Source organism: Ranitomeya imitator, chromosome 2 (assembly GCF_032444005.1).
Source record: "Ranitomeya imitator isolate aRanImi1 chromosome 2, aRanImi1.pri, whole genome shotgun sequence".
Lineage (NCBI taxonomy): Eukaryota > Metazoa > Chordata > Amphibia > Anura > Dendrobatidae > Ranitomeya > Ranitomeya imitator.
In genome coordinates, this window is record NC_091283.1 from 43,831,360 (window position 1) to 43,903,448 (window position 72,089).

At 45.3% G+C, this 72,089-nt stretch overlaps 2 protein-coding genes across 2 annotated transcripts; both read right to left on the bottom strand.

Annotated features, from left to right (window-relative positions):
* Positions 1-15,170: 15,170 nt before the first annotated feature.
* EIF3K (eukaryotic translation initiation factor 3 subunit K) lies at positions 15,171-23,015 on the bottom strand. Its single transcript, XM_069746574.1, has 8 exons — positions 22,878-23,015; positions 22,066-22,164; positions 20,230-20,350; positions 19,517-19,591; positions 19,349-19,415; positions 16,474-16,551; positions 16,045-16,170; positions 15,171-15,280 (listed from the first exon to the last, which is right to left on the bottom strand). The coding sequence occupies exons 1-8, from the start codon at positions 22,934-22,936 to the stop codon at positions 15,249-15,251; spliced, it is 657 nt and encodes a 218-aa protein (XP_069602675.1). The 5' UTR covers positions 22,937-23,015; the 3' UTR covers positions 15,171-15,248.
* A 10,533-nt stretch (positions 23,016-33,548) lies between these two features.
* TSPAN15 (tetraspanin 15) lies at positions 33,549-55,319 on the bottom strand. The gene is made up of 8 exons (XM_069746575.1): positions 54,290-55,319; positions 39,901-40,086; positions 39,744-39,818; positions 39,544-39,639; positions 38,718-38,834; positions 38,270-38,317; positions 37,403-37,519; positions 33,549-35,688 (listed from the first exon to the last, which is right to left on the bottom strand). Exons 1-8 carry the CDS (start codon positions 54,374-54,376, stop codon positions 35,518-35,520), a joined length of 897 nt encoding a protein of 298 aa, XP_069602676.1. The 5' UTR covers positions 54,377-55,319; the 3' UTR covers positions 33,549-35,517.
* Between the last annotated feature and the right edge of the window lie 16,770 nt (positions 55,320-72,089).

Here is a 72,089-nt window from a genome sequence, read left to right on the forward strand (position 1 = left end):
CACATATGGCAGCAGCGGCTGAGTATTGGGGTATTGGGCAGTGATAGGGACACATACGGCAGCAGAGGTTCAGTATTGGGGTATCAGGTGCAGTAATAGGGATACATACGGCAGCAGCGGCTCAGTATTGGGGTATCAGGTGCAGTAATAGGGACACATAAGGCAGCAGAGGCTCAGTATTGGGGTATCAGGGGCAGTAATAGGGACACATACGGCAGCAGAGGCTCAGTATTGGGGTATCAGGTGCAGTAATAGGGACACATACGGCAGCAGCGGCTCAGTATTGGGGTATCAGGTGCAGTAATAGGGACACATATGGCAGCAGCGGCTGAGTATTGGGGTATCGGGCAGTAATAGGGACACATACGGCAGCAGAGGCTCAGTATTGGGGTATCAGGTGCAATAATAGGGACACATATGGCAGCAGCGGCTGAGTATTGGGGTATCGGGCAGTAATAGGGACACATACGGCAGCAGAGGCTCAGTATTGGGGTATCGGGTGCAGTAATAGGGACACATACGCCAGCAGCGGCTCAGTATTGGGGTATCAGGTGCAGTAATAGGGACACATATGGCAGCAGAGGCTCAGTATTGGGGTATCAGGTGCAGTAATAGGGACACATACGGCAGCAGCGGCTGAGTATTGGGGTATCGGGCAGTAATTGGGATACATACGGCAGCAGCGGCTCAGTATTGGGGTATCAGGGGCAGTAATAGGGACACATACGGCAGCAGCGGCTCAGTATTGGGGTATCAGGTGCAGTAATAGGGATACATACGGCAGCAGCGGCTCAGTATTGGGGTATCAGGTGCAGTAATAGGGACACATACGGCAGCAGAGGCTCAGTATTGGGGTATCAGGTGCAGTAATAGGGACACATATGGCAGCAGCGGCTGAGTATTGGGGTATTGGGCAGTAATAGGGACACATACGGCAGCAGCGGCTCAGTATTGGGGTATCAGGTGCAGTAATAGGGATACATACGGCAGCAGCGGCTCAGTATTGGGGTATCAGGTGCAGTAATAGGGACACATAAGGGTGCAGAGGCTCAGTATTGGGGTATCAGGGGCAGTAATAGGGACACATACGGCAGCAGCGGCTCAGTATTGGGGTATCAGGTGCAGTAATAGGGACACATACGGCAGCAGAGGCTCAGTATTGGGGTATCAGGTGCAGTACTAAGGACACATACGGCAGCAGCGGCGGCTCAGTATTGGGGTATCAGGGGCAGTAATAGGGATACATACGGCAGCAGAGGCTCAGTATTGGGGTATCAGGTGCAGTAATAGGGACACATAAGGCAGCAGAGGCTCAGTATTGGGGTATCAGGGGCAGTAATAGGGACACATACGGCAGCAGCGGCTCAGTATTGGGGTATCAGGTGCAGTAATAGGGACACATACGGCAGCAGAGGCTCAGTATTGGGGTATCAGGTGCAGTAATAGGGACACATACGGCAGCAGCGGCTCAGTATTGGGGTATCAGGTGCAGTAATAGGGACACATACGGCAGCAGCGGCTCAGTATTGTGGTATCAGGTGTAGTAATAGGGACACATACGGCAGCAGCGGCTCAGTATTGGGGTATCAGGTGCAGTACTAAGGACACATACGGCAGCAGCGGCGGCTCAGTATTGGGGTATCAGGGGCAGTAATAGGGACACATACGGCAGCAGTGGCTCAGTATTGGGGTACCAGGGGCATTAATAGGGACACATACGGCAGCAGTGGCTCAGTATTGGGGTATCAGATGCAGTAATAGGGTCACATACGGCAGCATTGGCTCAGTATTGGGGTATCAGGGGCAGTAATAGGGACACATACGGCAGCAGCGGCTCAGTATTGGGGTATCAGGGGCAGTAATAGGGACACATGGCAGCAGCGGCTCAGTATTGGGGTTTCAGGTGCAGTAATAGGGACACATACGGCAGCAGCGGCTCAGTATTGGGGTATCAGGAGCAGTAATAGGGACACATACGGCAGCAGCGGCTCAGTATTGGGGTATCAGGTGCAGTAATAGGGACACATACGGCAGCAGAGGCTCAGTATTGGGGTATCAGGTGCAATAATAGGGACACATATGGCAGCAGCGGCTGAGTATTGGGGTATCGGGCAGTAATAGGGACACATACGGCAGCAGAGGCTCAGTATTGGGGTATCAGGTGCAGTAATAGGGATACATACGGCAGCAGCGGCTCAGTATTGGGGTATCAGGGGCAGTAATAGGGACACATACGGCAGCAGCGGCTCAGTATTGGGGTATCAGGTGCAGTAATAGGGACACATACGGCAGCAGAGGCTCAGTATTGGGGTATCAGGTGCAGTAATAGGGACACATATGGCAGCAGCGGCTGAGTATTGGGGTATTGGGCAGTAATAGGGACACATACGGCAGCAGAGGTTCAGTATTGGGGTATCAGGTGCAGTAATAGGGATACATACGGCAGCAGCGGCTCAGTATTGGGGTATCAGGTGCAGTAATAGGGACACATAAGGCAGCAGAGGCTCAGTATTGGGGTATCAGGGGCAGTAATAGGGACACATACGGCAGCAGCGGCTCAGTATTGGGGTATCAGGTGCAGTAATAGGGACACATACGGCAGCAGCGGCTCAGTATTGGGGTATCAGGTGCAGTAATAGGGACACATACGGTAGCAGCGGCTGAGTATTGGGGTATCGGGCAGTAATAGGGACACATACGGCAGCAGAGGCTCAGTATTGGGGTATCAGGTGCAATAATAGGGACACATATGGCAGCAGCGGCTGAGTGTTGGGGTATCGGGCAGTAATAGGGACACATACGGCAGCAGCGGCTGAGTATTGGGGTATCGGGCAGTAATAGGGACACATACGGCAGCAGAGGCTCAGTATTGGGGTATCAGGTGCAGTAATAGGGATACATACGGCAGCAGCGGCTCAGTATTGGGGTATCAGGTGCAGTAATAGGGACACATACGGCAGCAGAGGCTCAGTATTGGGGTATCAGGTGCAGTACTAAGGACACATACGGCACCAGCGGCTCAGTATTGGTGTATCAGGTGCAGTAATAGGGACACATACGGCAGCAGCAGCTCAGTATTGGGGTATCAGGGGCAGTTATAGGGATACATACGGCAGCAGCGTCTCAGTATTGGGTTATCAGGGGCAGTAATAGGGACACATACGGCAGCAGCGGCTCAGTATTGGGGTATCAGGTGCAGTAATAGGGACACATACGGCAGCAGCGGCTCAGTATTGGGGTATCAGGTGCAGTAATAGGGACACATACGGCAGCAGCGGCTCAGTATTGGGGTATCAGGTGCAGTAATAGGGACACATACGGCAGCAGCGGCTGAGTATTGGGGTATCGGGCAGTAATAGGGACACATACGGCAGCAGAGGCTCAGTATTGGGGTATCAGGTGCAATAATAGGGACACATATGGCAGCAGCGGCTGAGTATTGGGGTATCGGGCAGTAATAGGGACACATACGGCAGCAGAGGCTCAGTATTGGGGTATCAGGTGCAATAATAGGGACACATATGGCAGCAGCGGCTGAGTATTGGGGTATCGGGCAGTAATAGGGATACATACGGCAGCAGCGGCTCAGTATTGGGGTATCAGGGGCAGTAATAGGGACACATACGGCAGCAGCGGCTCAGTATTGGGGTATCAGGTGCAGTAATAGGGACACATACGGCAGCAGAGGCTCAGTATTGGGGTATCAGGTGCAGTAATAGGGACACATATGGCAGCAGCGGCTGAGTATTGGGGTATTGGGCAGTAATAGGGACACATACGGCAGCAGAGGTTCAGTATTGGGGTATCAGGTGCAGTAATAGGGATACATACGGGAGCAGCGGCTCAGTATTGGGGTATCAGGTGCAGTAATAGGGACACATACGGCAGCTGCGGCTCAGTATTGGGGTATCAGGTGCAGTAATAGGGACACATACGGCAGCAGAGGCTCAGTATTGGGGTATCAGGTGCAGTACTAAGGACACATACGGCAGCAGCAGCTCAGTATTGGGGTATCAGGGGCAGTAATAGGGATACATACGGCAGCAGCGTCTCAGTATTGGGGTATCAGGGGCAGTAATAGGGACACATACGGCAGCAGCGGCTCAGTATTGGGGTATCAGGTGCAGTAATAGGGACACATACGGCAGCAGCGGCTCAGTATTGGGGTATCAGGTGCAGTAATAGGGACACATACGGCAGCAGCGGCTCAGTATTGGGGTATCAGGTGCAGTAATAGGGACACATACGGTAGCAGCGGCTGAGTATTGGGGTATCGGGCAGTAATAGGGACACATACGGCAGCAGAGGCTCAGTATTGGGGTATCAGGTGCAATAATAGGGACACATATGGCAGCAGCGGCTGAGTGTTGGGGTATCGGGCAGTAATAGGGACACATACGGCAGCAGCGGCTGAGTATTGGGGTATCGGGCAGTAATAGGGACACATACGGCAGCAGAGGCTCAGTATTGGGGTATCAGGTGCAGTAATAGGGATACATACGGCAGCAGCGGCTCAGTATTGGGGTATCAGGTGCAGTAATAGGGACACATACGGCAGCAGAGGCTCAGTATTGGGGTATCAGGTGCAGTACTAAGGACACATACGGCACCAGCGGCTCAGTATTGGTGTATCAGGTGCAGTAATAGGGACACATACGGCAGCAGCAGCTCAGTATTGGGGTATCAGGGGCAGTAATAGGGATACATACGGCAGCAGCGTCTCAGTATTGGGTTATCAGGGGCAGTAATAGGGACACATACGGCAGCAGCGGCTCAGTATTGGGGTATCAGGTGCAGTAATAGGGACACATACGGCAGCAGCGGCTCAGTATTGGGGTATCAGGTGCAGTAATAGGGACACATACGGCAGCAGCGGCTCAGTATTGGGGTATCAGGTGCAGTAATAGGGACACATACGGCAGCAGCGGCTGAGAATTGGGGTATCGGGCAGTAATAGGGACACATACGGCAGCAGAGGCTCAGTATTGGGGTATCAGGTGCAATAATAGGGACACATATGGCAGCAGCGGCTGAGTATTGGGGTATCGGGCAGTAATAGGGACACATACGGCAGCAGAGGCTCAGTATTGGGGTATCAGGTGCAATAATAGGGACATATATGGCAGCAGCGGCTGAGTATTGGGGTATCGGGCAGTAATAGGGATACATACGGCAGCAGCGGCTCAGTATTGGGGTATCAGGGGCAGTAATAGGGACACATACGGCAGCAGCGGCTCAGTATTGGGGTATCAGGTGCAGTAATAGGGACACATACGGCAGCAGAGGCTCAGTATTGGGGTATCAGGTGCAGTAATAGGGACACATATGGCAGCAGCGGCTGAGTATTGGGGTATTGGGCAGTAATAGGGACACATACGGCAGCAGAGGTTCAGTATTGGGGTATCAGGTGCAGTAATAGGGATACATACGGGAGCAGCGGCTCAGTATTGGGGTATCAGGTGCAGTAATAGGGACACATACGGCAGCTGCGGCTCAGTATTGGGGTATCAGGTGCAGTAATAGGGACACATACGGCAGCAGAGGCTCAGTATTGGGGTATCAGGTGCAGTACTAAGGACACATACGGCAGCAGCAGCTCAGTATTGGGGTATCAGGGGCAGTAATAGGGATACATACGGCAGCAGCGTCTCAGTATTGGGGTATCAGGGGCAGTAATAGGGACACATACGGCAGCAGCGGCTCAGTATTGGGGTATCAGGTGCAGTAATAGGGACACATACGGCAGCAGCGTCTCAGTATTGGGGTATCAGGGGCAGTAATAGGGACACATACGGCAGCAGCGGCTCAGTATTGGGGTATCAGGTGCAGTAATAGGGACACATACGGCAGCAGCGGCTCAGTATTGGGGTATCAGGTGCAGTAATAGGGACACATACGGCAGCAGCGGCTCAGTATTGGGGTATCAGGTGCAGTAATAGGGATACATACGGCAGCAGCGGCTCAGTATTGGGGTATCGGGCAGTAATAGGGACACATACGGCAGCAGAGGCTCAGTATTGGGGTATCAGGTGCAGTAATAGGGACACATACGGCAGCAGCGGCTGAGTATTGGGGTATCGGGCAGTAATAGGGACACATACGGCAGCAGAGGCTCAGTATTGGGGTATCAGGTGCAATAATAGGGACACATATGGCAGCAGCGGCTGAGTATTGGGGTATCGGGCAGTAATAGGGACACATACGGCAGCAGAGGCTCAGTATTGGGGTATCAGGTGCAATAATAGGGACACATATGGCAGCAGCGGCTGAGTATTGGGGTATCGGGCAGTAATAGGGATACATACGGCAGCAGCGGCTCAGTATTGGGGTATCAGGGGCAGTAATAGGGACACATACGGCAGCAGCGGCTCAGTATTGGGGTATCAGGTGCAGTAATAGGGACACATACGGCAGCAGAGGCTCAGTATTGGGGTATCAGGGGCAGTAATAGGGACACATACGGCAGCAGAGGTTCAGTATTGGGGTATCAGGTGCAGTAATAGGGACACATATGGCAGCAGCGGCTGAGTATTGGGGTATTGGGCAGTAATAGGGACACATACGGCAGCAGAGGCTCAGTATTGGGGTATCAGGTGCAGTAATAGGGATACATACGGCAGCAGCGGCAAAGTATTGGGGTATCAGGTGCAGTAATAGGGACACATAAGGCAGCAGAGGCTCAGTATTGGGGTATCAGGGGCAGTAATAGGGACACATACGGCAGCAGCGGCTCAGTATTGGGGTATCAGGTGCAGTAATAGGGACACATACGGCAGCAGAGGCTCAGTATTGGGGTATCAGGTGCAGTACTAAGGACACATACGGCAGCAGCGGCTCAGTATTGGGGTATCAGATGCAGTAATAGGGACACATACGGCAGCAGCGGCGGCTCAGTATTGGGGTATCAGGGGCAGTAATAGGGACACATACGGCAGCAGTGGCTCAGTATTGGGGTATCAGGGGCAGTAATAGGGACACATACGGCAGCAGTGGCTCAGTATTGGGGTATCAGATGCAGTAATAGGGTCACATACGGCAGCAGAGGCTCAGTATTGGGGTATCAGGGGCAGTAATAGGGACACATACGGCAGCAGCGGCTCAGTATTGGGGTTTCAGGTGCAGTAATAGGGACACATACGGCAGCAGCGGCTCAGTATTGGGGTATCAGGAGCAGTAATAGGGACACATACGGCAGCAGCGGCTCAGTATTGGGGTATCAGGTGCAGTAATAGGGACACATACGGCAGCAGCGGCGGCTCGGTATTGGGGTATCAGGGGCAGTAATAGGGACACATACGGCAGCAGTGGCTCAGTATTGGGGTATCAGATGCAGTAATAGGTTCACATACGGCAGCAGCGGCTCAGTATTGGGGTATCAGGGGCAGTAATAGGGACACATGGCAGCAGCGGCTCAGTATTGGGGTATCGGGTGCAGTAATAGGGACACATGGCAGCAGCGGCTCAGTATTGGGGTATCAGGTGCAGTAATAGGGACACATGGCAGCAGCGGCTCAGTATTGGGGTATCAGGTGCAGTAATAGGGACACATACGGCAGCAGAGGCTCAGTATTGGGGTATCAGGTGCAGTAATAGGGTCACATACGGCAGCAGCGGCTCAGTATTGGGGTATCAGGTGCAGTAACAGGGACACATACGGCAGCAGCGGCTCAGTATTGGGGTATCAGGTGCAGTAATAGGAACACATACGGCAGCAGCAGCTCAGTATTGGGGTATCTGGTGCAGTAATAGGGACACATACAGCAGCAGCGGCTCAGTATTGGGGTATCAGGTGCAGTAATAGGGACACATACGGCAGCAGAGGCTCAGTATTGGGGTATCAGATGCAGTACTAAGGACACATACGGCAGCAGCAGCTCAGTATTGGGGTATCAGATGCAGTAATAGGGACACATACGGCAGCAGCGGCGGCTCAGTATTGGGGTATCAGGGGCAGTAATAGGGACACATACGGCAGCAGTGGCTCAGTATTGGGGTATCAGGGGCAGTAATAGGGACACATACGGCAGCAGTGGCTCAGTATTGGGGTATCAGATGCAGTAATAGGGTCACATACGGCAGCAGAGGCTCAGTATTGGGGTATCAGGGGCAGTAATAGGGACACATACGGCAGCAGCGGCTCAGTATTGGGGTATCAGGTGCAGTAATAGGGACACATACGGCAGCAGCGGCTCAGTATTGGGGTATCAGGAGCAGTAATAGGGACACATACGGCAGCAGCGGCTCAGTATTGGGGTATCAGGTGCAGTAATAGGGACACATACGGCAGCAGCGGCGGCTCGGTATTGGGGTATCAGGGGCAGTAATAGGGACACATACTGCAGCAGTGGCTCAGTATTGGGGTATCAGATGCAGTAATAGGTTCACATACGGCAGCAGCGGCTCAGTATTGGGGTATCAGGGGCAGTAATAGGGACACATACAGCAGCAGAGGCTCAGTATTGGGGTATCAGGTGCAGTAATAGGGACACATACGGCAGCAGCGGCTCAGTATTGGGGTATCAGGGGCAGTAATAGGGATACATACGGCAGCAGAGGCTCAGTATTGGGGTATCAGGTGCAGTAATAGGGACACATACGGCAGCAGCGGCTCAGTATTGGGGTATCGGGTGCAGTAATAGGGACACATGGCAGCAGCGGCTCAGTATTGGGGTATCAGGTGCAGTAATAGGGACACATGGCAGCAGCGGCTCAGTATTGGGGTATCAGGTGCAGTAATAGGGACACATACGGCAGCAGAGGCTCAGTATTGGGGTATCAGGTGCAGTAATAGGGTCACATACGGCAGCAGCGGCTCAGTATTGGGGTATCAGGTGCAGTAACAGGGACACATACGGCAGCAGCGGCTCAGTATTGGGGTATCAGGTGCAGTAATAGGAACACATACGGCAGCAGCAGCTCAGTATTGGGGTATCTGGTGCAGTAATAGGGACACATACGGCAGCAGCGGCTCAGTATTGGGGTATCGGGTGTAGTAATAGGGACACACGGCAGCAGAGGCTCAGTATTGGGGTATCAGGGGCAGTAATATGGACACATACGGCAGCAGCGGCTCAGTATTGGGGTATCGGGTGCAGTAATAGGGAGACATACGGCAGCAGCGACTCAGTATTGGGGTATCAGGTGCAGTAATAGGGACACATACGGCAGCTGCGGCTCAGTATTGGGGTATCTGGTGCAGTAATAGGGACACATACAGCAGCAGCGGCTCAGTATTGGGGTATCGGGCAGTAATAGGGACACATACGGCAGCAGCGGCTCAGTATTGGGGTATCAGGGGCAGTAATAGGGAGACATACGGCAGCAGAGGCTCAGTATTGGGGTATCAGGGGCAGTAATAGGGAGACATACAGCAGCAGAGGCTCAGTATTGGGATATCAGCAGGATGAGGAGTTTGTGCAGGTTGAGAATAGATGGTGATGGGGCTGGAATGTGAGAAGTGAAACGTGTCTTTGTTGTATTCTCTGCAGACGAGTTGTAGCTGGAAGAAGTCATGACGGTCTGGGCCAGATGGAAAAGACGGGAAAAATGAACGATTCCATCAGAAAGAACGTCATCTGTAAGTCATCTACTATATAATTGTCCAAGGGGTACTTCCGTCTGTCTGTCCTTCTGTCACGGTTATTCATTCGCTGATTGGTCTCGGCAGCTGCCTGTCATGGCTGCCGCGACCAATCAGCGACGGCCACAGTCCGATTAGTCCCTCCCCTACTCCCCTGCACTCACTGCCCGGCGCCCGCTCCGTTATCCCCTCCACTCACCGCTCACACAGGGTTAATGGCAGCGGTAACGGCCCGCGGTGTAACGCACTCCGTTACCGCTGCTATTAACCCTGTGTGTCCCCAACTATTTACTATTGATGCTGCCTATGCAGCATCAATAGTAAAAATATGTCATGTTAAAAATAATTTGAAAAAAACAAAACCTGCTATACTCACCCTTCGCCGCCTTTCTCGCTCCTCGCCACGCTCCCGGGACCGCTCCATTGCAAGCGGCAGCTTCCGCTCCTAGGGCTGGTGTACGACAAGGACCTGCCGTGACGATCATGTGACCGCGACGTCATCATAGGTCCTGCTCACACCAGCCCTGGGACCGAAAGCTGCCGCTTGCAATGGAGCGGTCCCGGGAGCGTAGCGTGGCGATGAGCGGGAAAGGCAGCGGATGGTAAGTATAGCAGGACTTCAATGGGCCTTCGGAAGGTGAGTATATGTTTATTTATTTTTTTATGTCTCTATACTACGTGGCTCTGTGCTGGGCAATATACTACGTGGCTGGGCAATATACTAAGTGCCTGGGCAATATACTAAGTGCCTGGGCAATATACTAAGTGCCTGGGCAATATACTAAGTGGCTGGGCAATATACTACGTGGCTGGGCAATATACTACGTGCCTGGGCAATATACTACGTGCCTGGGCAATATACTACGTGGCTGGGCAATATGCTACGTGCCTGGGCAATATGCTACGTGCCTGGGCAATATGCTACGTGCCTGGGCAATATGCTACGTGGCTGGGCAATATACTACGTGGCTGGGCAATATACTACGTGGCTGGGCAATATACTACGTGGCTGGGCAATATACTACGTGGCTGGGCAATATACTACGTGACTGGGCAATATACTACGTGCCTGGGCAATATACTACGTGACTGGGCAATATACTACGTGGCTGGGCAATATACTACGTGGCTGGGCAATATACTACGTGGACATGCATATTCTAGAATACCCGATGCGTTACAATCGGGCCACCATCTAGTTATCTATAACTGTGCTGTGATCTGTTGTATGTTCTGTAGGGCTGGTATCTACCACTGACCATATGGCGGTAATATCTATGTTGGTCGTTATATAGAGATTATCGTCAGTAACAGCGCGGTCATCTGCTGAGGTTCTCCACTATTAGGGGGCGTCACCGAGTTATAATCAAGGTTACCTAGTTAGGGGCCCACTCAGAAGCTTCGCCCCCCTGAACCAAAACCCTAGCTACGCCTCTGCACAAATCCGCTTAAAACTTGCAGCAATAATTGCAGTGAAAGGTGGTCCTACAAAGTATTGACTCAGGGGAGCTGAATACAAATAAAACCTCACAATTTGCAGATTTAGATTTTTTAAATATTTAGAAAACCTTGTAGTTTCCTTCACGCTTTATACATACTTACTACTTTGTGTTGGTATATCACATATAGTCCCAATAAAAAATTTTTTTTTGTAGGTGTAACATGAAAAATGTGGAAAACGCGCGTACACATACAGTATGTACATATACAAGCATACGTACAAAAAAAATACATATATTCAGCCATTTTCCTTTTTGTAATCTGAAAAATTTTAATGATGAAAATATTTTATATATAATTATATATATATTTTTTTTCATCTTTAACCCCCGGAGCTTTTTTCACTTTTGCGTTTTCGCTCCTTCTCAGAGCCATAACTTTTTTATTTTTCCATCAATATGGCCATATGAGGGCTTGTTTTTTGCAGGACAAGTTGTACTTGTGAACGACATCATTGGTTTTAACATATCGTGTCCTGGAAAACATGAAAAAAAATTCAAAGTGCGGTGAAATTGCAAAAAAAAAAAAAGTGCAATCCCACAGTTTTTTGGTTGGCTTTTTTGCTAGGTTCACTAAATGCTAAACCTGACCTACCATTTTGATTCTCCAGGTCATTACGAGTTCACAGACACCAAACATGGACAGGTTTTTTTTTTATCTTTTTTTTCATCAAAGTGGTGAAAAATAATTCCAAAACTTTGTTAAAAAAACTTGTGCCATTTTCCGAGACCTGTAGCCTCCAGGAGACCTCAGGTTGTCATGCTGACGCACCGATGCACCGCGATTACATGATGAGGGTCACCGATGTGCGCATTTCCGTCCCGATGTCCAGAGGCACAATTTAAATGCCGCTTTCAAGAGTTTGACAGCGGCATTTAACTGGTTAATAGCCGCGGGTGGATCGCGATTCCACCCGCGTCTATTATGGGCACATGTCAGCTGTTCAAAACAGCTGACATGTCCCCGGAAAGATGTGGTCTCACCGCCGGAGCTCACATCAAAGGGAGGGAGTCTGACATTGGTGTACTATTACGCCCGATGTCAGTAAGAGCTTAAGATTTTGAAAATTACAAAAAGGAAAATGCGCCGATGCAAATGTTTGGGCACCTTTGGAGATCTGTGTTGTCAGATAACTTTGACCAAGGTTTCAGACCTTAATTATCCTGTTAGGGTTATGGCTTCTTCACCACCGTTAGGAAAGGTCAGGTGATGCAAGTTTTTCCAGCTTTATAACAACCCAGTCTCCTCTAACCTTGTGCCAAAAACAGCAGCCATGGGTTCTTCTAAGCAGCTGACTAGCACTGTGAAAATGGTGGAGGCCCACAAAGCAGAAGGCAATAAGAAGATAGCACAAGGCGTTTTCAGGTTGTCCTTTCCTCAGTTGAAAATACAGTTAGGGCCAGAAATATTTGGACAGTGACACAATTTTCGCGAGTTGGGCTCTGCATGCCACCACATTGGATTTGAAATGAAACCTCTACAACAGAATTCAAGTGCAGATTGTAACGTTTAATTTGAAGGGTTGAACAAAAATATCTGATAGAAAATGTAGGAATTGTACACATTTCTTTACAAACACTCCACATTTTAGGAGGTCAAAAGTAATTGGACAAATAAACATAACCCAAACAAAATATTTTTATTTTCAATATTTTGTTGCAAATCCTTTGGAGGCAATCACTGCCTTAAGTCTGGAACCCATGGACATCACCAAACGCTGGGTTTCCTCCTTCTTAATGCTTTGCCAGGCCTTTACAGCCGCAGCCTTCAGGTCTTGCTTGTTTGTGGGTCTTTCCGTCTTAAGTCTGGATTTGAGCAAGTGAAATGCATGCTCAATTGGGTTTAGATCTGGAGATTGACTTGGCCATTGCAGAATGTTCCACTTTTTGGCACTCATGAACTCCTGGGTAGCTTTGGCTGTATGCTTGGGGTCATTGTCCATCTGTACTATGAAGCGCCGTCCAATCAACTTTGCAGCATTTGGCTGAATCTGGGCTGAAAGTATATCCCGGTACACTTCAGAATTCATCCCCCTACTCTTGTCTGCTCTTATGTCATCAATAAACACAAGTGACCCAGTGCCATTGAAAGCCATGCATGCCCATGCCATCACGTTGCCTCCACCATGTTTTACAGAGGATGTGGTGTGCCTTGGATCATGTGCCGTTCCCTTTCTTCTCCAAACTTTTGTCTTCCCATCATTCTGGTACAGGTTGATCTTTGTCTCATCTGTCCATAGAATACTTTTCCAGAACTGAGCTGGCTTCTTAAGGTGTTTTTCTGCACATTTAACTCTGGCCTGTCTATTTTTGGTATTGATGAATGGTTTGCATCTAGATGTGAACCCTTTGTATTTACTGTCATGGAGTCTTCTCTTTACTGCTGACTTAGAGACAGATACACCTACTTCACTGAGAGTGTTCTGGACTTCAGTTGATGTTGTGAACGGGTTCTTCTTCACCAAATTAAGTATGCGGCGATCATCCACCACTGTTGTCATCCGTGGACGCCCAGGCCTTTTTGAGTTCCCAAGCTCACCAGTCAATTCCTTTTTTCTCAGAATGTACCCAACTGTTGATTTTGCTACTCCAAGCATGTCTGCTATCTCTCTGATGGATTTTTTCTTTTTTTTCAGCCTCAGGATGTTCTGCTTCACCTCAATTGAGAGTTCCTTTGACCGCATGTTGTCTGCTCACAGCAACAGCTTCCAAATGCAAAACCACACACCTGGAATCCACCCCTGACCTTTTAACTACTTCATTGATTACAGGTTAACGAGGGAGACGCCTTCAGAGTTAATTGCAGCCCTTAGAGTCCATTGTCCAATTACTTTTGGTCCCTTGAAAAAGAGGACGCTATGCATTACAGAGCTATGATTCCTAAACCCTTTCTCCGATTTGGATGTGGAAACTATCATATTGCAGCTGGGAGTGTGCACTTTCAGCCCATATTACATATATAATTTTATTTCTGAACATGTTTTTGTAAACAGCTAAAATAACAAAACTTGTGTCACTGTCCAAATATTTCTGACCCTAACTGTATAATAAAGAAATGGCAGTTACCAGGAATAGTGGAGGTCAAAATAAGGTCTGGAAGACCAAGCAAAATTTCAGCGAGAGCTGCTCATAGGATTGCTAGAGAGGCAAATCCGAACACCCTCTTGACTGCAAAAGACCTTCAGAAAAATTTAGTAGACTCTGGAGTTGTGGTACATTGTTCTACTATTCAAAGACACCTATGGCCTTCATGGAAGAGTCATAAGAAGAATGCAAAAGAACACCTAAACAAGCCTGAATGCATTTTGGAAACAAGTCCTGTGGACCGAGAAGGTTAAAATAGAATTCTTTTGCCACAATGTTGAAAAGTTATGTGTGGAGAATAAAGGGAATAGAATTTCAAGAAAAGAACATCCCCCAACTATCAAGCATGGGGGTGGATCAACCATGATTTGGGGTTGTGTTGCAGCCAACGGCACGAGGAACATTTTACGGGTAGAGGGAAGAATGGATTCAATGAAATTTAATAAATTCTTGGTGCAAACATAACACCATCTGTAATTAAGCTGAAGTTGAAAAGAGGAAGAGGATGGCTTCTACAAATGGATAATGATCCTAAACACACGTCAACATCCACAATAGATGACCTCAAAAGGCGCAAGCTGAAGGTTTTACAACGGCCCTCACAGTCCCGTGATCTGAACATCATTGAAAATCTTTGGCCAGACTTCAATATAACAGAGGATGCAAGACGACCCAGGAGTCACACAGATCTGGAAGAAGAATAGATGAAAATCCCTTAAACAAAAATTGAAAGACTATTGTCTGGCTACAAAAAGCATTTACAAGCTGTGATACTTTCAAAAGGGGGTGCTGCCCAAACTTTTGCATCGGCCCATTTTCCTTATTGTAATTTAAAAAATTTAAAAGATGGATATATATATATTATATATATATAATGCATAAAATACAACAACAGTAATTTAGGCCAAGGGTGCCCAAACTTTGTGTGTGTACACTCTCAAACTGAACCTTGAAACCTTGCTTTTAGCTTATGTGTCCTGTGACACACAGAAGATTATGACAAGCGATTAATTCACCGCATTTATTCAATGGATGTAACACTCGGACTGTACATAAAATAAAGTTTATTTTCTTCAATTAGAAAATCACTGAGAAGATTGCATGATTCCGGAGACACCTGTGGATAAAAAGAGAAGAAAATAATAAGCCTCACATACACACACTTAACTTTTTATATCTAAACATACAATATTATTTCTATACACTATCGATGTGACTAGAATCTCACAGTCTACATATCTAAATATTGTACATAGATGTCTTCCACCCTTGGTGGGTTTGGGAATTTAATAAGATTTTACAGCTGAAAAAGACAAAAACTGGCTCTAAAGTAGGAGCAGTAAAATGCACATTTAAAGTGTGACCGTCGTTAAAATTTTAATTTTAAAAATAAATAGTACTCATGAAAATAAGCAACTTTGTAATATATCTGATCAGAGAAATCTGCTTCTTTCTCCTCCTGTTCTGATCTTTCACTTTCATGAATTGAGAATACTGAAAGTGAAATCTCATTCCAGAAGAAGAAAGAAGCAGATTTCTCTGATCAGATACATTACAAAGTTGCTTATCATCATGTGTATTATTGATTTCTGAAATAAAAATTAACTTGATGGTTACACTTTAAGTATCATTTGTTTAATTATCTCCCCTTTTAACCATGGGCGATACGCGCGGGGTATCGAAACTGACCCAAAATCCATAACAAATCTGCACGTAAATCATGCAGATTTTTTTTTTGACAATTGGTCAGGGGGTGTATTTTATTAGGTTGATTTACTATAATGATGCAGAGTGGAAAAAAAAAAAAAAAAAAAAGGGGGGAGCGGTCTGTCATAGTCAATGAGATTGGAGCTTTCGTTCTCCCAGTTACTTATAACTTACTGTCAAAATCGATCTTCTCCACAATATTTTTGGGTTTGATGTTCTCTTCCTGGTTACAGATGAAGATCTTGCCGTTTTCGGCTTCCGTCCAGCCATATTTGCTCATCCAGACTCTGAGTTGGGGTTCTGGGAGAGAAGTAATAATGAACATGTAATCCCCACCGGCAGAGGGGTGTAAAGATCTACACAAACCCCTTATAGCAATACCTTAAAGGGGTTGTAAGAGACAGCAGCCATCACCGATCACAGGCCGTGTCTGGTATTACAGCTCAGCCCTACGACGGTGAACAGAGCGGAGCTGCAATTCTAGATACAATGCCAACCTCATACAACCTCTCCAATAGAGAAGGTCAGAAGGCATCACGTGGATGTAGATGGGCGACACATGCGCCGCCATATGCAGCATTCATCTCCCTTCCTGCCACGTACCTGACAAATCTCCGAGCATCTCAGCCAAAAGCCACCGGTCAATGTGCTGGTAGGTGATCCCCACAACATGGCAGATAACTATCGGAAACAGAACGAGAAGCTTAGAATAGGACGTGACTGGATTCATATTTTAGCAGAGAGAAGTCCCTGAATTATTATCAGGGGTCCAACTTGGGGGTGACTGTAGTATAACTAGCATTTTGTTTGCTCAAATTATTTCCAAAATTATGTTATGAACAACATTTCTTGATGGTTCGTGCAGAGATGATAAAGTGGTATTCCAACCGCAGCAAGTGATGAGCCAAGATAAATAATAATAATAAAAAATAAAAATCGCACCGATATTGATCCAGAGAAGTGTCATGAGAGTGCAATGTGATTTTTGTGAACTAGCATCCGTATGCAATGCGTTTTTAACATCAGCCTTTACACACTGTCATTATCCATGTCATTTACAGATAGTTTTTAAACTAATATATCAATCTTATATGCAGACATAGATAGATGGATAGATTAGAGGTCGGTGAGATATATAATCAGTGCTTTGCGTGTGTCGTTCTCTGTACTTGTATTTTGCTAATAAATTAATTTAAAAAATGGTGTGGGGTCCCCATTATTTTTAATAATCAGCTAAGGGAAAGCAGATGGCTGTGAGCTGATCTTATTAGTCTGGGAAGGGGCCAATATCCATGGAGCGTCATTAATATCAGCCACCAGCTGTCTGCTTAGCCTTTACTGGTTATTAAAAAAGGGGGACCAAAAAAAAAAAAAAATTACCGGGCTCCCCGCTTTTTTTTTTTTTTTTTTTTTTAACAACCAGCAAAGGCTGATATAAATAGGCTGTAAAGCTCCATGTATATTGGCCCCTTCCCAGACTAATAAGGCCAACCCTCAGCCGCACCAGAAATGGCGCATCCATTAGATGCTCCAATTCCGGCGCTTAGCTTCGGTTCTTCCAGATTTCCCTGGTGCGGTGGCAATCAGGGTAATGATTTTGGGGTTGATGTGCAGCGTGAGAACCAGCAGTAAGCTCTTACACTGTGAGTGGCGACGTCAGTAAGGTTTCTGCAGGGCAGCGGCTGTGAACTACAGGAAACTTACTGACGTCACGGGTTCTCGAGTGCCACAACGTGAGAACTGGCAGTGACTGCAGCTCCAGTCTATGGAGCTATGTTCCTTGAAAGGGGAATCTATACACTGGACGAAAAAGACAAGGATCATCGTGGGACCTACATATGGACTTCAGCGGACCGCTGTGGATTACTTTTTTTTGGTAATAAATAGGTAAAACAGGGTTTTTGTCGGAAACAAATGTAGATTTATACAAATAAAGGACATTTCTGTGTGTGTTTTTATTTATTTTAACTACGGGGTTAGTAATGGAGGTGTCTGATAGATGCCTCTCCATTACGAGCCCCTGGTCTTGATGTCGGCGAACATTACACAACTGACATCAAACCCAAAGCCATTACCCCGGTTGCCACTGCATCAGGGCAATTGGAAATGGCCGTAGCCAAGTGCCAGAATTGGCGGATCGAATGGATGCACCATTTCTGATGCAGTTGAGGGATGCTCTTATTAGTCTGGGAAGGGGACAATATCCATAACCTCTCCCAGTCCATTAAGATCAGCCCGCAGCTGTCTGTTTAGCCTTTGCTGGTTATTAAAAACAGGGGGGACCACACGTCTTTTTTTTTTTTTAGGTCCCCCTTTTAATAACTAGTAAAGGCTTACCAGACAGCTGTGAGCTGTTATTAATAGTCTGGGAAGCTCCATGGTTTTTGGCCCCTTCCCAGACTAATAAGACCAGCTCACAGCTGTCTGCTTTGCCTCAGCTAGTTATTAAAAATAAGGGGGATCCAACGCCATATTTTGTATTAATTTATTAAACACAAGCAAAGAAAACTACAAAAGCACAGCACTGATTATATATCTTTTCTAGCTATTCTTTTCTGACGGTTCGGGCTGTGAATTTACTGTACTTGGCTGACGAAATGTCAGCTTTCTTTTGAGAGATGTGTGTAAAAATTGGACAGGATAGATTTTTTTCTCGCACCCATTGACGAGTCTTGTCCGACATATGCGGCGACTCGCAGCGTGCTACAATCTTTTCTTCAGCCCGATCTGAGCAGAGAAGAAACTCGCAGACGAGCACTGACTCATTGAATAACATTGCAATGCAATTTTTATTTTTACTGGATTGCACTCGACTGATTTACACAAAGAAGAGAACGAGCCCTTAATCTTTGCATCAACCCAAAAAACCATAGGGACTTGTAGTTTCTACACCTCTCAGGGTGTGTATATCTCAGTGTTTAATGGGAACCTGATACAAGGGCAGTCTCTGAGCAATTACCTGGATGCAATAGTAAGGCAAGGTGCTTCAACTACCTAGGTCCCTAGACTTACTGTTACATCAGGGTGCAGGAAAGGGTTATTTTACCTGTCACGGGCATATCAGAAGGTGTCCCTGATAGTGGTCTATGCCCTCCAGAGTGAGAAATCTTTGCATCCCTGATTCCACCTTCAGAACTTTACATTTTTGGGAATAGGAGCAACGAGGCTTCTGCATCGCATCGCTCTGAATCACCAGATGTTCAATTGTGAACCTTCCCTTTAAATGATACAATTCTGTCACCGCCATAGGGGGGCGCTCTCTGAAGTGTTTTTACAGCCTCCATTGAATTCAATAAGCCGCCTTCAGTGAGTGGGTCGTGGAGGAGGTGGCAGCCAACAGAATTTTATCATTTACCTCTAGTAGAGTAGAGAATGTGTGTCTTGGGGACAGAAACGAAGCTCAAACTCCCCCGATGATATAGGATATTGATCAGTACAGATTGTTGTACCCATTTAAATACCTTTTAACAATACTTACATTTTCTAACAGAGTCCTCAAACCCAGCGATGCCATCAAGAAGATCGAGATTCTCGTCCAGCGCTTGCTGCGGAGACGCCACAGAAAGGAAAAAGAAAGCATCAGAGGAGAGATAAACCCGAAGACATTCACACCTGACCAATGATTTATAGGAAGGGGGACACTTACCCAAAATGCCTGGAAGTGGCAGGTCTCTAGCAGATCCCCCAGATACAGGATCTGTCTGATTGGACGCTCTTCTTGCTGAGAGTCGATATATTAAAGAAAAAGTGCAAATGGCAGAAAAGACGGTGCCACATGGCAATTCCAAACTCATAACCTATCGATAAGACACGTGAGAAGTTGATCGCCAGGGGTCCTACCGATCACAAGAACGGGGGGATCCGGTGTCTCCCGCTTGAATGGAGCTGCGGGCACTCGTACAGGCTGCAAGGACTATGGGACTGACGGAGAAAGCGGATTACAGGGCTCGACAACGACCGAAGAGGCAGCGCTTCAAGCAAACGTAAGCCCTGATCTTGTGATCGGTGGATATGAAGCGATCAGACGCTCATCACCTATCTGGTAACTGATGGACTGGCCCTTTAAGGGCTAGGTGCTATCCGATCATGCTTGGGTACTAGCCGAATGTCTTTGGCGGGCTCAAAAAATAAGTTTGAGTCCCCGCGGCTGCATGTCTCGCAGCAACACTTGCAAGGATTGCCTAACAAACAGGCAATCCATGCATGTGTTGTGCCTGTTGAACAGCCGCGAGACATCCAGGCACGGCACTTGGTTAGGACCTGAGCATGCTCAGATAACACCATATCCGAGCACGATCCCTCATCACTAGTGTTGAGCACGCGGTCGCGTACTCCGTCCAGAGGCTCCAGGAAGGATACATGGGTCTGGTCAATCATACATTTGCACAGGGTGAAGTCTGTGTGCGGGAGGTTGGTCAGAGCTTTGAGCAGGATCTGAGTGGTGACTGTAGTCTGGAAAAAAGCTGGATTGAACTGATAGCTGCAAATTAAAAGAAATTAAAAAAAAGTTAGACCAGAAAGAGGTAAATTAAACGGACAATTAAGGGTCGGTCCACTACGCTGACAACTGCTTCTCAATTATCTGCCTTCATATAAACATCCAGTACTCCCCTCCGGTGCAGACGCCGTTCCAGCAATGTTGGCCCCTTGGTCTCCTGTGACACTTTTATGTCATATGAGCCCTGCAGCCAATCAGTTCCTGCGGAGGAAACGAACATCTGGAGGAAGTGAGAGCAGCAGCAGCAGTTTTCCAAGGGAGACCCGGAACCAGCCCCGGAGGGGAGTATAGGAGGATTTTATTTTTACATTTGGGGATACAGAAATTGAGAAGGAGTCGTCCGAGTAGTGGACAACCCCTTTAAGCAATTTTGAGTGTGAGGGGAGTCACTCTGCGGAGCACCGATCACATTCACTTCAACAGGAGCCGAGCTAAAGTCACTGAGAACGGCCTCTGCACAGTGCAATGTCCGGTCCTGCTGATCAGTGTCCTCCAGAAATGAATAAAATGGAAGAAAAACTATTTTTTTTACATCATTGCAGTCTATGGAAGAAGATGTTTGCATCCATTTTTCTTTTCCCCAGAAAACTAGTCACGTGAGCTCCTGAAAAACATGGTGTGAAACAAGGAGGAAACAACTTCCCATTAATAGGGTGGGTGTGTGTGTGTTTGTTTGAGATAGATAGATATATAGATAGATAGATAAATAGATAGATAGATAAATAGATAGATAGATAAATAGATAGATAGATTGATTGATATATAATAGATATATAATAGATAGATAGATAAATAGATAGATAAATAGATAGATAGATAAATAGATAGATAGATAAATAGATAGATAGATAAATAGATAGATAGATTGATTGATATATAATAGATATATAATAGATAGATAGATAAATAGATAGATAAATAGATAGATAGATAGATAGATATGGGATAGATAGATAGATGATAGATAGATAGATAAATAGATAGATAGATAGATAGATAGATATGGGATAGATAGATAGATTCATCCAGAAATAAGAGAAGATTGTCCTCTGTTTTTACATCAGCAGATACTACAAATCTAGAAGAAATAAAATACAGTTTCCTTTGTAAAAGAATTGTAACGTATCCATGAAAATCGGATGCGATACAGTTGAGTTTGGATTTTTTTTGTGTGCGCCCGCAGCGAATCTCATAGTAGGACACAAGAAGGAAACTAGTGAATATTGCAATTTTTTCAGTCTATTAACAAAAAAATTAAAAAAATTAAACTGCTCATCTCAACACCCCAAATTAATTACCTTGGTCAGTTTTTACACAGATCGGTCATGTGAATTTGGCTTTATGCAGATTAGTAGTGATGAGAGAACGTGCTTTGGTGAGGTGTTATCTGAGCATGCTTGGCTGCTAACCGAGTGTCTTCGGCGTGCTTGAATACTATGTTCGAGTCCCCGCGGCTGCATGTCTCATGGCTGTTAAGACAGCCACAACACATGCTGGGATTGACTAACAAACAGGCTATACCTGCATGTGTTGTTCCTGTCTAACAGCCACGAGACATGCAGCCGCGGGGACTCAAACATATTATTCAGGCACGCTGAAGACACTCAGTCAGCACCCGAGCATGCTCAGATAACACCTCATTCATGGACGCCAGCTCAGCACTAGTGATTAGCTTGTGACACGCAGAGGACACTCACAGTTTCAGTACAGCCAGATTTGCTTCCAGGTCGTAGGCGTTCTCCTTAGCCTGGGTCTCCACGTAACGCTCTAAAGTGGCCAAATTTTCAGGATTGTACCTGGGGGGGGGGAAAAAATAAAATAAATAAAAATCTTCTTGTAAAGTAATTTGTTCTCTTTTTGCCCGGAGGAACGATAGAGGGTAGATAGGAGAACGTTCCTCTCCTGGAGAACTTCACAGTACATAATTTTTATGTCTATTTGTTAAAAATCAGCGCCCCATCCCACCGCTCCAATACCAAAAAGCGACTGCAGACAATAATCCTCCTGCTGCCGCTGATTATAGCATCGTGTCTGATCGCAGGGACCCCATCGATCACTAAAACGGGGGTCTTGAACCCTGGTTCCTGTATGTAGCGGTGGTCACGTCTCCTAAATAGGGGCAGGAGACCCTTGTACACTATAGGGATCAGTGAAGCCCCCCGTCATCATCCTATATCCTGTGCATAGGGGACATCTCCTTTACGATCTAACTTCTTGGTAACTTTCCATGGATCCTGCGGTCTCCATAGTTTATGATCTATTATGTCAAGAAAACACCGGTCACTTCCAATAACTCTTGTGCATTTCGCTGTCAGGAACTCTGCCTGCTGTCAGTGAATGGGAAGCACTAACTATTTCCATTCACTGCCAGCAAAGAACGGAAACACAAGGTGCCATTACTTAGTGATCACTAATATACCGTGCTGTGGCAGATAACAGAGAGTAATAGCATCCGGCATCACTAGGTGTCCATGCTCTACCCAAAATACCACACAGCCCCGGTAATCACCTGTCGATTCCCCGCAGTAGTTTCCCCACATTTGCTCTCATCTGCTCAAACGAGGCCATGTTGCTTTTACAGAGAGAAGGGAGGAGGAGAGAAAGACCGGATGCGGAACCGGGCTCTCACTTCCTGTTTCCACCCGGCTCTCTTTCCGTGTAACTCTTCCGCCCTCACTGTAGTCACGTGATGTGTATCAGGCAGGGCTGGCACTGTGTCTACGCATGCGCAGAATATATATATTTTTTCTTTTTTAGTCATGCGCTTCCTTGTCTACGCATGCGCAGAATATTTCTCTTTTTTTTTTCTTTTGTATTCATGTGCCCCCTTATTCGGGGAAGAGGAGGTTGTGGCAGGCAAAAGTCTACACACCCCTTGTGCTATGATAGGTAGAGTTCCCCCATAATAAAGTGAGTGATGAAGTGGTGGAGCAGGAGTTTTTGAGATCACTAAAAAGTCACCCCCTTGGCGCTGTAGACAATTTCAGGCCTTTTTATTTTTTAATTCTGCCATTTGACCTTAAATTTTCCATGCACATAGTCATAGGGGGGCGCTTTGTTTTTATTTTTTTTTGCAGAGCTGGTGTTATAAACCCTCCTGAAAACATAAACATGTTAGTAAATGGTTAAACGCTTGTGAAATCGAACAACTGGGCGACGTTTGGGTGCGTGCGCATAACATCTAATGGACATCTCGTTAACTGGTGATTTTTTACCCTGAAGCGTCTTTTTTAGGTATCTTTTTGGTTCTTTTTTTTGCATCATCTTTGCTGCAGGGCTTTTATTGACCGTTTTTATATAGAGTGATGAGCGTCATACGAGCAAAATCCACCTGAAGAACGGTCAGGTCATTTCTATTAACCACTAAAGTGGTCAAAATCCTGAACATGTGCGCAACAAGTTGTTTTCACGTAGAAATTAGTGATGAGCGTGCTCAGATAAGGTACAAGTGCTTCTCACTAAATTAGAATATCGTCCAAAAGTGAATTTATTTCAGTTCTTCAAAACAAACAGTGAAACTCATATATTTTATAGAGTCATTACACACAGTGATCTATTTCAAGTGTTTATTTCTGTTAATGTTGATGATTATGGTTTACAGCCAATGAAAACCCAAAAGTCATTATCTCAGTAAATTAGAATACTTTATAACATCAGCATGAAAAAATTATTTTAAAAGCCGAAATGTTGGCTTACTGAAATGTATGTTTAGTAAATGCACTCAATACTTGGTCGGGGCTCCTTTTGCATCAATTACTGCATCGCTGCGGCGTGGCATGGAGGCGATCAGCCTGTGGCACTGCTGAGGGGTTATGGAAGCCCAGGTTGCTTTGATAGTAGCCTTCAGCTCGTCTGCATTGTTGGGGCTGGTGTCTCTCATCTTCCTCTTGACAATACCCCATAGATTATGGGATTAAGGTCAGGTGAGTTTGCAGCGCCCCAGAGACCTGGTCGTTGCAGTATGACACTGCCACTAAGGGGAGTGATGGTACGTCTGATGGCACTGTAGGAATTCTACTGACCAGGTATCACCAGCACACATTGCACTTCACACTCCGGCCACTAGGGGGAGCAAAAGGCTTTATTTATTGGGCCCCTCCTCACACTGGTAAAACTAGGGGTTGGCTAGAAAGTTAGTCAGAAGCTGACTGGGCTAGATTCAGGCAACATCCCGTGGCAGGGGGTGTTGCAGGGAGAAGACACAGGGGGTCCCTGTCAGGCGTGGGAACCTGGCAGGCACCAAGCGACCAGAACAGAACGTTACGGAACCGCGCCTGCACACCTTGCGGCGGTATCCTAAGAAAGAGACACGAAGCGAAGGATATTGTGAGACAGTGAGAAACGAGATCAAGCACAAAGGAGAGCCAGTAGGAGTCGTGCCGTGAGACCGAGGCAACATCCTACTGAGGCGCGTAGCCTGTGGCCGGAACACTGAGGGAGTAACTGACTCTACGCTTTACTTCAAACTCCGCAGGACAGTTAATTATAGGTTGGCTGTCTCACCTAAACACCTACGAAGACATAGGGGGCAACAGTGGGAGAGGGGCGTCTCTAGGGTCCCGGAAGACCTCCAGGCCTTCCCATCATACAGGTGCGTCCTAGCCAAAACATACTGGGGGACGTTAGAAACTAGTAACATCTGGAACACATTAGAAAGAACGAACGAACGAGAACAGAAGTTGTGAGGACTATTCCGAATGCTCAGCAGGGTAGGACTACAACACACAGGCGCTAGTGGTAGGCAACGATTTCCACCTGCAAAGGGAACTCTGGATGTGCCCATCGGACCGGCCGGTCTCAGATAGCCCTGTTAACTGTGCTCTGGATTGTGGATCCTGAAGTCTACAGTAAAGAGGTAAAGAGACTGCAACCCTGTGTCCTCGTTATTGCCTGCACCTCACACCATCACCATCCACCTTACTGGGAAGCCCTGGGGACATACTCCACCTGTGGGAAGGTATACCATCCAGCTGCCATTCCATCACCCCAGCGGACCCCACAGCAGCGTCGGTCACCCTGACCGAACACCACAGGTGGCGTCATGAAACCTTGACAGACTCTTATCCCCTTTTATTGGACGCCCCTTAGCAGGGTCGTGGACCGGGTCTAGCCACCGTGACAGCCTCAGAACCGAACCAGAGAGGCCCGGTACCGAGAACTCGTGGCCCTGTGTCTGGGGGCACTCCAAGTTTGCTGCCAATCAAGCACAGTGATACTGTTGTTTGTAAACCAGGTATTGGTACTTTTGGCAGTGTGGACAGGTGCCAAGTCCTGCTGAAGAACGAAATTTCCATCTCCATAAAGCTTGTCGGCAGAGGGAAGCATGAAGTGCTCTACAATGTCCTGTAGACCAGGGGTCCCCAACTCCAGTCCTCAAGGCCCACCAACAGGTCATGTTTTCAGGATTTCCTTTGCATTGCACAGGTGATGCAATTATTACCTGGGCAAGACTAAGGAAATCCTGAAAACATGACATGTTGGTGGGCCTTGAGGACTGGAGTTGGGGACCCCTGCTGTAGACGGCTGCGCTGACTTTGGTCTTGATAAAACACATTGGACCTACACCAGCAGATGACATGGCTCCCCAAACCATCACCGATTGTGGAGACTTCACACTAGACCTCCAGCAGCTTGGATTGTGGCCTCCACTCCTCCAGACCTTGATTTCCAAATGAAATGCAAAATTTACTTTCATCTGAAAACAACACCTTGGACCACTGACAACAGTCCAGTTCTTTTTCTCCTTGGCCCAGGTAAGACGCTTCTGGCGTGGTCTATTGGTCATGAGTGGCTTCACACAAGGAATGTGACACTTGTAGCCCATGTCCTGGACACGTCTGTGTGTGGCGGCTCTTGATGCAATGACTCCAGCAGCAGTCCACTCCTTGTGAAACTCCACCATGTTATTGAATGGCCTTTTCTTAACAATCCTTTCAAGGCTGCGGTTATCCCGGTTGCTTGTGCATCTTTTTCTACCACACTTTTTCCTTCCACTTTCCATTAATATGCTTGGATACAGCACACTGTGAACAGCCGGCTTCTTTAGCAATGACCTTTTGTGGCTTACCTCCTTGTAGAGTGTGTCAATGACTGCCTTCGGGACATCTGTCAAGTCAGCAGTCTTCCCCATGATTGTGGAGCTACTGAAACAGACTAAGGAACCTTTTTAAAAGCTTAGGAAGCCTTTACAGTTGATTTTTGTTAATTATTCCAATTTACTGAGATAATGACTTTTGGGTTTTCATTGGCTCTAAGCCATAATCATCAACATTAACAGAAATAAACATGTGAAATAGATCACTCTGTAATTATTCTATATAATATACATTTAAGTCAGAGACACTACTGTAAGCAGTGAATTACCTGTATCCATGATGTGAAAAAGATGTATGGTCCATGACTGCACCTCACATGCAGGGATTGCCTGCGAGACATGCAGCCACGGCGACTCAAACATAGTATTCGAACACGCAAAGATACTCTAATAGCACTCGAGCATGCTCAGATAACACCTAATCTGAGCACACTCGCTCGCTCATCACTAATAAAAATGCACGTGTCCATTCTTGTCAGCAGTTATTAAAGAAGTTGTCTGAGACTTACTTAGGAGTGCGACACCCAGCACCCCTGCCAATCAGCTGTTCCAAGTGCTGGCAGCAATCGATGCAATGCAGTTGGTGGAGCTATGCAGTGGAGCTGAGCACTTCTGGCCAGCGCAGGGAACAGCTGATTAGCCAGGTATAGCACCCCCACCAGATATTGGATAGGTCATCGTTATTAAAAACCTGGCCAACCCCTTAGGCTATGTTCACACTCTGCAGATTCCACTGAGGATTTTTCCGCAGCAGAATTGCAAAATCCGCAGTGAAAACCCATCGCGGTTTTTACTGCGGATTTATCGCGGTTTTTACTGCGTTTTCTTCTGCGGATTTTCATCTGCAGTTTTCTATTGGAGCAGGTGAAAATCCGCAGAAAAGAAGTGACATGCTGCGGAATGTAATCCGCAGCGTTTCCGCGCGGATTTTTCTGCAGCATGTGCACAGCGTTTTTTGTTTCCCATAGGTTTACATTGAAATGTAAACTCATGGGAAACTGCTGCGGATCTGCAGCGGTCAAATCCGCTGCGGATCCGCAGCAAAATCCGCAAAGTGTGAATATAGCCTTAGCGTTTTTTCAGGCGCTGGATTCGACCCATTTTAGACCCCTTGCAGAGGGAAAGCCGTCTCAGCTAACAGCATGGGACAACACATAGTTTGGGCTAGCGGTCTAAACTGTCAATCATCAGGAGAGCAAGAAGCTGGGAGGCAGGGGAGCGGTGCGCTGCAGCAGATAAGACAACCCCTTTATTTTTTGTTAGGGGAATGACAAAAAATGGCAATTCTTTTTTATTGCTTTTTTTTTTTTTTTACAGCACTATACGATAACTTTAGACAAGCACGTTTTTCACAATACCACATTTATTTATTTTTATCCATCTTGAGCTTCGTTTGCATAACACTGACATACTTTTTATTCCCAATGATGGAGCCGTGCGAGGCGTTAGTTATTTGCAGTACCAGTAGTGTTTTTTTTTAATCAAATTGTATTTTCATTAGGGTTTGGGGGTAAAGACAAAATAACTCCACAATATCTTCATTTTCAAGGTTTACTACATTGGAAATTTATTGTTGGAAAAATTATCTCCAGAGGTACAGTATCTGGAAGAAAAAAAAATAGTATTTTATTCTTATCTTGCAGCAAGAGGACAAGGCATTGGTCATGATCATTGTCTAACTTACTGTACATCACCGGACTTTTTATACTCTGAGAATACAATAGAGTCACTACCGTAAAGCCATGTACCGTAAAATCCTGAGTGACGACCTCCTTCCCTCCGCCAGGACATCCAAGGCAACAAAGGAGAGGCTAAAAAAGAAGCACATTAAGGTCATGGAGTGGCCTAACCAGTCTCCAGACCTTAATCCCATAGAAAACTTATGGAGGGAGTTGAAGCTGGGTGTTGCCAAGCGACAGCCTCAAAATCTTAATGATTTAGAGATGATCTGCAAAGAGGAGTGGAGCAAAATTCCTCCTGACATGTGCGCAAACCTCATCATCAACTGCAAACAACATCTGACTGCTGTGCTTGCCAACAAGGGTTTTGCCACCAAGTATTAAGTCTTCTTTGACAGAGGGATGAAATACTTATTTCTCACTTCAAAATGCAAATAAAAATGTATATAATTTATACAACGTAATTTTCTGGATTTTTACTTTTGATATTCTATCAAGGTATTTTCATTTTTGCATTTTCGTTTTTTGCTCCCCTTCTTCTCAGAGACTTGTTTTTTTGGCTTGTTTTTTGCTGGACGAGTTGTACGTTTGAATGACACCATTGGTTTTACCATGTCGTGTACTAGAACACAGGAAAAAAAAAAGATTAAAGTGTGGTGAAATAGCAAAAAAAGTGCAATCCCACACTTGTTTTTGTTTGGCTTTTTTACTAGGTTCACTAAATGCTAAAACTGGCCTGCCATTGTGATTCTCCAGGTCATTACGAGTTTATAGACACCAAATATGTCTAGGTTTTTGGTTTTTTTAAGTGGTGAAAATAAAAAAATTAAAAAAATGCGTCATTTTCCGAGACCCATAGCGTCTCCATTTTTGATGATCTTGGGCGCTGAGCTGATGTTTTTTATTATACCATTTTGGTGCAGATAGGATCTTTTGATCGCCAGGTATTGCATTTTAATGCAATGTCAAGGCAACCAAAAAAACGTAATTCTGGCGTTTCGACTTTTTGTCTCTACGCCATTTAGCGATCAGGGTAATACAGTTGCAGCCAAAAGTATTGACACCCCTGCAATTCTGTCAGATAATACTCAGTTTCTTCCTGAAAATGATTGCAAACAAATTCTTTGTTATTATCTTCATTTAATTTGTCGTAAATGAAAAAACACAAAAAGAATTGTCCTAAAGCCAAATTGGATATAATTGCAGACCAAACATAAAAAAGGGCGTGGACAAAAGTATTGGCACTGTTCGAAAAATCATGTGATGCTTCTATAATTAGTGTAATTAACAGCACCTGTAACTTACCTGTGGCACCTAACAGGTGATGACAATAACTAAATCACACTTGCAGCCAGTTGACATGGATTAAAGTTGACTCAACCTCTGTCCTGTGTCCTTGTGTGTACCACATTGAGCATGGAGAAAAGAAAGAAGACCAAAGAACTGTCCGAGGACTTGAGAAACCAAATTGCGAGGAAGCATGAGCAATCTCAAGGCTACAAGTCCATCTCCAAAGACCTGAATGTTCCTGTGTCTACCGCGCGCAGTGTCATCAAGAAGTGTAAAGCCCATGGCACTGTGGCTAACCTCCCTAGATGTGGACGGAAAAGAAAAATTGACAAGCGATTTCAACGCAAGATTGTGCGGATGTTGGATAAAGAACCTCGACTAACATCCAAACAAGTTCAAGCTGCCCTGCAGTCCGAGGGTACAACAGTGTCAACCCGTACTATCCGTCGGCATCTGAATGAAAAGGGACTGTATGGTAGGAGACACAGAAAGACCCCACTTCTTACCCCGAGACAAAGCCAGGCTGGAGTTTGCCAAAACTTACCTGAAAAAGCCTAAAACGTTTTGGAAGAATGTTCTCTGGTCAGATGAGACAAAAATAGAGCTTTTTGGGCAAAGGCATCAACATAGAGTTTACAGGAGAAAAAAAAGAGGCATTCAAAGAAAAGAACAATCAAACATGGCGGAGGTTCCCTGATGTTTTGGGGTTGCTTTGCTGCCTCTGGACTGCTTGACCGTGTGCATGGCATTATGAAGTCTGAAGACTACCAACAAATTTTGCAGCATAATGTAGGGCCCAGTGTGAGAAAGCTGGGTCTCCCTCAGAGGTCATGGGTCTTCCAGCAGGACAATGACCCAAAACACACTTCAAAAAAGCACTAGAAAATGGATTGAGAGAAAGCACTGGAGACTTCTAAGGTGGCCAGCAATGAGTCCAGACCTGAGTCCCATAGAACACCTGTGGAGAGATCTAAAAATGGCAGTTTGGAGAAGGCACCCTTCAAATATCAGGGACCTGGAGCAGTTTGCCAAAGAAGAATGGTCTAAAATTCCAGTAGAGCATTGTAAGAAACTCATTGATGGTTGCCGGAAGCAGTTGGTCGCAGTTATTTTGGCTAAAGGTTGTGCAACCAAGTATTAGGCTGAGGGTGCCAATACTTTTGTCTGGCCCATTTTTGTAGTTTTGTGTGAAATGATCAATGTTTTGCTTTTTGCTTCATTCTCTTTTGTGTTTCTTTTCATTTAAGACAAATTAAATGAAGATAATAATACCAAAGAATTTGTGATTGCAATCATTTTCAGGAAGAAACTGACAGAATTGCAGGGGTGTCAATACTTTTGGCCACAACTGTACTTTTTTTATTGATAGATCAGGCGATTCTGAACGCGGCAATGCCAAATATGTGTATGTTTGATTTTTTTATTATTTTTATTTTGAATGGCGCAAAAGGGGGGTGATTTTAATTTTTTTTTTTTTTTTTAAATCTTTTGGCATGCTTCAATAGTCTACCTGGGAGACTAGAAGCTGCAATAACCCGATCAGCTCTGCTACATACAGGCAATGATCAGTTTGCCTCTATGTAGGAAAATTGCTGACTTGCTATGAGCACCGGATGTCACTTCTTTTCTGCGGATTTTCACCTGCTCCAATAGGAAACTGCAGATAAAAATCCGCAGAAGAAACTGCAGTAAAAACCGCGATAAATCCGCAGTAAAAACCGCAACGGGTTTTCACTGCGGATTTTGGAATTCTGCTGCGGAAAAATCCGCAGTGGAATCTGCAAAGTGTGCACATAGCCTTAGTGTTCGGAGGTTTCGTTTTCCTTGCAGCTGCTGCATGATTTGCGACTACTAGACAGCTTGATTACATGTAGGGATTCCCTAGCAACCAGGCAACCCCCACATGTACTCAGGCTGGCTAGTAGCTGTAAATCATGCAGTTGTGTCAAACGAAAACTAAATCTCGGAGCAGTCACAAATACTCACCCGAGCGTGTTCAGGAAAATCCAAGCAACAAGTATACTCGCTCATCACTTGTCTCCAGGAGACCTCTGGTTGTGATTCCAACACACCGGTGACCCGCGATCACGTGACGGGGGTCACCGGTGGGCGGATTTCCTGCCCGATGGCCAGAAGCACTTGTTAAATGCCACTGTCATCGCTTGACAGCGTAATTTAACGGTGTTAATAGCCGCAAGTGTATCGCAACTCCACCTGTGGCTGTTCCAGGAAAGAGGTGGGCTCCGGGGGGAAAGGGACACGACGTGCGCCATACTAGTATGGCGCACGTTGTGAATGGGTTAAATGATAAGACTGTTCATGTATGTCAATGGGCAAACTTACAAAAGCAGCAAGGGATCAAATACTTATTTTCTTACGTACATACACGTCCCATACAATGAATCTTAAGCAGTTAACGAGAATACAACATGAACCATACATAATGTTTATTAATCACAATCCAGATCATATATTTATTAAAATATTTCAATGTTAAAGCTCATTAAACCAAAAAATATATATATTTTACATATACACATTTTCCATATGCAAACACACTGGCCCAGTACAGTGCCATAATAAGCAATACTCTGTTATTGAAATGCACACCATTAACCTGCAGTACTACCCCCCAGTATATGGTGTCTACGGCTCTCTTCACATCTGTGTCAAAGCTAATGTTTGCAACATAAACCATGACAGTGTGTTGTTCAATAAACCCAAAACATACCTGACCGACCCTTGTGGTATTATAATGGGATTTCAACATATGCTGGACTTTTCTCTACAGCAAAAATGATGGTAACCTTTGCGTAACTTTCAAAAGAAGGGCGTAGACAGACCGCCGTATCTCTCGTGCGAGGATGGCATTGCAGTGCATGGACTGGCCCGGCACCTCTCCTGGCCCAAACATGACGTATTTTTGTGCAGCTGTCACGCTCCGGTCAGGAGTGCAGGCAGTCAGTCCGAGGATTGCATTGAGATCCTCACACAAGAAATACATCCGTCTGTCTGCCCCCTAAGAGTATGAGCCACATTGCTGGAAGTTGTACATTCGCAAAACCCATACGTTAAACTGGTTGCCCATGCTTCTGATAACCTACCCTAAGGGTATGATAAACCTGAACCACCCCTTTAAAAGACCCCTGGGTCTAAAGCATAGTTTCCATGTATTGCTGTACAGTGGTTTTCCACGCTGCATGTTAAACCTATTGATATAAACTGCAATCTTAAAAATGTTATTCCATTAGTTTTTGCCATTTTTATCTGAGCCCAGTACTTCTTTTTGTTCATTTACACCATATTGGTGCAACAATTTACCGTATGTTGGCAGATGGGGGTAAATATTAAACATTTGCAGAATTTGTGAATTAGGCACAGAGCCAACGAGGTCCCAATGGAAAATCTCCATCAGGACTTATAACTTTACCTGCCTGTCTTAAGGACAGGTGCAGATGACCGTGTTTTCGGTCTGAGTGCGATGCAACAAAACATTGGATCAATTATATTTTATGGGGCCGTAAATATCTCTGAGAAAAACAATTAAAAATTGCTGAGTGCCAGAGTTTCATCCGATATTCAGATCGCACTCTGTCATGCCAATCAATGGAAACCATCGGACTGCACTTTGATGACATCTGAGTGCAGTCCAAATTCCATCAACACAGTGGACAGCATATAGAAAAAAAAAGTCCATCTTCTCCACAGCCAAGAAAATTTGATCAGAGTGCAATTAGCATAATTGATCCAATTTTCTCGTATGACAAGAAAAAAAGCTCGTCTACACCTGCATTTAATAGTACTGGTCTTATAAAAAAAAAAAAAATAGTAGCCAAAATATGGCAGCGTACAGACATGGGAGACTCCATGTTCTTCCATACAGGTTATTTGTTATGTCCATGGAGGCCTAATAAATCCTAAGACATCATTCAGCCTATTATTTAGAGATTTATGTACAAGTAGTAAAGACTTGGTATATGTATGTATGTGTGTGTGTGTGTGTGTGTGTGTGTGTGTGTGTGTGTGTGTGTTTATATGTGTTATATATATATATATATATATATATATATATATATATATATATATATATATATATATATATATATATATATATATATTTTTTTTTTTATTTTTTTTTATTATATTCCTAAACTACTACAGGTGTTTTGTTAGACGTATGATATTTCTGCCATACGAGTAAACAATTACTGGCAGCCATTTTGTGCACAAGAGGTTGCCCATAGCAACGAATAAGCGCTTATGCAGTGATTAGTTGCTGCGGGCAATAAGGCCTGCTTTACTAATTGAAGCCTTGGATTTTAGTTGGAACCAGACCCACTAAATATAATTCCTATTAAAATTCACAGGCTACAAATAGTGGTTTCATATGAGGAAAAGCCTGGGCGAGAGGTCCTCAAGTATGGCAGCTACTGCTGACAGAAAATGGAGCCGTTGTCTATAGCAACCAGTGTTGCCTCACGGCCCTTGCTGGATTTGCTGTAACATAAAAGTAGTAGAATATTTTATGTAAAAGGATCTCCTTCACCTGACAGACCCTTTAATAATCGGGCACCTAAAAAGCAGAGGCTCTGGCTAACAGAGGGGGGCAAATCTATAACATGGCTTTTATATTACACATTAGTGGTAAATAGGAGAAGAAATCAATATGGAGAATAGCCCCGCTATGGCAAGTCATTCCTACGTGCAGTACAGGTGTCCGTTTTGTAATGAACAAATAGTTGTAAGGGTACGGTATACCAATACAGTAGTATTTGCAGCTCGGCAGCCATTTTATAGGCCGTAGTAAATATTAAAAACATCAAGGCAGCCATCTTGTGGGCTGTGCAAATTTTCAGTTAATTTCTTGTCAAATGAGCTTTGCTTAAGCTGTAGAAATACTTAAAAAAAAATAAAAAAAAAAAATTGGTTCATGGCACATTACACCTGAGCACAGACCAGTTAGACTAGTCGCAACGTTATAAATTCTGTATGTAAACACGAAGGGAGACAAAACATACAAAATGTCAATTCTACAACAAAATCCCTGCATTTTTGTGAAGTTCCAGGAGTATAGCACCATAAGTTTTTATATCACAATATGATTAAAGTCTGAAAATAAGTCAGCATTCTGGCAAAGCAAAAATACATCTGGTTATGTGCCGTCCACATTGGCGGGTTACAATGCACAGTGTACACAGTTACTTAAAGGAAGGGTTCAGACTTTTATAAAAAAAAAAAATTGCATATATATTTGGAATAAGTATATGAGATACTCATTCCTTTTAATAAATGCCCATCACCATCTAGTCCAGAAGAGGTATTAGGGGGTCACTGCTATTAAGAAAACTGCTTTCATTGACAACGTACAGTAAGTGCGCATGGACCTGCTTTGGGGATCCAAATTAGTACAGTAGTTTCTTAGATTATGTGCGCATTTCAAATAACCACAGTCTTGTTTGGAACCCCGTCTTTTTCTCTCTGGAGGACTTCATATGTCCGTGCATTTAATGGATTTCAATGTGCTCCATGTAGTACTTGGTTTCACCTCTAGAAGTGCTGTTGGATAAATGAACACTTGTGATTCCCAGCCGATCGCTTGAATATCTGCACTGAGATATTCTGTGATCGGCTCATCTTTGGGGTACTTTGTTTTTTAAATTAAAAAAGGAGTCCATTTCGCAAGCTCTCTAAACACCGTTGGCAAAATTTTCCCTTTTTCTTCTCAAAGCCAGAAAGAAAAATGCAGATTATGTTGCAAATTTATGAAGCAACCTCCACATGAGTTGACGTCGTTATTGCCACAGGATTTTAGGTCATTGGCCTGGAAACCATAGAGCGCAGAATATTCACGGCAAAGTTTCCATTTGCCGTATGCAACGGAGATGAGTTCTGCTTGGAGGGCACTTCCAGAAAGTCTGACAACCAATACAGTGATGTGCTTTACCAGGCACAATATGGTCCTGAATGTCACCAGTCAGCCATAGTGGAACCTATAGCAGAGTCCACCACCTCCAATGATCCCGGAAAGCCCTTGGGGTTAAGGTTTAGTGTCTGTTAGCATGGCAATTCCTGCGAGGTGAAGATGCTCAGGCTGACGATTCCTGACCTGGATAGCACCGACAACAACCCACAGTGGAGAACTCAATCTCTGGTTTTGTGCTCTCACCCTCCAGGAGAACATCAGCAGAACTGTTCCACTCCCTTATCATATCTTCTACCCGGGTCACATAAAGAATTGACAGGAGGACTCCCAGGAACTAGAAGAAAAGTAAAGTATCAGTTGTAAAGATGCAAGGATACAATTTATTGTATGAGGAAAAGGAAAGTTGCAAGGTCAAATATACTCATTAAAGGGGACAACAGTCATGGCACCCGGTGACGTGCCACCTGTCCTATTAGGGCACATCCGCAATACCTGCCAAGTAGAAGACTTATGCAACGTTGATGGCTCCTTTAAACAGCACTTTTTAGCATATGCAATAATAATATGGATATACAAGTGCTTATCCCTCTTTTTAGAAGAAACACTATGTGCCAGTCATGGGCAATGTAGGCTACAATTCATATACAAATCAACAAGTGCACTGAGGGCATATCATATAAATTGAACAGCTTCTAACAAGTGCAATGACACGCCCCCAGTGCACTTCCAGCCCGATTTGCATTTAGCTTCTACACTACATTGCTCATGGTTGGCACACAGGATCACAGAAAAAAAAGCTAAATTAATAAAAATATGCTTTCATTTTCACTAAGGGACAAGTGCAGCCATAGAACACCGCTTTTGACCAAATCGACCACGGCATCTTTTTTTTTTTTTTGCCCAGCTAGAATGATAGCATGTACTAGACAATTAAAATCCTTGAGAAGTTTTCCAGAGCTGTGTAAAAAATAAAAATCACTGTGTTAAGAGTTATGCAACAGCTTCCATTTTTCACCATTTGCAAGATCTCCACTTGCTCACAGTGAATGATACAGTTCTTGTTACAGTCGAAAAGCCTGTATACACCTAATTCTTCTAAATGCAGATAGTCATATCTCCAGTCCAGCATCAAACATATGCAAGGCCGGTGAGTTTGGATTAGGAGACCTGTGCATTGTGCTCCGTACACAGACCGTGATACAAGGAGGTCCGAATTCATTAAGGATGGTGAAATCTTTCGGGTTAGAGGTATAAAGATGAGCGTGCCTGCTTCACAGTCAGGAAAAAGATCTTGGAATTGGTAATTTCTTGCACTACCCTGGGCCCATTAAGGTTAAATTTCCATGCCAGGTTGATTCGTTGCGTATTTGGTGCAAATTTTATGCCCGTGTTTCTAATTTGAGATCCCCAGCATTCATGCAGCAAAAATGTGTGCATATTGTCCACATTTATTCATGCACTTTTATGTGCATTTCTGGTGTGGAAACACACAAAAAAAAATAAAAAAAATTCAAGAAAATACAGCAAAAGAATGCAAAGACAGCAAGTTTAAACTACAGGTCAGACGTAGAATCTCCAATTAAATTAATGGGTAAAAATCACTTTAATTAAACGTTTCAAGATGGATTCTGTTGCTCCCCCCCCCCCAAAGAAAAAAAAACAAACAAACAAAAAAAAAAAACTAAAAGCACAGCACGGGGATGAGATTAAATAAAAAAAAAAAAAACAACTCATCCTCTTTACTGGTGCTGTGAAACGATTCAGCTTTTAAGTGCTCAATATCCACACCAAATAGGCACAGTGAACCCAACCTTAAAGTAATGGACAACTCCTCCCCCCCCCCCCCCCATCAAGCGGAAAACTGTCCTTAATATAGATTTGGTGCTAAGGCATATAAACTAAGCACTGATAAATGGATGTCGCCACAAGAATTGCAGACCATATCCCCCATTTCAGCGTAGGTCAGAGAAGGGTTCCCTATTGGGACCCGCCGTCTACAAATAAGACTAGACGGCCACTTGGCTGTTCAGGTTCCTGTGCACACTGACCTGTGGGAGTAGGATGCCCAGTAATGCACCGGCCATGATTGTGTAATTATCCAAGAACCAGATAATGACAGCATCCGTGCAGCCTCTGACGTGGATAAACTCCTGAGCTGCCTGTCTCTGAAGAGGAGAGGGATGACATGGTGTCAAAAAGAACATACATGACAGCAGTAATAGTAGAAAAAAGGGAAAAAAAAAAAAAACAAAACATTAGGCCGGAGCTAAAGACATGAGATTGACAGCGTGGCCTCAAACAATTTTGCTATTATACCAAATTCCATTGCACAAAAAAACCCCCAGAAAATTAAGAGAAAAAAAAAAGAAAAATTTGCAAATGCAATAATAATAAATGGGGCCCATATGATTGACATTAACAGTGTATGGGCAGAGTATGCAAGTCTTCCTAGTTAGAATAAAAGAGGTAAAAATTCATTAATATTGAAAATGAAGACAAGGTCCACCTTCAGGGACAATTTTTTTCTCTTTATTTAAATGCATGCATTTGAAACTAAAAATATTTTTGCCAATTGGGCTTCATTAAAATTTTTGCACCATTTGATTTTCACAGGCTCCCTGTTTCCCTGCACATTCAGCATTGAAGTTGATTTATGACCATAAACCAGGAAGAGAAGTTCAGAGAAAGACTGGTAGAAAGAGTTACACACTCCCCATCATACCGGGCCAGGAAACAATGAGGCTATAGCAAACAAACGGTGCAAAATGTGTAATGATACCCAATTAAGAACATTTTAGCCCCAATTTAAGTAAAAAAAATAAATAAATAAAAATGTCCTGAAAAAAAATGGACAACCCTTAAGATGCAAGGCAATAGCATCTAAAAGTATAGCAACGCTCTCATCAAGTACATACGTTTAGCTTCATGGCTTTGTAACCACACAATGTGTTCATCAGTACTGTCTGCAAGAAAGAATAAAGTAGTGACTGGGACTTGTCCGAAACTGCTGCAATATGCAATGTTGTTAGACGGGATGCCACAGTCTGAGGTTTTTGTTTTGTGGAAGTTGAAAGAAAAAGGCAGACAGAGAAAACCATTAAGTTGTAAAAACAAAACAAAAAAAAAAAGAAGAGTGCAATACTAGTCACAGCCCATGGTCCAAGGGTGGCGCTTTTCATGGAAGCAAGTAGGCAAGCTTTTCTGATCTCATACAATCCCACTTAGACTTTGCTTGAGCCATGGTGCGACAAGCAAAAAACGAAAATTAGAAATACCAGTATGGGTGCCTGCATGCAGATTCATCCCCACTGCAGATTAGTCATTCATACCAGGGACTACTGGTCACAGTTATTATATCATTACCTTGTTGGTGATACAACACGTATAAGGCACGCCGCATGCAAGAGGCCCGGGAGCTGAGCAAGAGTGATACTCATTCTTTTCCCAGTCTGTATACTCTGCTGCGCCACAACACTTGAACTAGAAACCAAAGATTTTGTGTCATTAAAATAATCATACATCATCTATGTACCTACCACCCCCTCTTCCCCCCCCTTTTAAAAAAAATAGTGCTATACCTACCCACAGGTATTGCCACACAGGCCCATTCAATTCCATGGAGTTAAAGGGATGTGTATAAATAAAATGTTCCTGTGCCGAGATAATCTTATAAATGTGTAGCTTCTGTGTACTGTGTAATGGTCGTGTCCGACCATACAGGAACATACTTATTTCTTCCTCTCCTGCCCAGGAGCTGTGTTATGATCAGACCATGTCCCTGTATGGTCAGACACAGCAGGGGCACATTTATAAGATTATCTCCGCACAGGAACATTTTATTTAAAACACATCCAATTGTGGAAATGGTTATTATTCCAATATCTGTTGAGTTAAACGCTGCCTAGTTTGTGTAATTATATATATTATACATATATTTTTTTATTTTATTTTTTTTAAGTTGTATTTATCTGCATGTGCAGTCTTCTTTTCTCCCATTCATGTGACCTTGGAGGTTTTTTTTCCCCCCATGTAAAGCTGCAATACCAGACACAACCTCTGAAGACGTGGCAGTGTTTTTGGAGGATACCAGGAATTATCTAATCTTTTATACCCTACTAATACCGATTACTATTTTTTGTTATAACCATGTAATTAAATCCGTGACAAACATAATTCAGGAAACAGTCACCTGTTTTTGCACAAAGTCCATGATATTTTTGAAGTCGAGGTCATCGTAGTAATTCTGGATTCCTTTCCGAATGTTTTTATTCAGGAAATCCATGGTCTGGTGTAAAAGAAAGACATCATCATTAATTGATCTGCGGACTGGATGACTGACAGCAACGGGCACGCAGTAGGACGGGCTCAATGGCGAAAAATAATACACACCTGATTTCTAAAGATTAAGGCCATGATCCCCCCAGTCAACTCCAACAGGAGGCAGACCCCCAGAGTATACATGAACTACAAAAAAGAAAAACTAAAAAGTTAAACATACAGATACGATGCGGTCACGGAGACTGGACGGAATGTCGACAATACTCACCACTTGGAGAAGGCACAGGTTATCGCGGAGTGAGGCCAAGACACCGATGAAGGAGACAACAAACATGACCACTCCCAATAGGATGAGGAGGATGGCAGGAGCAAGGAAGGTGCCTTGTAAAGTCTTGTATTTCTGCCTCTCCACCTCTGCATAGATCCCGATAGCCAGGATGAACGCACCTATGAGCTGGGGAGGAAGAGAGAATTACCGAATGGGCAACGTATAGAATACAAAAACAATCCCAAAATCACCAATAAATATGGTTTAGCTCTCTTTGCGATGGAAGCACAGGTCTACGGCTCGGTCCACTACAGTAATCAGAGCTGTGCCATTTCCATCACACGATTAGGACAGATGTATTAAAAGTGGACAGTGAAAGATTCCTAGTGATCGAGAGCAAGCAGATATCTATAAACAGCGAGAAATGGAGATCAGAAAATGTAGTGAACACTTTTTTTAATCATATAAAAGAAAAAATCTGGAAGAATGTTACAAGGCCATAAAAGAAATGGGGACGAGATGAAACGTTTCCAGGGATTCTTTATCCTCTGTGACACGGACATTTCTCGAGTAGACGCAGTTCATCTTACGCTGCCTGCGTGATGTGAAGGAATGTCACAATACCCTCACATGCCTGGACCTGATGTAAAGAACAAAAATATGTCCCGCAACTGAAAAAAGGAGAAGTTTCTCATAATGATCTTCAGATAGTATCACAACAAAGCTGCTCTGAAAACTGGAGGAGGGGGAAGAAAGTCAACAGCGAGAGAAGGAAGGTGGATAGGCAAGATGTCCAGTGTCCACATGTCACAGATGGAAAAAATATATTTTTGTTGCTCACCTCCCCTAGCAATCCATGGAGGGCTCCATCTCAATTATTATCTTCCCATCTATGCATTTCAGGACTAGAAATTATGAAATTAAAGTGTAAAAGGTCCATTTAGATGAGCACTGAGGAATATGTTGGCGCTATATAAATAAAATTATTATTATTAGCCACAAGCCTTGAAAAACTTTTCATATTCAGTGAACTTTTCCACATTTTTTCGCATTGCACCCATGTATTTTATTGGAATTTGATGTGATGCCAACACAAAAGTAGCAAGTATTTGTGGAGTGTAAAGAAAATACAGGGTTTTCTAAATATCTTAATAAAAATATATATCTGAATATTGTGACGTGCATTTGTATTCAACCCCCTGTAGTCTGACACCCCTAAATAAAATTCTAAGTGACCAATCACCTCCAGAAGTCACAATTAGTAATTTGAGTCCACTTGCGTGTAGCTTATTCTCACCATAACTACAGCTGATCTGTGGAGGCCTCAGAGGTTTGGGTGAGAACATTAGAGATCAAACATCATGAAAACCAAGGAGCACACCAGACAGGTAAAGGATGAAATTATGGAGAAATGTAAATCAGGGTTAGATTTTAAAAAAATAAAATAGCCTAAGCGCTGAACATCTGACGCAGCATTGTTCAATCCATCATCCAAAAATGGAAGGAGTATAGCCCAACTGCAAGCCTACCAAGACATGGTCATCCACCTAAACTGACATCCAAGCAAGGAGAGCACCAATTAGAGAAGCAGCCAAGAAGTTATGGTCACTCTGAAGGAAGTGCAGAGATCCACAGCTCAGGGTGGAGAATATGTCCGCAGTATGTGTGGTGGAAAACAAACACTGCATATCACACTGAAAATATCATCCCTACTGTCACACATGGTGGTGGAAGCATCATGCTGTGGGGATGCTTTTCTCCAACAGGGACAGGGAAGCTGGTCAGAGTTGATGGATGGAGCTAAATAAAAGTGCACTCCTGTAGGAAAACCTGTTCGAGGCCGCAAAAGAGTTGAGACTGGGACATAGGTTCACTTTCCAGCAGAATAATGACCCTAAACATACTGCCAGAGTTACAATGGAGAGTTTAGATCAACATATATTCATGTGTGTATGTGAAAGGTCCAGTCACAATCTATAACTAAATCCGATTGAGAAACTGTGGGAAGACTTGAAAATTGGTGTTCACAGAAGTCTCCATCCAATCTCGCTGAGTGAGAGCGAACGTGCAAAGAAGAATGGGCAAAAATCTCACCTCTAGATGTGATATTTTGGTAGAGACAGACCCCCCAAAAGACTTGCAGCAGTAATTGCAACGAAAGGGGCTGAATACAAATGTGCATCGATATTCAGATTTATATTTTTAAAATATTTAGAAACCATGTATTAATTCCTTAACACTTCACAAATACTTGCTACTTTGTGTTGGTATATCACATAAAATACATTTATTTATTTTTTTGGGTGTACATTGAAAAACTGGAAAAGTTCAAGGGGTATGAATACCTTTTCAAGGGACTGTATACTCTGGTGCATTCGCACCTGGGCCCTGGAGGCTATTACGTAAAACCCAGTACTATTAAAAGATCCATGATAACATTTTTTCTAAGGTGTCATCCTAGTTGTACCTATTTTTCCCCCCTTCACTGAAGAAATGTCTGTTCTCAAGTCAAGAAAAAGACCCCTGAAAGTGTTTTTTTTTTTTTTTAATTCAGATTATACTGAAAGACACGGAAGAATTCTGACTTAAATCCACTTTTCATGGATTCCCATTGACTTGTATGGTCAAGTGTTCCGGATGGATCAAAAGAGGACTTGTTCTTCTACTGTCCCCAGGCCACTGTCGAAAATGCCTGCAATGGGCACGAGGACATCAGAACTGGCTCACTGAAACAGGAGGCCTTGTCTGATTAATAACATTTTCTTTTCCATCATGTGGACGGCCAGGAATAATATGGCACCATGGTGGCAAGAACATGAGCTGGTGAGGGCAGTGTGATGGGGCAATGTTCTGCTGAAACCTCAGATCCTGCTATCATGTAGATGTGACATGTGTCACCTACGCGACGCTATACAGACTAAGTGTCCCTTTCAATGATGAGGTATTCCCCAAGTGCAGTGCCTCCTTCAGCAGGAGAATGGTCGGTCAGGACTGGTCTGAGGAACACGAGAAAGATCAAGCTGATGACTTGTCTCCATGTTCTCCAGATCTCAGTCCGATCGATCATTTGTGGGATGAGCTGGAAACACAAGCCTAAAGGTACCGTTACACTTAGCGATTTACCAACGATCACGACCAGCGATACGACTTGGCCGAGATCGTTGGCAAGTTGTGTGGTCGCTGGAGAGCCGTCACACAGACAGCTCTCCAGCGACCAACGATGCCGAAGTCCCCGGGTAAATGTAAAAAAAAAAACGAACACTAGATACTCACATTCCAGTGTCTGTCACGTCCCTCGCCGTCAGCTTCCCGCACTGACTGTGTGAGCGCCGGCCGGCCGTAAAGCAGAGCACAGTGGTGATGTCACCGCTGTGCTTTACGGCCGGCGCTCACAGTCAGTGCAGGAAGCTGACGGCGTGGGACATGACAGACACCGGAATGTGAGTATGTAGTGTTTGTTTTTTTTTTACAATGGTAACCAGGGTAAATATCAGGTTACTAAGCGTGGCCCTGCGCTTAGTAACCCAATATTTACCCTGGTTACCAGTGAACACATCGCTGGATCGGCGTCACACACACGCCGTGATCACGGGTGATCAATGACAAAAAAAAGGTCCTGATCATTCCCAGCGACCAACGATCTCCCAGCAGGGGCCTGATCGTTGGTCGCTGTCACACAACGATATCGTTAACGATATCGTTGCTACGTCACAAAAAGCAACGATATTGTTAAAGAAATCGTTATGTGTGACGGTACCTTAATCTATGGAAGCCGCAACAAGCAACGTATAGGATCTGCTGATAACGTCTTGGTGCCGATATCACAGGACCCAATATTTAGGTAGGTGTATCTATAGAAAGGGTACTTTGGCTGGTGTGCGTTAACCCTCATCTATTATGCTATTATGCATACAAGCCCTTACCACTGCTGCAGATTTAATTTTTACCACTTACCAAGTGCCGCAATACACAATAACACAAGTATAAAGTGCTGCTATAATACACGGACATTTGCAATAGCACCACACAGGCACCGCAAGTTTTCCTGACCATTTTCCATTAGATGCGTCATTAAGTTAAAAGGCCGTCGCTGATAACACGGCACTCCCTGCTGGAGCAGGAACTGATAAGAGGCTTACAAGAAAATAGAACAATAAACAGCAATTAAAGGTACATATCCAGAAGTTGGCAAGCAGCTATAAAATTCCCAAGATCTTCATCTTGATTCTTTTAATGTATATTGTTAAAGTGTAAGGGGGCATTTACAAACCGCCGATCGGTAAAGCAGGTGGAGACAGCGCAGGGCGGGGAATAGAGCTGGAGTGACAGAGGCTGCAGATCTACCATAGCTCTTCAGCCTCATTTGTATATCAATTCAAAGGCTGATTTCTCAGTAACAGGAATGGACTGTCTAGGTAAAAAAGGTATTGCTGGACTTGTCTTTGAAAGAGGTACATGCACATATAAATAGTTTGGGTGTGAAATCCTGCTGACAGATTCTCTTTAAGGGGGCATTTACAGTGGTCAATTGTCATGAACACTTGTTTCCCCTGATAATGAGCCAGTGGAACAGGCTAACATTCACCCAATGAATGAGGTGGCCTAAGGTTGCAGTCACACAGCTTTATAAAATCGGCCATAGATCGCAATGCCAGGATCGGACTGGCTCTCCCAACCAGAGGGTGACAGCTCGGGTCAGAAAAGCCGCCGGCCAGTTTGAGCATTGCATCCCTATCTACGGCCATCTGACTCTTCCCAAAAAAAAAAAAAAAAAAAAAAAAATCAGTTCTCGGCAGCACATCACCCTGTGTAAACATGCTACCAAGAACAATGACAGTGTATGGACACTGAATGATGTATTATCAATTGTTCTACGTGCACTGGAAGTGCAGTTGACCCGTCTAAGCAGCTACGACTGCAGCCATAAAGCTGATTAGCGGTCATTTAATGCCGAAAGTCGGCAACTGTAAACCCAACTCTACCCAAAAGATGACAGTGTATTTTCTGCAAACCCTAAAGACACTTTAGAAAGCTGCTGGCCGAATAGCGGTTTAATCTGATGGGTTGGCAGGCAATGATCTCGTCCAACTCACCCAAACACAGGCGCATGTGCCCGGCCATGCGTGAGAGTACTCTCCATGAGTGTGTCGCTGCCAGGTGGCTTAGCTCACCAAGAATAAAAAAATCAGCTGTCTGAAGTCAGACATGTTGGATCCTTATATGCCTGGACATAATCAGTTGGGGTCCCTCATACACGCTGTCGACCAACTTGGCTGATATTGGCAAGTTCAGCTGACTTTAGCCTTCCGACTCCATAAACATTAGACTTGGTGCACGCCTTGTTAGTGGACCCTTCCTTTCATGACACAGGTGACTATACCATTGGTGCAACCTCAGAGGGGACCAAAAGATAAGGGGGCACACATCCACCTCCAAGCTCAAAGGGGTGCATTATAATGAACGATACTTTTCCTTCACAGGGTCCATCTTCTGAATATGTCCACAAATAGTTCATGGAGGTATAGTTCCAACAGTCTGGACGGATAGGTGGCATCCGGCCACAAAAAGGCGTATGCTGAAGAGGTAGTGCGCATGTGTGATTGGTACTCCATACATCCCCTTGTGACTGCTAAGCTCAGAGCTCGATTTTTTCCAGCAGTCCCAATAGATAATGAATAAAGTGGTGGTCGGGCGTACTCACAGCCGCTACACTTGAATTGGGATAAAAGTACCTTGTTCTAGAGCAGTGTTCCCCAACTCCGGTCCTCAAGAGCCACCAACAGGTCATGTTTTCAGGATTTCCTTAGTATTGTCTAGGTGATAACTGCATCACCTGGACAGGCAAGCATTCATTCACTTGTGCACAACAAAGGAAATCCTGAAAACATGACCTGTTGGTGGCTCTTGAGGACCGGAGTTGGGGAACACTGTTCTAGAGCTTGGGTGGGGTGCCGACCAATCTAAAAGGTTATCACCTCTCCGGCAACAGCTTCTCTCCATGGGACAACAACTTCAAATTCCAGACATAGGTGTTGGTTGGATCATGGTGGAAGATGGAAAGATTGGCGATAGAACGCATGGAAACATTCATCTCAACTCGGTCACAATGATCTTCTGAGATTTTCGGCAGGTGAAGGTCCCTGGTCTTGGACCGTCAATTCAAAGAATAAATGCATTTTATGTATTATTAAAACCCTTTTGGCACCACCAAGAGATTTATGGCATTGCACATATCACTACAATGGATTTACGTTGCCCTTTTCTTGAACTGTTGTATCAAAGGGAGCAGAGGTAAAGGGAGTGGTTCACCGCCCGGCCGTCCAAAGTCACTAGCGTGCGGCCAACGTTAGTTTCTTTATCAAACGACCTTACTTCACAGAAACCACCAAGGCCAAGCGATACAAGCTTTGTGTCAACAAAGAATGCTGGGAAATTTCAGCTCTGCAGCCTGTGGAATTATGAACGCAGCTATCTCTCAAGCTACAGACGAAAATACAGATAGAATACGTACTATTTCACAAAAGGTTTTCTGGTGAGAGTAGGGTGCAATACAGAGATACTTACACCAACTATTGTGAGCCTAGACAGTTGGGTAACCCCCCCCCACCCCCAACTATCACCTTTCCTTAGAAGTATTGATCTTCCACACAAAGTATATTCAAGAATAGATCTAATAGGAGTGGATAAATGGCTCCTTCAAAATATACAATCAGCAAAAATTGGGAACATAACCTGGTCGGACCACGCTCCTGTAACATGCCAAATTAAAGAGACGTACAATAATTTAACTTATTCTCCGTGGAGAATTAATAACTTCTTAATAGCCTCAGATAATATTAAATCCCAACTTAACGACCTTCTCCAGGAATTTTTTGATATCAATAGTACCCCTGACATATCCCCGACCACAGTGTGGTGCGCCCACAAGGCCTATATAAGAGGGCGGCTAATACAGATAGCAGCGCAACACAAAAAATGGAGAATGCGACAAATAGAAGAGCTCAATAAAAATATAGCAACATTGGAAAACATCCATGAACATAGCCCATCACCCACGGTATATAGAAAACTACAAAAGGCAAGATACGAACTATATCAGCTATTCCAATATAAATATGAGCATAATTTGAGGCGGAATAAAGCGAAATATTATTGGCAGGGGAATAAGGCGAGTAAAATACTTGCCAATAAGATTAAAGCGAGATTAACAAAGCAAAAAATTGCTCACATACAAGATGATCAAAAGAACAAAATATACAACACTAAAGAAATTGCGAATACTTTCGCAAGATATTACTCCTCACTCTATAATCTCAAGACCGACAACCTTATCCCACAACCCAACGCTGAGCTAATTAATAATTTCCTGAATAGCATATCCCTACCCCAAATCCCAGAGGATAAATTGATTGCAATAAATCAACCTATAAGCCAAAAAGAAATCCAACAAACCATTCAGGCAACAAAAAATAATAAATCCCCAGGACCGGATGCTATAACTAATGAATACTTGAAGCTATTCAACCAAATATTGTCCCCACATCTATTATTAGTCTTCCAAAATATATTTGAAACAGGCAAAATACGAGAAGAAATGTTACAAGCGACTATAGTCCCCCTCCCCAAGCCAGGAAAAACGCCTGATCATCCAGGTAAATTCAGGCCAATATCCCTTCTAAATACTGACCTCAAGCTGTACTCAAAAATCTTAGCAAATAGACTCTCCGATGTGATCCCTTCCCTGGTGCACAGAGACCAGGTTTGATTTATCAAATCTAGACAGACATTGGACGGCACCAGACGAATGATTGACCTCATTCATGTGGCGGGGAGGGACCGGACGCCTTCTCTGCTCCTATCCCTGGGCGCGGAGAAGGCATTCGATCGGGTGCATTGGGGATACCTGTTTGAGGTTCTGGCCAGATTCGGATTTGCGGGTAATATTGCTAAAGCAATCACTCTGCTATATTCTCACCCATCAGCGTCGGTTTCTGTCTCTGGAATGATGTCGGACAGGTTTACTATTACTAACGGGACGAGACAGGGGTGTCCGCTATCACCCCTTATATTCGCTTTGGTGATTGAGCCTCTAGCGCAGAAAATTAGATCACACTCGATGATATCAGGAATTCAGGTGAATAAAACGGAACACAAAATAGGTTTATTTGCTGACGACATCGTTCTAGCGTTAACAAACCCGACAGAATCATTACCGGCAGCAATGCAAGTAATCGATTCATATACTAAAATATCATATTATAAGCTGAACGTGTCTAAATGCCAGGTATTAAACCTAACCCCTCTCACAAAACACCCCAAAAATTTTGAGAATAAATACCCTTTTAAGTGGGAAAATGACCATATTGAGTATTTAGGTATTCGGCTGACACTCAGCAAATAAAATGCTAAGTCTCTAAGGAAGAAAATCCAAACTGACATGTTACGTATGAAGAAACATGAACTGTCATGGCTGGGCAGGATTGCATCGGTAAAAATGTTCATTCTCCCACAAATACTGTATTTGTTCCGCAATCTTCCCATCATATTCCCAATGAAAATATTAAAAGAGATTCAAGCAATGATTTTAAAATACATTTGGCAAGAGAGAAAACCCAGAGTCCAAGTGGACACGCTTTACATCCCTATGAGTAAGGGTGGCCTAGGTGCCCCTCAGTGGTCCGGTACTACAGGCCCGCATTATTCGAACAGTTACGATTCATGTGGAATAATGATGATGATCGGCACTGGATAGCAATTGAAAAACATCTGATGAGAACCTCCAATGTCTCAGCTTTTTACCATGCACATCAAACTAAAGTCCCTAAAGGTACCGTCACACTTAGCGACGCTGCAGCGATACCGACAACGATCCGGATCGCTGCAGCGTCGCTGTTTGGTCGCTGGAGAGCTGTCACACAGACCGCTCTCCAGCGACCAACGATGCCGGTAACCAGGGTAAACATCGGGTAACTAAGCGCAGGGCCGCGCTTAGTAACCCGATGTTTACCCTGGTTACCATCCTAAAAGTAAAAAAAAAAAACAAACAGTACATACTTACCTACAGCCGTCTGTCCTCCAGCGCTGTGCTCTGCACTCCTCCTGTACTGTCTGTGTGAGCACAGCGGCCGGAAAGCAGAGCGGTGACGTCACCGCTCTGCTTTCCGGCTGACCGACGCTCACAGCCAGAGCAGGAGGAGTGCAGAGCACAGCACCGGGGGACAGACAGCGGTAGGTAAGTATGTAGTGTTTTTTTTTTTTTACTTTAACGATGGTAACCAGGGTAAACATCGGGTTACTAAGCGCGGCCCTGCACTTAGTTACCCGATGTTTACCCTGGTTACCAGTGAAGACGTCGCTGAATCGGTGTCACACACGCCGATTCAGCGATGTCTACGGGGAGTCCAGCGACCAAATAAAGTTCTGGACTTTCTTCCCCGACCAGCGACAGCACAGCAGGGGCCTGATCGCTGCTGCCTGTCACACTGGACGATATCGCTAGCGAGGACGCTGCAACGTCACGGATCGCTAGCGATATCGTCTAGTGTGACGGTACCTTAATAGAAACCTAAAAATGTCTCCAACAATAGACGCGGCTCTGGAGCTATGGAGTGTGTTGACTAATAAATTAGGCCTTACTTATACAAACCGCATTCCTCAAAGCTCCTATAGAGACACTGGAGCATTGTATCCCGGACCTCAAACTTAAAAATTGGAATTTACCCCAAACCACCTCAATTGGGAACCTGTGTGATGGGGAGGAAATAATTACTTTTACATCATTACGAGATAAATACAATGTTCCTCAAAGGGATTTTTACAAATATTTGCAGATCCGGCATTTCCTAACTGAAAGGAAAAAAACAGATGCCTGTACCGCCATCTAAACTTTACTCTACAGGTCCTTCTCAAAAAATTAGCATATAGTGTTAAATTTCATTATTTACCATTAAACTTTCATATATTATAGATTCATTATCCACCAACTGAAATTTGTCAGGTCTTTTATTGTTTTAATACTGATGATTTTGGCATACAACTCCTGATAACCCAAAAAACCTGTCTCAATAAATTAGCATATCAAGAAAAGGTTCTCTAAACGACCTATTACCCTACTCTTCTGAATCAACTAATTAACTCTAAACACATGCAAAAGATACCTGAGGCTTTTATAAACTCCCTGCCTGGTTCATTACTCAAAACCCCCATCATGGGTAAGACTAGCGACCTGACAGATGTCAAGAAGGCCATCATTGACACCCTCAAGCAAGAGGGTAAGACCCAGAAAGAAATTTCTCAACAAATAGGCTGTTCCCAGAGTGCTGTATCAAGGCACCTCAATGGTAAGTCTGTTGGAAGGAAACAATGTGGCAGAAAACGCTGTACAACGAGAAGAGGAGACCGGACCCTGAGGAAGATTGTGGAGAAGGACCGATTCCAGACCTTGGGGAACCTGAGGAAGCAGTGGACTGAGTCTGGTGTGGAAACATCCAGAGCCACCGTGCACAGGCGTGTGCAGGAAATGGGCTACAGGTGCCGCATTCCCCAGGTAAAGCCACTTTTGAACCATAAACAGCGGCAGAGGCGCCTGACCTGGGCTACAGAGAAGCAGCACTGGACTGTTGCTAAGTGGTCCCAAGTACTTTTTTCTGATGAAAGCAAATTTTGCATGTCATTCGGAAATCAAGGTGCCAGAGTCTGGAGGAAGACTGGGGAGAAGGAAATGCCAAAATGCCTGAAGTCCAGTGTCAAGTACCCACAGTCAGTGATGGTGTGGGGTGCCATGTCAGCTGCTGGTGTTGGTCCACTGTGTTTCATCAAGGGCAGGGTCAATGCAGCTAGCTATCAGGAGATTTTGGAGCACTTCATGCTTCCATCGGCTGAAATGCTTTATGGAGATGAAGATTTCATTTTTCAGCACGACCTGGCACCTGCTCACAGTGCCAAAACCACTGGTAAATGGTTTACTGACCATGGTATTACTGTGCTCAATTGGCCTGCCAACTCTCCTGACCTGAACCCCATAGAGAATCTGTGGGATATTGTGAAGAAAAAGTTGAGAGACGCAAGACCCAACACTCTGGATGAGCTTAAGGCCGCTATTGAAGCATCCTGGGCCTCCATAACATCTCAGCAGTGTCACAGGCTGATTGCCTCCATGCCACGCCGCATTGAAGCAGTCATTTCTGCCAAAGGATTCCCGACCAAGTATTGAGTGCATAACTGAACATTATTATTTGTTGGTTTTTTTGTTTGTTATTAAAAAACACTTATTTGATTGGATGGGTGAAATATGCTAATTTATTGAGACAGGTTTTTTGGGTTATCAGGAGTTGTATGCCAAAATCATCAGTATTAAAACAATAAAAGACCTGACAAATTTCAGTTGGTGGATAATGAATCTATAATATATGAAAGTTTAATTGTAATCATTACATTATGGTAAATAATGAAATTTAACACTATATGCTAATTTTTTGAGAAGGACCTGTATGCTGATGAACCCGACATCACAGATTAGGGCGCTGTCCACAAGCTACGACTGTATGTTGGAGAATACTCTGCCCTCTCTAACTACATACCTGCAAAAGTGGGAAAAAGACCTAAACTGCACATTCTCACCGGATCAGTGGAGGGCATCCTTCTTAGTTATTGGAAGCCAATCTAAATGTACTAACCACATAGAAAATGCCAGGAAATTGTTATATCGGTGGTATTTCACTCCCAGTAGATTGTCTAGGATGTTCCGCAGTTCCCCAGACACGTGCTGGAGGTGTGGAGACCCCTGTGCAGACATGCTACATATAGGGTGGAGTTGTGACAGAATTAGACGTCTGTGGGAAGCCGTAGATCATCTGATGTTCCAGATTTGTGGTATACCGGTGACTCTTAGCGCACAGCAGGCGTTACTCGCTATTGATTTGGACTTGTTTCCTTATGAGTTCCGTACAGTGATTGTACATATAATTGTAGCAACAAGAATCAAAATTGCTAGTTACTGGAAAAACTCCAAGTGCCCCTCACTGCCCGAGGTGGTATCACTGATCAACAAGAATTGCCTATCAGAAAAAATAATCGCTACATCTAATAATAATATAGCTCAATTTCAGAAAAAAATGGAACAATTGGTTATCTTTCCGTTTAAATACCGTTCTTAAATAACTTTGCAGATTCGCATATAGAGAATGTGATTGGATAGTTATTGTAATGTCACCATTTCCCCTATCCCCATAACGTTGTGTTAATTATTAAGAATTTAATGTCAATAAGATGTAATGCTTGACACAACTTTATGTTTCAAAAAAAAAAAAAAAAAAGAAGTATTGATCTTTCTTATTGGCCAAAATGGACTTTTCAGCCACCCCAATACCCAGAGCGCTGGTGCTTCTGCAACCCCTGCACCCACTATAGTTACGCCTTAGAGGTTTTATGTGCCACCATGCAGCCTCCGTGCCGAAGCCTTACAATCTACACAATGCCCGTGTGGTTAAATCTTAAACTGGCTAACTTTACTTACGGTAACTTTGAAGGGATGCAGAGGTTCACACTTTTTATTTACCTAACCATGCCCCTTTTTGGCATTCCACGCCATATATGTTCCCCCCGTTCTGACCCGCTGAGTGGGCCTCTGGACCCCAGCAATGAAAAGATTGTCGACACGCTGATTTTCTGATAGGTGCCAGGGAAACGTGCCATCTCTAAAAACAGATTAACCTAAACAAAAGGCTATTATCCACACTTAACGAAGAAAAACATCTAAAACTTAAAAAAAAAAAAAAAACACCACAAGGACAAAGTTAAAAAACAGCATAAAAAAAAAGCAGAAGGGTGGAGAAACCGCAAGAAAACAATTATTACAGTGTCCAAGGTGTTATTCATGTCACGTTAATAGATCATGAATGAAGAATTGCTGCCCAAGAAAATATTCCGATAATATGTACGTGATGTGAATACAAAAATATGATGAAATAATGATGTAACAAAGAAGAATACAGACCCGATTGTGGCGTAAGTATCCCTGAAGAAGCTACGCGAAACGCTTGTTGGAGAGTGGGATGGAGGGACAGCGCGATTTTCACGATCCACAATCGGGTCTGTATTCTTTGTAATCAAACAATAATAGAGACACGATGGTGGGGTGAAAATCACGCTGCCCTTCGTCCCACTCTCCAGTGAGCGTTTCGCATAGCTTCTTCAGGGTTACTTACACCACAATCGGGCCTTTATTTTTCTTTGATCGTTTAGTCATGTTTGTATTCACATTAATACATACGTAATGTAAATACAAACGTGACAAAATAATCAAAGACGACTATAGACCCGATTGTGGTGTAAAAATTATACTATCTCTCCGTCCCCCTTTCCAACGAGTGTTTCGCGTAGCTTCTTCAAGGATTCTTAAGCCACAATTATGTCTATATTTTTGTGTTCGCATTATGCACGCATTATCACACTATAATTACTTTGAATATCAATTCTTTGTTCATGATCTACTATTTTTACATCACCGACAGTGTAATAATTGTTTCTTGCTTTTCTTCTGTATTTTATACTCTTTTTTTATCTTTCCGTTCTTGTGTTTTATGTTGTTTTGATACCTTATTGAATGGTCTCTAGAAAGTAAGGGGACCACTTTCATGACCAAAGCAGGTGGAATTATGCATTATTAGGAACTATCGGGCCTTTATACTGTGTGTGCCCCAGGTGGTGGTATACACAGTTCAGAAAGACTAGCACAGAGGGGCAATTCTTAAAGGGGTTTTCCACAATTGGAAAAACATGTCTGATTTTTTTCCCCAAAACAGTGCTACCCATGTCCACAGGTTGTGTCTGGTACTGCATGTACTTCAATGAAGCTGAGCTACAATACCAGATACAACCAGCAGACAGGTGTGGTGCTGTTCCTAGAAGAAAGCAGACAAGTCCAGATTCTGTATTTTAGCCTGTAGTTGTGTAAGGTGAAACACACCTTGACTACAGAAGTTAGGTAACGGCCTATCTATTGGATCCCCTCCAACTGGTCTGGCTGGTTTCATTGATCTTTATTTAGTGAGCAAATATGTAACCGCCCGAAACTATAATATACCTCCATACTGTCAGCCACACAGACACGAAGCATAGGACAAGGACTGGGCTGCAGAAACAGCGATCTCATGTACTGGAGAAACGCAGTATTCCTACAATTTGCCCAATTAAAGTGCCACTAAATATGGAAATGGTCACCCAACTGAATCTACCCAGTCTGGAATGGCTGATAACAGAAAACAACAGCATCCACCACATAAGCTGCACAGCTACAGAGGGTGGGATACAGTGCACGCGGAGTGCAGACTGCTGTCCCATAAGTCATTACACCTGCCCCATACAGTTCATCCAGAGAAAAGTAACTTACCCAGAATATAGTACAGTATGCAATCAGGGTGAACTTCAGGCACAGGTATGGGAATCTGGAGCAGTAACGAACTTCTTCATTAGCCATGAGCGCAGGTCGGGGGTCTCCGCACCCTCCAGGCAAGCGGACCCTTGACTCTGAACAGCACAGGTGTATGGGACCTGTCACCCAGGTGGCACTATGCAGCTCAGGAGCAGAATGAGGTTCTCTGCAGTCCACCTGGAGAAGAACTTTTTAGTAGCCCGGGTATAGGAGAGGAGCTCCCGGCAGCTCAGGTGGGGGAGAGGAGAGGAGCTCCTGGCAGCTCAGGTGGGGTAGAGGAGAGGAGCTCCCGGCAGCTCAGGTGGGGTAGAGGAGAGGAGCTCCCGGCAGCTCAGGTGGGGGAGAGGAGAGGAGCTCCCGGCAGCTCAGGTGGGGTAGAGGAGAGGAGCTCCTGGCAGCTCAGGTGGGGTAGAGGAGAGGAGCTCCTGCCAGCTCAGGTGGGGGAGAGGAGAGGAGCTCCCGGCAGCTCAGGTGGGGTAGAGGAGAGGAGCTCCCGGCAGCTCAGGTTGGGTAAAAGAGAGGAGCTCCCGGCAGCTCAGGTGGGGTAAAAGAGAGGAGCTCCTGGCAGCTCAGGTGGGGTAAAAGAGAGGAGCTCCTGGCAGCTCAGGTGGGGTAAAAGAGAGGAGCTCCTGGCAGCTCAGGTGGGGGAGAGGAGAGGAGCTCCTGCCAGCCCAGGTGGGGTAGAGGAGAGGAGCTCCTGCCAGCTCAGGTGGGGTAGAGGAGAGGAGCTCCTGCCAGCCCAGGTGGGGTAGAGGAGAGGAGCTCCCGGCACTGCTGGTAGCACAGGTGCAGAATTGGAGAGGAGCTCCTGGCAGCCCAGGCAGAGCAGGGTCACTTTCTAGTAGCCCAGGTAGAGGAGAGGAGCTCCTTGCTGTTAAGGTAGAGCGGGTTAATTTCTTGCAGCCCGGGTCAAGCAGTGTAAACTCCGTGGAGCCTCCATGCAGCAGGTCCTTCCCTCTCGTCCCTGGATCAGCAGCACAGGTAGTGTGGACGTCCCCAGGTGTGTGCTGTGCAGGAGGAGCCGGGCTGTGCAGGAGGAGCCGGGCTGTGCAGGAGGAGCCGGGCTGTGCAGGAGGAGCCGGGCTGTGCAGGAGGAGCCGGGCTGTGCAGGAGGAGCCGGGCTGTGCAGGAGGAGCCGGGCTGTGCAGGAGGAGCCGGGCTGTGCAGGGCTGTGCAGGGCTGTGCAGGGCTGTGCAGGGCTGTGCAGGGCTGTGCAGGGCTGTGCAGGGCTGTGCAGGGCTGTGCAGGGCTGTGCAGGAGGAGCCGGGCTGTGCAGGGCTGTGCAGGAGGAGCCGGGCTGTGCAGGGCTGCGCTGGGTGTGATCAGGAGGAGGCAGTGTGTGATGATGGGCGGCCGCGGATGGCACTTGCAGCTGCAGTCTTGTTGTTGATGACTCTTGAGTCACCCTAGGAAACAGGAAGCGGGATTATCCCGGACTGAGCCCTGAGCAGGGGACGTGCGCAGTCATCAGCTGAGCGCAATGTGCAGGAGTTGGCAAGAAATAAATCCCTGTAGGCTTATTCCAATGGGTGGGCTTCCATTGGCAAGCGACGGGGCTTCCCTAACTGTGGGCTGGCACTGGCAAGTGATTGGTAGGCTCTGCCAGCTTGTTGCACTTGCTGAGCCTCCTCCCAAGGTGTGTCCCTGTATGAGCGCAGAGCCTCAGCTGACTCCTGTGATCCCGAGTGATCATCATCAGGCTGAGCTACACAGAAACAGCCCTGACTGGCACTGCACAGTCCTCATACAGTGTGAGTGCCCTCTCTGCTGAGTGTCCTCATAGTCCTGTGAGCACCCTCTCTGCTGAGTGTCCTCATACAGTCATGTGAGCGCCCTCTCTGCTGAGTGTCCTCATACAGTCATGTGAGTGCCCTCTCTGCTGAGTGTCCTCATACAGTCATGTGAGTGCCCTCTCTGCTGAGTGTCCTCATACAGTCATGTGAGTGCCCTCTCTGCTGAGTGTCCTCATACAGTCATGTGAGTGCCCTCTCTGCTGAGTGTCCTCATACAGTCATGTGAGTGCCCTCTCTGCTGAGTGTCCTCATACAGTCATGTGAGTGCCCTCTCTGCTGAGTGTCCTCATACAGTCATGTGAGTGCCCTCTCTGCTGAGTGTCCTCATAGTCCTGTGAGCGCCCTCTCTGCTGAGTGTCCTCATAGTCATGTGAGTGTCCTCTCTGCTGAGTGTCCTCATACAGTCATGTGAGTGCCCTCTCTGCTGAGTGTCCTCATACAGTCATGTGAGTGCCCTCTCTGCTGAGTGTCCTCATACAGTCATGTGAGTGCCCTCTCTGCTGAGTGTCCTCATACAGTCCTGTGAGTGCCCTCTCTGCTGAGTGTCCTCATACAGTCATGTGAGTGCCCTCTCTGCTGAGTGTCCTCATACAGTCCTGTGAGCGCCCTCTCTGCTGAGTGTCCTCATAGTCCTGTGAGCGCCCTTTCTGCTGAGTGTCCTCATAGTCATGTGAGCGCCCTCTCTGCTGAGTGTCCTCATAGTCCTGTGAGCGCCCTCTCTGCTGAGTGTCCTCATAGTCCTGTGAGCGCCCTCTCTGCTGAGTGTCCTCATAGTCATGTGAGTGTCCTCCCTGCTGAGTGTCCTCATACAGTCATGTGAGTGCCCTCTCTGCTGAGTGTCCTCATACAGTCATGTGAGTGCCCTCTCTGCTGAGTGTCCTCATAGTCCTGTGAGCGCCCTCTCTGCTGAGTGTCCTCATAGTCATGTGAGTGTCCTCTCTGCTGAGTGTCCTCATACAGTCATGTGAGTGCCCTCTCTGCTGAGTGTCCTCATACAGTCATGTGAGTGCCCTCTCTGCTGAGTGTCCTCATACAGTCATGTGAGTGCCCTCTCTGCTGAGTGTCCTCATACAGTCCTGTGAGTGCCCTCTCTGCTGAGTGTCCTCATAGTCCTGTGAGCGCCCTCTCTGCTGAGTGTCCTCATAGTCCTGTGAGCGCCCTTTCTGCTGAGTGTCCTCATAGTCATGTGAGCGCCCTCTCTGCTGAGTGTCCTCATAGTCCTGTGAGCGCCCTCTCTGCTGAGTGTCCTCATAGTCCTGTGAGCGCCCTCTCTGCTGAGTGTCCTCATAGTCATGTGAGTGTCCTCCCTGCCGAGTGTCCTCATACAGTCATGTGAGTGCCCTCTCTGCTTAGTGTCCTCATACAGTCATGAGTGCCCTCTCTGCTGAGTGTCCTCATACAGTCATGTGAGTGCCCTCTCTGCTGAGTGTCCTCATACAGTCATGTGAGTGCCCTCTCTGCTGAGTGTCCTCATAGTCCTGTGAGCGCCCTCTCTGATGAGTGTCCTCATAGTCATGTGAGCGCCCTCTCTGCTGAGTGTCCTCATACAGTTATGTGAGTGCCCTCTCTGGCTGAGTGTCCTCATACAGTCATGTGAGTGGCATCTCTGCTGAGTGTCCTCATACAGTCATGTGAGTGCCCTCTCTGCTGAGTGTCCTCATACAGTCCTGTGAGTGCCCTCTCTGCTGAGTGTCCTCATAGTCCTGTGAGCGCCCTCTCTGCTGAGTGTCCTCATAGTCCTGTGAGCGCCCTCTCTGCTGAGTGTCCTCATAGTCATGTGAGCGTCCTCCCTGCTGAGTGTCCTCATAGTCATGTGAGTGCCCTCTCTGCTGAGTGTCCTCATACAGTCATGTGAGTGCCCTCTCTGCTGAGTGTCCTCATACAGTCATGTGAGTGCCCTCTCTGCTGAGTGTCCTCATAGTCCTGTGAGCGCCCTCTCTGCTGAGTGTCCTCATAGTCCTGTGAGCGCCCTCTCTGCTGAGTGTCCTCATAGTCATGTGAGCGTCCTCCCTGCTGAGTGTCCTCATAGTCATGTGAGTGCCCTCTCTGCTGAGTGTCCTCATACAGTCATGTGAGTGCCCTCTCTGCTGAGTGTCCTCATACAGTCATGTGAGTGCCCTCTCTGCTGAGTGTCCTCATACAGTCATGTGAGTGCCCTCTCTGCTGAGTGTCCTCATACAGTCATGTGAGTGCCCTCTCTGCTGAGTGTCCTCATAGTCCTGTGAGTGCCCTCTCTGCTGAGTGTCCTCATAGTCCTGTGAGCGCCCTCTCTGCTGAGTGTCCTCATAGTCCTGTGAGCGCCCTCTCTGCTGAGTGTCCTCATAGTCATGTGAGCGTCCTCCCTGCTGAGTGTCCTCATAGTCATGTGAGTGCCCTCTCTGCTGAGTGTCCTCATACAGTCATGTGAGTGCCCTCTCTGCTGAGTGTCCTCATACAGTCATGTGAGTGCCCTCTCTGCTGAGTGTCCTCATACAGTCATGTGAGTGCCCTCTCTGCTGAGTGTCCTCATACAGTCATGTGAGTGCCCTCTCTGCTGAGTGTCCTCATAGTCCTGTGAGTGCCCTCTCTGCTGAGTGTCCTCATAGTCATGTGAGTGTCCTCTCTGCTGAGTGTCCTCATAGTCATGTGAGCGCCCTCTCTGCTGAGTGTCCTCTGTCATGATCTCAATGGCAGGGGATCATAAAAGGAAAAGCACAAAAACAAAACAAGCTCTAGGGTGATGGAACCTGAGCTGACCGCGATCCTGAACCTAAACACACAACTAGCAGTAGCCGGGGAACGTGCCTACGATGATTCCTAGACGTCTCGCGCCAGCCGAAGGATTAACTTCCCCTATAAGAAGAAACACAGACCTCACTTGCCTCCAGAGAAACACCCCACAGAAATAGCAGCCCCCCACATGTAATAACGGTGAAATGAGAGGAAAGCACATACGTAGTTATGAAAATAGAATCAGCAAAAATGAGGCCCGCTAAAGCTAGATAGCAGAGGATACAAAAGTGAACTGCGCGGTCAGCGAAAAAGCCTTCAAAAAACCATCCTGAAATTACTTGAACTCATGTGCCAACTCATGGAACATGAGGAGTAATTTCAGCCCACTAGAGCAACCAGCAGCAAGGAATCACATCTCTGCAAGCTGGACTAAGACAAAAATTAAGCAAAACGTGGAACAGGAAAATCAAAACTTAGCTTGTCCTGAAGATAACAGACGCAGGGAGCAGAGGTAAAAAGACACGCTGAATACATTGATAGCCGGCGAGGAAATGACAAAAAAGCCAGGTTAAATAGGAAACTCCCATAACCTGATGGAACAGGTGGACACCAGAGACCGCAGAGAACACAAATCACCCAGTACCATCAGTAACCACCAGAGGGAGCCCAAAAACAGAACTCACAACAGTACCCCCCCTTTGAGGAGGGGTCACCGAACCCTCACGAGAACCACCAGGGCGACCAGGATGAGCCCTATGAAAAGCACGGACCAAATCGGCAGCATGAACATCAGAGGCAATCACCCAAGAATTATCCTCCTGACCATAACCCTTCCACTTGACCAAATACTGGAGTTTCCGTCTGGAAACACGAGAATCCAAGATCTTCTCCACAACATACTCCAATTCACCCTCCACCAGCACCGGAGCAGGAGGCTCAAGCGAAGGAACGACAGGTACCTCATACTTCCGCAACAACGACCGATGGAACACATTATGAATAGCAAACGATGCCGGGAGATCCAAACGAAACGACACAGGGTTAAGAATTTCCAAGATCCTATAGGGACCGATGAACCGAGGCTTGAACTTAGGAGAAGAGACCTTCATAGGAACAAAACGAGAAGACAACCACACCAAGTCCCCAACAAGAAGTCGAGGACCCACGCGGCGACGGCGATTAGCAAACTGCTGAGCCCTCTCCTGGGACAACTTCAAATTGTCCACCACATGACTCCAAATCCGATGCAACCTATCCACCACCATGTCCACTCCAGGACAATCAGAAGGCTCCACCTGACCAGAGGAAAAACGAGGATGAAACCCCGAATTACAAAAGAAAGGAGACACCAAGGTAGCAGAACTAGCCCGATTATTAAGGGCAAACTCGGCAAGCGGCAAAAAGGAAACCCAGTCATCTTGATCAGCAGAAACAAAACACCTTAAATAAGTTTCTAAAGTCTGATTAGTTCGTTCCGTCTGGCCATTCGTCTGAGGATGGAATGCAGACGAAAAGGACAAATCAATGCCCATCTTAGCACAGAACGTCCGCCAAAATCTAGACACAAACTGGGATCCCCTGTCAGAAACGATGTTCTCCGGAATGCCATGCAGACGGACCACGTTTTGAAAAAACAGAGGGACCAACTCAGAGGAGGAAGGTAACTTAGGCAAGGGTACCAGATGAACCATCTTAGAAAAGCGGTCACACACAACCCATATGACGGACATTTTTTGAGAGACAGGGAGATCCGAAATAAAGTCCATGGAAATGTGCATCCAAGGCCTCTTCGGGATAGGCAAAGGTAACAACAATCCACTGGCCCGAGAACAGCAAGGCTTAGCCCGAGCGCAAACTCCACAAGACTGCACGAAAGAACGCACATCCCTCGACAAGGAAGGCCACCAAAAAGACCTGGCCACCAAGTCTCTAGTACCAAATATTCCAGGATGACCTGCCAACACAGAAGAATGGACCTCGAAGATGACTCTACTGGTCCAATTATCCGGAACAAACAGTCTTTCCGGCGGACAACGATCAGGTTTATCCGCCTGAAACTCCTGCAAAGCACGTCGCAAGTCTGGGGAGACAGCCGACAAAATCACCCCATCCCTAAGGATACCAGTGGGCTCAGAATTTCCAGGGGAGTCAGGCACAAAACTCCTAGAAAGAGCATCCGCCTTCACATTCTTTGAACCTGGCAGGTATGAAACCATAAAATTGAAACGGGAGAAAAACAGTTACCAACGAGCCTGTCTAGGATTCAGACGCTTGGCAGACTCAAGGTGCATCAGATTTTTGTGATCAGTCAAGACCACCACACGATGTCTAGCACCCTCAAGCCAATGACGCCACTCCTCAAATGCCCACTTCATGGCCAAAAGCTCCCGATTACCAACATCATAATTCCGTTCAGCGGGCGAAAATTTTCTAGAAAAGAACGCACATGGCTTCATCACTGAGCCATCGGAGCTTCTCTGTGACAAAACCGCCCCCGCTCCGATCTCGGAAGCATCGACCTCAACCTGAAAAGGAAGCGACGTATCTGGCTGACGCAACACAGGAGCAGAAGAAAACCGGCGCTTAAGTTCCTGAAAGGCCTCCACAGCCGCAGGAGACCAATCAGTAACATCAGCACCCTTTTTAGTCAAATCCGTCAAAGGCTTAACAACACTAGAAAAATTAGTTATGAAGCGACGATAAAAATTAGCAAAGCCCAAGAACTTCTGTAGACTCTTAAGAGATGTAGGCTGCGTCCAGTCACAAATAGCCTGAACCTTGACGGGATCCATCTCAATAGTAGAAGGGGAAAAAATATACCCCAAAAAAGAAATCTTCTGGACTCCAAAGAGACATTTAGAACCCTTTACAAACAAAGAATTGACCTGCAGGACCTGAAACACCTTCGTGACCTGCTGAACATGAGACTCCCAGTCATCAGAAAAAACCAAAACATCATCCAAATACACGATAATAAATTTATCCAGATATTCACGGAAAATATCGTGCATAAAAGACTGGAAGACAGAAGGAGCATTAGAAAGTCCAAAAGGCATCACCAAATACTCGAAATGGCCCTCAGGCGTATTAAATGCGGTTTTCCACTCATCACCCTGCTTTATCCGCACAAGATTATACGCACCCCGAAGATCAATCTTAGTGAACCATTTAGCCCCCTTAATGCGAGCGAACAAATCAGTCAACAATGGCAAAGGATACTGATATTTGACTGTAATCTTATTCAAAAGACGATAATCTATGCAAGGCCTCAAGGAACCATCTTTTTTGGCCACAAAAAAAAAACCTGCTCCCAAAGGGGACGAAGATGGACGGATATGTCCCTTTTCCAAGGACTCCTTAACATAATTCCACATAGCAGTATGCTCTGGCACTGACAGATTGAACAAACGACCTTTAGGGAATTTACTGCCGGGAATCAAATCTATAGCACAATCGCAATCCCTGTGAGGAGGAAGCGAACTGAGCTTAGGCTCCTCAAAACCTCCCGATAATCACAAAAATACCGGAACCTCAGAAGGAGTAGATGAAGCGATAGAAATCGGAGATGCATCATCATGAACCCCCTGACATCCCCAGCTTAACACAGACATTGTTTTCCAGTCCAGGACTGGGTTATGAGTTTGTAACCATGGCAGACCAAGCACTAAGACATCATGTAAATTATACAGTACCAGGAAGCGAATCACCTCCTGATGAACGGGAGTCATACGCATGGTCACTTGTGTCCAGTACTGAGGTTTATTCATAGCCAAAGGTGTAGAGTCAATTCCTTTCAAAGGAATAGGAACTTCCAGAGGCTCCAGACTAAACCCACAGCGATTGGCAAATGACCAATCCATAAGACTCAGGGCAGCGCCTGAATCTACATAGGCATCGACGGAAATGGATGATAATGAACAAATCAGCGTCACAGACAGAATGAACTTAGACTGTAAAGTACCAATGGCAACAGACTTATCAACCTTTTTTGTGCGTTTAGAGCATGCTGATATAACATGAGCTGAATCACCACAATAAAAACACAATCCATTTTTCCGCCTATAATTTTGCCGTTCACTTCTGGACTGAATTCTATCACATTGCATTATCTCAGGTGCCTGTTCAGAAGACACCGCCAAATGGTGCACAGGTTTGCGCTCCCGTAAACGCCGATCAATCTGAATAGCCATAGTCATGGACTCATTCAGACCTGTAGGCGCCGGGAACCCCACCATAACATCTTTAATGGCCTCAGAAAGGCCATCTCTGAATTTTGCAGCCAGAGCGCACTCATTCCACTGAGTAAGCACCGACCACTTCCAAAATTTCTGACAATATATTTCTGCTTCATCTTGCCCCTGAGAGAGAGCCAATAAAGCTTTTTCAGCCTGAATCTCTAGGTTAGGTTCCTCATAGAGCAAACCCAATGCCAGAAAAAACGCATCCACATTGAGCAACGCAGGATCCCCTGGTGCCAATGCAAATGCCCAATTCTGAGGGTCACCCCGCAGGAAAGATATAACAATCTTGACCTGCTGAGCAGGGTCTCCAGAGGATCGAGATTTCAAGGAAAGAAACAACTTGCAATTGTTCCTAAAATTCAGAAAACTAGATCTATCTCCAGAAAAAAACTCTGGGACAGAAATTCTAGGTTCAGACATAGGCGTATGTACAACAAAATCTTGTATATTTTGAACCTTAGCAGCAAGATTATTCAGGCTGGAAGCCAAACTCTGGACGTCCATGATAAACAGCTGAGGTCAGAGCCATTCAAGGATTAAGAGGAGGAAAGAAGCAGTCAAGCTGCAATTAAGGCTAGGCAGCAAACACTGAGGAGAAGAAAAAAAAAAAAACTTCCTCAGACTACTTTTCCTCCTACTTCAGCCAAAACGATGACCAATTTTTTCTGGCCGGCTATACTGTCATGATCCCAATGGCAGGGGATCACAAAAGGAAAAGCACAAAAACAAAACAAGCTCTAGGGTGATCGAACCTGAGCTGACCGCGATCCTGAACCTAAACACACAACTAGCAGTAGCCGGGGAACGTGCCTACGATGATTCCTAGACGTCTCGCGCCAGCCGAAGGATTAACTTCCCCTATAAGAAGAAACACAGACCTCACTTGCCTCCAGAGAAACACCCCACAGAAATAGCAGCCCCCCACATGTAATAACGGTGAAATGAGAGGAAAGCACATACGTAGTTGTGAAAATAGAATCAGCAAAAATGAGGCCCGCTAAAGCTAGATAGCAGAGGATACAAAAGTGAACTGCGCGGTCAGCGAAAAACCCTTCAAAAAACCATCCTGAAATTACTTGAACTCATGTGCCAACTCATGGAACATGAGGAGTAATATCAGCCCACTAGAGCAACCAGCAGCAAGGAATCACATCTCTGCAAGCTGGACTAAGACAAAAATTAAGCAAAACGTGGAACAGGAAAATCAAAACTTAGCTTGTCCTGAAGATAACAGACGCAGGGAGCAGAGGTAAAAAGACACGCTGAATACATTGATAGCCGGCGAGGAAATGACAAAAAAGCCAGGTTAAATAGGAAACTCCCATAACCTGATGGAACAGGTGGACACCAGAGACCGCAGAGAACACAAATCACCCAGTACCATCACTAACCACCAGAGGGAGCCCAAAAACAGAACTCACAACAGTCCTCATACAGTCATGTGAGTGCCCTCTCTGCTGAGTGTCCTCATACAGTCATGTGAGTGCCCTCTCTGCTGAGTGTCCTCATACAGTCCTGTGAGCGCCCTCTCTGCTGAGTGTCCTCATAGTCCTGTGAGCGCCCTCTCTGATGAGTGTCCTCATAGTCATGTGAGTGTCCTCTCTGCTGAGTGTCCTCATACAGTCCTGTGAGTGCCCTCTCTGCTGAGTGTCCTCATACAGTCATGTGAGTTCCTTCTCTGCTGAGTGTACTCATACAGTCATGTGAGCGCCCTCTCTGCTGAGTGTCCTCATACAGTCATGTGAGTGCCCTCTCTGCTGAGTGTCCTCATACAGTCATGTGAGTGCCCTCTCTGCTGAGTGTCCTCATACAGTCATGTGAGTGCCCTCTCTGCTGAGTGTCCTCATACAGTCATTTGAGTGCCCTCTCTGCTGAGTGTCCTCATACAGTCATGTGAGTGCCCTCTCTGCTGAGTGTCCTCATACAGTCATGTGAGTTTCTTCTCTGCTGAGTGCATCGTGTAAAATATGCAATTAGTGAATCCATATTCTAGAAACCGTATCCCTTGTAAAATGTATCCTGGTGTTAATATTTCAGGATCGTTGTATTTTATTGAATTACACACTATGGTGAAGTGAAGTGAAAATTCAAGTTTAATCACCCACAAACGAAAAAAAACCAACTAACTTCATAAACTGCAATGTAGCACTAATAACTGAATAGGGAAACTCAAACCAATGAAATACAAATACCTATAAATCCATATGGTTGTCTTGTACTGGTTAAGAGTTAAATAATTTACATTCACAATAAAACATTAAAAATACATAAAAAGATGGAGGTGGAAGAACACAGAAAATATCATATCGGTTAGTAGATTGATGCCTAAATATGATGTGTTTGCGCAACAGAAAGAGCGGTGAACTAGAGCGCATAAAGGCAACTAATATGGTAATAAGGAGATCTGTAATGTAACGTCTGTTTCTTACTATACCATATATCCCCCAATGCTAAGTAATGATATAATGGCAAAAAAAAATTATATATATATACACTGCTCAAAAAAATAAAGGGAACACTCAAATAACACATCCTAGATCTGAATGAATGAATTAAATATTCACATTGAATACTTTGTTCTTTACAAAGTTGACTGTCCTGACCACAAATTCACTCAAAAATCATCAATGGAAATCAAATCAATGGAGGCCTAGATTTGGAACGATACTCAAAATCAAAGTGGAAAATCAAATTACAGACTGATCCAACGTCAATGGAAATGCCTCAAAACAAGGAAATGATGCTTAGTAGTGTGTGTGGCCTCCACGTGTCTGTATGACCTCCCTACAACGCCTGGGCATGCTCCTGATGAGGTGGTAGATGGTCTCCTGAGGGATCTCCTCCTAGACCTTGACTAAAGCATCCGCCAACTCCTGGACAGTCTGTGGTGCAACATGACATTGGTGGATGGTGCGAGACATGATGTCCCAGATGTGTTCAATCGGATTCAGGTCTGGGGAACGGGCGGGCCAGTCCATAGCTTCAATGCCGTCATCTTGCAGGAACTGCTGACACACTCCAGCCACATGATGTCTGGCATTGTCCTGCATTAGGAGGGGCTTCTCCCCTTTTATTTGGAGGAACCCAGGGCCAACCGCACCAGCATATGATCTCACAAGGTGTCTGAGGATCTCATCTCGGTACCTAATTGCAGTCAGACTTCCTCTGGTGAGCACATGGAGGGCTGTGCAGCCCTCCAAAGAAAAGCCACCCCACACCATTACTGACCCACTGTGAAACCGGTCATGCTGAAGGATGTTGCAGGCAGCAGATTGCTCTCCATGGCGTCTCCAGACTCTGTCACGTCTGTCACATGTGCTCAGTGTGAACCTGCTTTCATCTGTGAAGAGCACAGGGTGCCAGTGGCGAATTTGCCAAGCGTCCTACACGGTGTTGGGCTGTGAGCACAACCCACATCTGTGGATGTCGGGCATTCAGAACACCCTCATGAAGTCAGTTTCTAACTGTTTGTGCAGACACATGCACATTTGTAGCCTGCTGGAGGTCATTTTCCAGGGCTCTGTCAGTGCTCCTCCTGTTCCTCCTTGCACAAAGGCTGAGGTAGCGGTCCTGCTGCTGGGTTGTTGCCCTCCTACAGCCCCCTCCACGTCTCCTGGTATACCGGCCTGTCTCCTGGTAGCGCCTCTGGACACTACGCTGACAGACACAGCAAACCTTCTTGCCACAGCTCGCATTGATGTGCCATCCTGGATGAGCTGCACTACCTGAGCCACTTGTGTGGGTTGTAGAATCCTTCTCATGTTACCACGAGTGTGAAAGCACAACCAACATTCAAAAGTAACCAAAACATCAGTCAGAAAGCATTGGTACTGAGATGTGGTCTGTGGTCCCCACCTGCAGAACCACTCCTTTATTGAATGTGTCTTGATAATTGCCAATAATTTCCATCTGCTGTCTATTCCATTTGCACAACAGCATGTGAAATTGATTGTCAATCAGTGTTGCTTCCTAAGTGGACAGTTTGATTTCACAGAAGTTTGATTTACTTGGAGATATATTCTGTTGTTTAAGTGTGACTGACAGAACTTGTTCAGTAAACGTGACTGAACTACGAGGCACTGTGACTGACAGAACTTGTTCAGTAAACGTGACTGAACTACATCATACTATGACAGAACGTGTTCAGTAAACGTGACTGAACTGCATGGCACTGTGACTGACAGAACTTGTTCAGTAAACGTGACTGAACTACGTGGCACTGTGACTGACAGAACTTGTTTAGTAAACGTGACTGAACTACGTGGCACTGTGACTGACAGAACTTGTTCAGTAAACGTGACTGAACTACGTGGCACTGTGACTGACAGAACTTGTTTCGTAAACGTGACTGAGCTACGTGGCACTGTGACTGACAGAACTTGTTCAGTAAACGTGACTGAACTACGTGGAACTGTGACTGACAGAACTTGTTCAGTAAACGTGACTGAACTACGTGGCACTGTGACTGACAGAACTTGTTCAGTAAACGTGACTGAGCTACGTGGCACTGTGACTGACAGAACTTGTTCAGTAAACGTGACTGAGCTACGTGGCACTGTGACTGACAGAACTTGTTCAGTAAACGTGACTGAACTACGTGGCACTGTGACTGACAGAACTTGTCCAGTAAACGTGACTGAACTTCATCACACTATGACTGACAGAACTTGTTCAGTAAACGTGACTGAACTGCATGGCACTGTGACTGACAGAACTTGTTCAGTAAACGTGACTGAACTATGTGGCACTGTGACTGACAGAACTTGTTCAGTAAACGTGACTGGACTGCGTGGCACTGTGACTGACAGAACTTGTTCAGTAAACGTGACTGAACTATGTGGCACTGTGACTGACAGAACTTGTTCAGTAAACGTGACTGGACTGCGTGGCACTGTGACTGACAGAACTTGTTCAGTAAACGTGACTGAACTATGTGGCACTGTGACTGACAGAACTTGTTCAGTAAACGTGACTGGACTGCGTGGCACTGTGACTGACAGAACTTGTTCAGTAAACGTGACTGAACTATGTGGCACTGTGACTGACAGAACTTGTTCAGTAAACGTGACTGGACTGCGTGGCACTGTGACTGACAGAACTTGTTCAGTAAACGTGAGGGAACTATGTGGTGACTAATCAGCGACATGGGATTTCTGTTACAGACTAACAGACAGAATTAGATGATTATATAGTAGATATATATATATCCGCAAGGACAGGGTCCTCTCCCCTCTGAACCAGCCTGTCATTGTAAATTTGTTTACTGTAAACGATATCTATAACTCTGTGTGTAACCCTTTCTCATGTACAGCACCATGGAGTTAATGGTGCTATATAAATAAATAATAAATAAATAAATATATATATATATATTATGGGGAAATAAGTATTTGATCCCTTGCTGGTTTTGTAAGTTTGCCCACTGACAAAGACATGAACAGTCTATAAGTTTAAGGGTAGGTTAATTTTAACATTGAGAGATAGAATATCAAAAATAAAATCCCAAAAATCAGATTGTATAAATTATATAAATTTATTTGCATTTTGCAGTGAGAAATAAGTATTTGATTTCTCTGACAAACAAGATTTAAGACTTGGTGGCAAAACCCTTGTTGGCAAGCACAGCAGTCAGACGTTTTTGTAGTTGAAGATAAGGTTTGCGCACATGTCAGGAGGAATTTTGGTCCACTCCTCTTTGCAGATCATCTTTAAATCATTAAGATTTTGAGGCTGTTGCTTGGCAACTCGGAGCTTCAACTCCCTCCATAAGTTTTCTATGGGATTAAGGTCTGGAGACTGGCTAGGCCACTCCATGACCTTAATGTTGGCCTACTGAAATGTATGTTCAGTACATGCACTCAATACTTGATCAGGGCTCCTTTTGCATCAATTACTGCATCAATGTGGCGTGGCATGGAGGCGATCAGCCTATGGCACTGCTGAGGTGTTATGGAAGCCCAGGTTGCTTTGATAGCAGCCTTCAGCTTGTCTACATTGATGGGTCTGGTGTCTCTCATCTTCCTCTTGACAATACCTGTGGGGTTAATGTCAGGCGAGTTTGCTGCCAATCAAGCACAGTGATACTGTTGTTTGTAAACCAGGTATTGGTACGTTTGGCAGTGTGGACAGGTGCCAAATTTTGCTGGAGAATGAAATTTCCATCCCCAAAAAGCTTGTCGGCAGAGGGAAGCATGAAGTGCTCTAAAATTTCCTGGTAGACGGCTGCGCTGACTTTGGCCTTGATGAAACACAGTGGACCTACACCAGCAGATGACATGGCTCCCCAAACCATCACTGATTGTGGAAACGTCACACTAGACCTCCAGCTTGGATTGTGGCCTCCACTCTTCCTCCAGACTCTGGGACCTTGATTTCCAAATGAAATGCAAAATTTACTTTCATCTGAAAACAACACCTTGGACCACTGACAACAGTCCAGTTCTTTTTCGCCTTGGCCCAGGTAAGACGCTTCTGGCGTTGTCTATTGGGCATGAGTGGCTTCACACAAGGAATGCGACACTTGTAGCCCATGTCCTGGACACGTCTGTGTGTGGCGGCTCTTGAAGCACTGTCTCCAGCAGCAGTCCACTCCTTGTGAATCTCCCCCAAATTTTTGAATGGCCTTTTCTTAACAATCCTTTCAAGGCTGCGGTTATCCCGGTTGCTTGTGCACCTTTTTCTACCACACTTTTTCCTTCCACTCAACTTTCCATTAATATGCTTGGATACAGCACTTCTTTAGCAATGACCTTTTGTGGCTTCCCCTCCTTGTGCAGTGTGTCAATGACTGCCTTCTGTTTGCAAAAAAAAAAGGTTTCACTCTATTGTGCTAAAGCATGTCAATGTGAAATATATGAAATATGACTAGCAATACGGCTTTTGAATACTAGGAAAGAATGAATGAGACGCTTTGCACACAATTTGGCCAAATCATGTTTGACCATCAACCAACGTCAAGGTGGTCTCAAAAGACTGATGAGTCCCTATCTATATGATTAGGCTGATGTCTGAATTTCTGCGTGAATGTGGACACCTCTCTTAGTAATGCCTGTATTTATGGGTAGGTAGGAACCTGCTGTAATTAAAATCACCACATGTTGAATGGCGGAGTGCTCGGTCAGTAAGCTAACATACAAATAACAAAAAACTGAATGGCACATCCAAACTAGTCTTAATAGGTGCATACCAGGAGCAGGTACCTCCATATACAAATGCAGGCATTATTGAGAGAGGTGTCCACATTTCCTACTATTCAAAAGTCATATTTCTATTCATATTTCATATATTTCACATTGACATGCTTTAGCATGATAGAGTCCAACCTTTTTGTGTATATTGTATATGGAGGTAGCTGTTCCTGGTATGCACCTATTCAGATTAGTTTGGATGTGCCAATGACTGCTTTTCTTTTTCAACCAGCACAGACTGCTGTCACTTCTTCTAGCTAGGACTCGTCTCTGCAAAAAATAACACACAATCATCAATATCTGATGACCCTTGTCCTGGCTTCCCCATATATCCATCTTGGCCCCCCCATATATATGCTTCCTGGTCTCTTGTCCTGCCCCCCCATATATCCATCCTGGCCCCCATATGTATCCTTCCAGGTCCTTTGTCCTGCCCCATATATCCATCCTGGCCCCCCATATCTCCATCCTGGCCCCCCAAATGTATCTATCCGGCCCCTTGTCCTGTCCCCCCAAATCTCAATCCTGGTCCCCCTTATATATCCATCCGGGCCCCCCATGTGTATCCATCCTGCTACCCATATGTATCCAGCCTGGCCCCCTGAGGAAGGAATCTTTCCGAAATGTGCGTCGGGGTGGGCTGTGGACGGCGCGGTGTCTGGAGTCGGCACTGACGGTATGCTTACTACCATTCCCCCTTTGGTGTTACTTTCTCCTCACTGTTGCGCTAGCGCACATGGTCCTTTGTTAGCCTATTGTAGGCTGTGATGTGTATTGACCATGCTGGACTTGTATGACTACATTAGGGGAATTACTCTGATACCCCTTTCCAAGACTAATTTACTGCGCCGTTAACCGCCCTTTTTTGCTCATATGTGCTGTTTTGCTGTGTGACCTTTCCCGCTATGCCTTTTTATCTGTTTTGTATACAATAATAAATACATTTAATTCACTTTTTTGGACTACAAAAAACTGCTTTCTAGTGCTTTGTTTTAGCCCCCAGTATGCGTATCCATCTTGGCCCCTTGTCCTGCCCCCACCCCCCGTATGTGTATCCATCCTGCCCACCCTGTATGTTTATCCAACTTGGCACCTTGTCTTGCCCCTGCCCCCCCCCCAATATATATCCATCCTGCACCAACCCCCCCCCCCCCCCCCCCCTGAAAGAGAGAAAAAAAAATTCCTCTTACCTTTCTGCGCTCCCGGTAGGGTCCACCGCCTCTGCAGGTCGGCGCACTGACGTCATCATATGCCGGTGACGACGGGCGCACACTATTCGGTATTGATCGGAACGTGCGCCACAGCGGTTCAGGTAATGAATGCCGCATGCGCGTGCCCCTAATATATGCGGCCTGCGCTTTTAAAGGGCCCGTACCCTTAAAAAACACAGACTTTTTTTTTTCTTTTTCTCTCTTCTTCTCCTCTCCTTCCCACAGCCAAGGGCCCACCGTGGAAATTCCTGGCACCCCGCCAGACCAGACCGACCCTGCCCTAAATGTTACTTCTCCCATGATCAGGAGACCAGTGGAGGTCTTCTTCTGTGTTCATGTCCTGGGCAGTGGTTATCATCACCCACATGGTAAGGCTGGCCCCGTCATTCCCCCCTTGTGTATGCCGCTATGTTAATACACTCAATTGGAAAAAGTTTTTCCAGGATTCGTAAACTTCACAGGACTTGATCTTTCCTTGTTCTTCTTGTGGTCTACACAAAGGGTGTGTGCACACAATGTTTTCTTCAGGAGAAAACCACCTCAAAAACCTATCAGAAAAAGCTCAAAGCAATAAACATAAGCATTACTATGCTAAAAGATGACTCTCTGGTCAC

What these genes read in the sequence shown, in the direction of transcription:
- TSPAN15 (XM_069746575.1), bottom strand. Translation starts at nt 54,376, where the DNA reads ATGGCTAATGAAGAAGTTCGTTACTGCTCCAGATTCCCATACCTGTGC. An exon ending in ACAAAGCCATGAAGCTAAAC is followed by an intron (nt 37,520 to 38,269) that starts GTATGTACTTGA and finishes TCTCCTCTTCAG; the next exon opens with AGACAGGCAGCTCAGGAGTT. An exon ending in TGGGCATCCTACTCCCACAG is followed by an intron (nt 35,689 to 37,402) that starts GTCAGTGTGCAC and finishes CTTTTCTTCTAG; the next exon opens with TTCCTGGGAGTCCTCCTGTC.
- EIF3K (XM_069746574.1), bottom strand. Translation starts at nt 22,936, where the DNA reads ATGGCCTCGTTTGAGCAGATGAGAGCAAATGTGGGGAAACTACTGCGG. An exon ending in CTACTGCGGGGAATCGACAG is followed by an intron (nt 22,165 to 22,877) that starts GTGATTACCGGG and finishes CCCCCCCCCCAG; the next exon opens with GTACAATCCTGAAAATTTGG. An exon ending in GGAGAAGATCGATTTTGACA is followed by an intron (nt 15,281 to 16,044) that starts GTAAGTTATAAG and finishes TTTTATCCACAG; the next exon opens with GTGTCTCCGGAATCATGCAA.